The 62,285-nt window shown below is 32.8% G+C and overlaps 7 protein-coding genes across 11 annotated transcripts; 4 read left to right on the forward strand and 3 right to left on the reverse strand.

Moving 5' to 3' along the window:
- Positions 1-14,972: 14,972 nt before the first annotated feature.
- On the reverse strand, positions 14,973-15,641 carry LOC111638039 (vesicular glutamate transporter 2-like). Its single transcript, XM_023383701.1, has 3 exons — positions 15,572-15,641; positions 15,317-15,402; positions 14,973-15,232 (listed from the first exon to the last, which is right to left on the reverse strand). Exons 1-3 carry the CDS (start codon positions 15,639-15,641, stop codon positions 15,086-15,088), a joined length of 303 nt encoding a protein of 100 aa, XP_023239469.1. The 3' UTR covers positions 14,973-15,085.
- Positions 15,642-15,770: 129 nt separating this feature from the next.
- LOC111638122 (sodium-dependent phosphate transport protein 1-like) lies at positions 15,771-18,061 on the reverse strand. Its single transcript, XM_023383797.1, has 6 exons — positions 17,959-18,061; positions 17,071-17,267; positions 16,666-16,896; positions 16,424-16,598; positions 16,223-16,356; positions 15,771-15,944 (listed from the first exon to the last, which is right to left on the reverse strand). The coding sequence occupies exons 1-6, from the start codon at positions 18,059-18,061 to the stop codon at positions 15,771-15,773; spliced, it is 1,014 nt and encodes a 337-aa protein (XP_023239565.1).
- A 6,242-nt stretch (positions 18,062-24,303) lies between these two features.
- LOC111636236 lies at positions 24,304-27,152 on the forward strand. 2 transcript variants are annotated; one of them, XM_023381477.1, is made up of 7 exons: positions 24,304-24,837; positions 24,903-25,443; positions 25,504-25,701; positions 26,186-26,290; positions 26,364-26,615; positions 26,677-26,797; positions 26,864-27,152. In XM_023381477.1, exons 1-7 carry the CDS (start codon positions 24,770-24,772, stop codon positions 27,061-27,063), a joined length of 1,485 nt encoding a protein of 494 aa, XP_023237245.1. In that variant the 5' UTR covers positions 24,304-24,769; the 3' UTR covers positions 27,064-27,152. The 2 variants fall into 2 exon arrangements, with proteins under 2 accessions (XP_023237245.1, XP_023237317.1); XM_023381549.1 differs by having other exon boundaries at positions 24,948-25,443.
- A 165-nt stretch (positions 27,153-27,317) lies between these two features.
- LOC111636649 lies at positions 27,318-32,256 on the reverse strand. 2 transcript variants are annotated; one of them, XM_023382034.1, is made up of 5 exons: positions 31,985-32,256; positions 28,951-29,213; positions 28,786-28,854; positions 28,632-28,721; positions 27,318-28,524 (listed from the first exon to the last, which is right to left on the reverse strand). In XM_023382034.1, exons 2-5 carry the CDS (start codon positions 29,179-29,181, stop codon positions 28,405-28,407), a joined length of 510 nt encoding a protein of 169 aa, XP_023237802.1. In that variant the 5' UTR covers positions 29,182-29,213; positions 31,985-32,256; the 3' UTR covers positions 27,318-28,404. The 2 variants fall into 2 exon arrangements, with proteins under 2 accessions (XP_023237802.1, XP_023237733.1); XM_023381965.1 differs by lacking the exon at positions 31,985-32,256 and having other exon boundaries at positions 28,951-29,380.
- A 1,110-nt stretch (positions 32,257-33,366) lies between these two features.
- Positions 33,367-39,402, forward strand: LOC111638201 (lambda-crystallin homolog). The gene is made up of 5 exons (XM_023383898.1): positions 33,367-33,414; positions 33,973-34,134; positions 34,213-34,407; positions 38,945-39,050; positions 39,125-39,402. The coding sequence occupies exons 1-5, from the start codon at positions 33,367-33,369 to the stop codon at positions 39,349-39,351; spliced, it is 738 nt and encodes a 245-aa protein (XP_023239666.1). The 3' UTR covers positions 39,352-39,402.
- A 3,432-nt stretch (positions 39,403-42,834) lies between these two features.
- LOC111636774 (alkylglycerol monooxygenase-like) lies at positions 42,835-51,186 on the forward strand. 3 transcript variants are annotated; one of them, XM_023382279.1, is made up of 10 exons: positions 42,835-44,392; positions 46,528-46,668; positions 46,748-46,869; positions 46,948-47,102; positions 48,049-48,152; positions 50,173-50,268; positions 50,339-50,405; positions 50,500-50,645; positions 50,804-50,938; positions 51,006-51,186. In XM_023382279.1, exons 2-10 carry the CDS (start codon positions 46,555-46,557, stop codon positions 51,135-51,137), a joined length of 1,071 nt encoding a protein of 356 aa, XP_023238047.1. In that variant the 5' UTR covers positions 42,835-44,392; positions 46,528-46,554; the 3' UTR covers positions 51,138-51,186. The 3 variants fall into 3 exon arrangements, with proteins under 3 accessions (XP_023238047.1, XP_023237903.1, XP_023237980.1); XM_023382135.1 differs by having other exon boundaries at positions 42,836-44,392; positions 46,466-46,668; positions 51,006-51,172; XM_023382212.1 differs by lacking the exon at positions 42,835-44,392 and adding an exon at positions 45,078-46,108 and having other exon boundaries at positions 46,466-46,668; positions 51,006-51,185.
- Positions 51,187-54,086: 2,900 nt separating this feature from the next.
- On the forward strand, positions 54,087-60,681 carry LOC111636955 (alkylglycerol monooxygenase-like; the record flags this gene model as incomplete). The annotated part of the gene is made up of 8 exons (XM_023382374.1): positions 54,087-54,230; positions 56,251-56,346; positions 56,417-56,483; positions 56,578-56,723; positions 56,882-57,016; positions 57,084-57,200; positions 59,987-60,069; positions 60,140-60,681. Coding segments are annotated over 8 exons (984 nt in total), but the record flags the coding sequence as incomplete, so codon positions are not given.
- Positions 60,682-62,285: the final 1,604 nt, after the last annotated feature.

Here is a 62,285-nt window from a genome sequence, read left to right on the forward strand (position 1 = left end):
ACCAACAAACGTTCCGACTTGTACACCGGAATGAGAAATTGATGAAAATATGGACTTTTCGTTTTCTGGACTCCATCTTCCTAATAGTGTGAAAGCTCCGACAAATATAAGTCCCTGCGATAAAAATGTTTTGGATATGATACCATTTAAATGTTCTGCGAAATTACAAGTTTATTGTTACTTGTGCTAATCCAAAGATAGCTTGACATAATGATATAATTGAAACACCGACATCCGCACAAAAGGGTGTCAAAATGGTAAATATTGAAGAGAGAAATGAAGAAATTATGAAAATTCTCTTTGGTCCAAGTAAAAACGTAATTGTCCCTCCTAGGAGTTGGGATAATACGAAACCGTAAAAATAACTTCCCAGTATTATTCCTTGAACGCTTTGTGTCCATACATAGGAACCCTAAAAAATTAATGTATTAAGAAGTTTATATACATATTTATCCAAGCTTTAAGGACTTCGAGTTAAAAAGATAATTATGGAGTGATTTATAAACAGTTTTTGTACAATACATTTGCAATTAGTTACTGACATTTGTTAGTAAATTATTCATACATTGTACATTTAAACCTTTACCTCTTTGTAAATATCTGTAGTATTTTGTTGAGACTTTTGTGGACATTCAGTCGAAAGCGTCGTATTATACATGCTGCGTATGGCTGAACGATTAACCATGGCTAAAATAGCGACATTCAGTACCGATTTTTGACCGTTCTTTATTGCATATATCAAAAATATAGAGAATGCCAATACGTAACGAGCGGGAACACAAACTGAAATAAAAACGTTTGTCTGATTTTAACTATCGAAGTTGAAAATGTCAATAAATACAAAGAATATAAAATTTAAAAATTGTTTAACTTTAACAATAGTTACAATGTTTAATAGAATGGTTTTCCTTATAAACCAATCTTCTAATTTTCCATATATCCAATATATTTTTACATGTATTTTCCGGGAAACCTATCTAGCGTGTAAAAACAGAATTAAGTGTATGTATATATACAAATTGCCATAAAAATTAGCGCACCGAGATGGAGCTGTTGTATCGCTGCAAAAATTGGCATGCAGATAAGTCTCAAGCATATATGGAAATGAATACAGTTATAGCGTTATGGTAATTGTGTAATGCCAGCAATGGGTGTTAAATTGCGTCTTTCTTGGCCTATAAAAATGCGCGCGAATGTCTCCTGTCTGCACTTTATCTGTTGCAGAGGGACGCTGTATCACTAGAGATATCTTTGTGTCACCCATAGACAACTAACCGAGTTTGATCATCGGGTTGAGAGAAGCCAAATGACCGTTTCGCCGAATAGTCCGCCATCTAGGCCATTCTGACAACATTTTAAGGAGATGTTGGACCTGTGGACGAGAGAGAGTTCGCACACACGGCGCCCAGGCTCAGAACTCTCTCGGCAGACTACTAGTCTGAAAGGACCGCTAATTTCCGGCAAGCACGCTCACAGCCAACCCTTTTGTTGTCTGTCATCCGAACGCAGGTGGCGATACCATGAAAAAAGCCCCCGTGTCTATCCGTACCATTTCCAGCCACCTCGATGAAAAACATTTGGTATCGCGGCTGCCATTACGTCTGCTGGCAATGACACCACCCACTTTCACCTTCATTTGGAGTGGTGTCGCTCTCCCGACGAGATTGGACCGTGACGGGATACAATTGGGTCGTCTACAGCGACGAATCCAGATTCAGTGTAGGCACTGACAACGGCCGTGTTCGTGTCTGGAAGCCCCGTGGTGAACGTCTCAATCCTGCCTACATTTTGCAGCGACGCACCGCCTCATAGAAGATGTGATGATCTGGAGTGCCATCACATACGACAGCCGGTCACCTCTAGTAGTGATCCAAGGAACCATGATAGCCTAGCAGTATTGTATGTTAGTAACATCCTACAACAACTTGCGTTGCCCTAATGGAAGAACAGCCAAGAACCATTTTCTAACAGGACAATGCGCGACTACACTCGGCAAGGGCGTTACAGGACTACCTCCTGCGCATTGCCACACTTTTCCGGTTTCTCCGAACACTAATTTGTCACCGATCGAACAAGCCTGAGATTGTCTTAGACGCCTAGTTCGACAGCTTAGGAGTTTGGCCGATCTAGAGAACCGCTTGCAGCAACTGTAAACCGAGATACCGCAGGAAATCATACGACACCCGTATGCCTCCATGCCCGCCCGTATCACTTCGTATATTCGTACTAGAAATGGCCAAACAGGGTACTAGAACCTCTTTTCATTTGTTTTTCCTGCAATAAATGATTCCTTTGCTTTTATTTTGTAATCACTGACTTATTTAATATTACCGTTACACTCGCACGTGTACGCATTTCATTTAATTACAACTTCTTCTTGATGTACTAATTTTTATGCCAATGAGTACAACATTTTATNCGTGTAGGGAAGATCGACTAGAAATTGTGAAAATATATTTGTTAGAATTAGATTTTACTAATATAAATTTTGAACGTGTAAAAAATGTTACTGGGTCTGGCAAAAGTCACAGTCAATTTACGATTAATAATGCCAAGTGTAACGATCACTCCGATGGGTACTTTATAAACCCATCAGTTAGAAGTATCTTTAGCACTTTATTATCACTTAAAAGCTATTATTGTCTATAGCACTTAAAAGCAATTTAAATAAGTCTTATGTGAAGTCTTCCGGGCGTTAATGTTATTTTTATTTTATTTTATACAGAGGTTAGGAGGCTGTCCATTAATGAATTGGACTTAGCCTCATAGAACGAAGTAGTGAAGTAAGGGATTAATTAACTTGTTGAAGATGAAGATGTTGAGAGTATTTTAGAAAATAGCAATATCAACAACGCAGTATTGAAAACGATAAAATCCCGACAGTTTGTTTAGCACGGAGATGAGGCGGCAAAAGGCCGCTATATACAGAAATAAAGTAAAACTGTATATGCATGGTAACAACTTGAGTCGGGACTTTAAAAGGTATTAAAGGCCGACTATAACCTAGTCCGGTACAAAATAAGGAAGATCGTGGTTACACATAAGCGTAGACACTGTAGGCAATCCGCGGTACAAAATAACTAGGCAGAAATTTTTAAAACCGAAATAAAGAATCGCGTGTAGATACAGAACTGGTGCAATATAGATTAAAAGTGATCGCGGTTACAAAATGCATTAACAATGTAAGAGATCCGAGGTACAGAAGTATGGGAGGGAACCGAACACAGATTCGCGTGATGTGATAACTCCAGACCGTAACCAGAGTAATAAGCGAAAGAACTTAAATTAAAAATAACAGTACGTGATTAGGAATTAAGCATAGTAACCAGTCCAATGGACTCTTATAAAGGGATAATCACGAATGTCTAAATTTATGCAAGAGCAACAGCCAGTGAGGGGATTTGTTCAGTCACAAGGGAGTCTAATGTTAGCATCTTCGATCACGTGGAGACTATCACAACCCGTCCGACACGGATTAACTTTACTTTCCTCTTCGGCAACAGTCTTTCTGTCCGTGGTCTTGAATTTAATTCGCGAAAATACCGTCGTACAGATTATAAAAATTATTTTTAATTTTTTTCAAATGTCTTCTATCAGATTTTTCCCATAGATTAGTGATTCACACAAGCATTGTATAACTCATCTAATTTGTTTACCGAACTAAGTAGATATTGATTTATGGAAAACTCATTTTTTCCTACGTATTTCCTTTTAACAGTTAATACGATATGATTTTCGTGCATATTTTCAAAGATATTTTTAAAATAGAAATATTGCGAAAATGATGCCTGGCGAACCTTTGAATCATCCTCCTGATTGTCACTGCTTGTTATGTAGACTAACAAAAAACTAGAAATATTCTCTTGATTTTCGGAGTTTATGTACCTTTAAAACACAAAAAGGCTAACTTCTTTTATAAGGTATATCACTGTTTTATAAAAGTTTTATTTATTTATTGTAACATCAATATTCTTTTATTTATTTTTTTTGCAAGATGAAGAACGTTATCGGTTCACGGGGGCATCGATCGTCTCTTTGGTGCAGATTTTATTCTTTATTGCATCTTAATCTTATCTGTAACTCTATTTGTTTATTTAGAATTTCAAATTCTTTTGAGTGAAAATACAAGAATCTATGCAGATCGAATTCTGGATAAGTGCAAAATTTACTTGGATAATTTCAAAGAAAGTTCCGCCTTCGTTCATCACAAATTAAGTAAATGGGCCATTTTCATTTTGATATCCTCCTATGTAGTTGTATTTACAGTTATCTCGATAGTGCTTGGATTTATTGTAAATGAAGAGAACGTATATAAAATTGTATTTCACCTAATTTTAACGCAGTTCGAAATATATTACGGACTTGGATTTTTAATTATAGCTCTCCTCTATATCTTAGATGTTGGCATGACACTACACGACAACGTGTCATCGTTGTGTGAAAAGATGGAAGATGCCGTAGAGATGGGCGAACCGTTAGATTTTCGCTTTGTAATCGAGAAACATGTGCAGTATTGTGACATTCTTCTGGACATGGACGAAATGATTAGTTCAATGGTAGCAGTTTATTACCTGTTTCAGTCGACAATTACTGCAATACTTTTTTACATCGGCCTGTATGGTGAGGAATCGAAGATCGTAAAATGTGCATTCGTATATGCGGGAATTTTTTCAAACATTATTTTTGCTTTTTCCACACTTCTAACAACAGAAATACCAAAATCTGTAAGTTTGCTTTTTTCTTTGATTAACTCTCCTTGATTTGTAATTTTCTATCATTCATTTTTACTAAATTATAAACTTTTTCATTATATTTATTCCTTATTGATTGGAGTAATCTAACTTAATAGGACTTTAATTTATCTTACTAAATACCCTATTTACAATGTATAGAAAGATATTTAGTAGTCCAAATATAACCAAATCTGTTACAGTGACATTTCAGAAAACACTGAATATATTTTCGTAAAGCCAAATTAGTACCGAGGCTGACCACTACGGCACTTTTGGCGCTGCAAACAATGGAGAGGCTGTTTCGTCTTTATAAACCCAGGTGTTGCAGCTAAATTTCATTGTCGTTCTTATCAACGACGGTGACGATTAAAGTATTGCTTATTGCTCTGGGGATCCGGAAACCAATAATGGGCTTAAAAACGTCTCTTAGTGCCCGCAAGGGGAAAGAATATTTTAAAATAATATGGGAGTACAGTAGCTGTGTAGATGTTACCAATGTGTAAATGTTAATTGGTAAAAAGATAACAGCTAATAATTTTTTTCTTTAAAACTTTGTAATAAGTACTGTTTAAATTTCGGAAATTTAGTGATTTCATATTATAATTTTAGTTTTTACTACTGGTTTTTACTGCAGTAATTTTTTCACATTCATGTCAAATTTTTTAAAAATTTCCACGTTAGATTTTGATAGTTTCGGTTTTAAAATGCTCAGGGATATACTGAAATTTGCATAAATTAATTTTTGAAATATATAATTGACTCAGTAAAAAGATATATTCAAAACACGAAAGTGTCGATTTTCGCCTATTTGATGCTTAATAATAAAAAAGTATTTTGACATTTTCGGGTGTTGTTTTTTGGAATATAAAGACACACGGTTGCTTCATATTTTTGCACATTTTGGCGAATTACCGTGCAAGTATGGAAAAGTTATCCGAGTTAAAAGAAAAAAAAACAGATTTACGTCTCTCGTCCCCACCAGATGGCGCCACGTTACCTAACTGGGCTGTCAATAATATTGATCCTTACGGCTTGCATTTTAACACGCACCGCACATGTGGGTGAATTAAACACACCATATATAATATAAAAGTTATATTTTAATACAACCTTATAGCAGATGGCATCGCATACAATTTTGTGTTTCTTTAAATATTTTTGACGGAAAAGTTATGTGGGTTGCATAACTTTTCCGCCATTGCTGAATTTTTTACTATTGCGTTAGAAATATTCTTTGGTTATTCTCACATCGAGAAAAAATTGTTTATATTTTTAGATGCATCAATTTCGCTCTCAATTTGAACTTCTTTTCTTCCACCAGAAAAATGTGAATGACCAATTAACGGTAATTATCGAATAATATGAAACTCGAGGAAATTTCTATATTATCTCGTATATGCAAGTGTTTTTTGTATCGATTACAGATCATTTCCTATAGAAAAAGACTGGGAAATTATCCTCCAGGAATTACAGTAGCTGGAATATTTACAATATCTCGTAAAAGTATACCCAAAGTAAGACTGAATATATTAATATTAACATAATCAAATTGTTTTAATATCATTGCGACTTTAATTATTTTTTATTTAAATTCTGATCATAAAATAAAAATCAATGATTTCTCGTGTTTCTTTCAGATTATGCAGTCGATGCAACCTTATTATTCCAGTTTAATGAGCATTAAAAGGGAGAAGGATGCGTGCGATGGAATGTTAAAGCAATTCTCAATAGGAAACTGACCATCTTGCTGCTATCCAAGCCGTTTTTCACCAAGTATCTTCATTTCTTATTGTAGCTAGTTCTGTTACAATAATTGATGATTGATTATTCTATTCAATTCTTTTACTAGATTTGTCACTACGTTTACACAGAGAAGACACCTTTTACTCCTTACAATATCCTTCATTACGGTCGAAATGCATTTCGGAGTTTTTTAGTCTCTCTTCAGTCGATTTTACAATTGTTATTTCGACATTTGGTAACCTACATTAAATCGGTAAAATTTCGTTATAACGACGTTGTAAAGACAGAAGAATTGTTCGTTATTTAGGAATTTAGCCGTGGTAATGAGATCTACGCAAATGTTTGTTTGGAAATGTCGACATCAAATTACGTATCTCACAAAACGTCGTTCGAAGCGAAAAATAATACATTTAGAAACTCATACTGTACTTTTATGTATTTCTCTTCACGTTATCTATCAACAGCAAACACAAGATATTATATAAACTAAATCAATTCTACTGTGTGTTGCATACACATAACACTAAAGGAAATCGGTATATTATTATGACAATAAACTAAATTGTTAGCAACATTCAAAGTAATGTTTAATTTTGAACTTCACCAATTTTTATTATATTAGTACCAAGAAAGAAAACATGATATTTCAGAATTTAGCCATAATTAATTAATTAATTAATAATGCCAAGTTATCAATTCCTCTAAAGGTGTTAGGAATCCGTAAATATCCGTCCATAAATTACATAAGGTATTTTGGGGTGAGTGGGGAGTCAAGGATTTCTTACGATTTCTTACTCAGGGGTAGGGGGTAACAGATCTTGTCTTACGTAATATTCTTATGTTTATTTTTTGGTCTGGTCGAGTGATGGGGTTTTGAATTTGGCTTCAATTTGGCGGTTTGTATTAAGAGCGCTCGTTGTCTCGTGTGACGTGATAGATAGAGTAATAACGGCAGCGTTTTTTTATGCAGCGCTGGAGAAGCACTTTACAGCGAACACACTGAAACTGGTTTCTAATTGGCAAACACTGCTCATGACGTCATTTCGCTACACTCGCTGCATAAAGAAACGGGGGGGACGCTAGCAGATTCACGCTCTACACATTTTTTGTCATGGGAGAAAGGCCGTGTGGTGGTTTCTCTCTCTTGTTTTTTATTAGAATAAGTGCACTACTCCTAGGGTGTATAACAGTAAGGCTAAAGCTAAGACTTCACTACCGTAAAAACGGCGTAAAAACCCCTCGCCGTAAAAGCTTTTAATCACGTGACCTATTTGCGTTTGCGCTCGGATTACGGTGGAGGTCCGACTAGCGCCAAGTTTTTACGGCAACGGTGCTGCCCCAAGTGTCGAAAGTAAATACTTCTTCGCACGTGAATTGGTAGAAACGAAAGATGGTTGTATACGTGATATATCGATATAAAGACAATGATTATATTCTACGAGATTTTTCTGTACTATAATTACAAATGTAGTAGTAAAAATAATATCTTTACTTTCATATACTAACTTTTATTATCGTATTATTAAGATAATATACAGCACTTATAAGCTTAGCTTTTTTATTATATACTCCTCTAAATTGAAGGATTTCCTTTGGTATCCATTATTATAATCGGGTTACCTCTTGTCGTAGATACACGAATACTTTCGATAAATCTTTCCGGATCTATTCTAGAGTAGCAACGAGGGAACATACACAAAAGCTCGTTTTCCGCCATTTTAGCTCCGTGTGGCGATGACCTATATTTCACTGACTTTTGATTGGTAGAAAGTACCTCTTTACGGCCGTATTCGCGTCGAAAGTTGAACATCGCTCAATTCGCTTTTACGCTGGTTTTACGGCCTGCTCAAGCGTAAGATATCAGGGTCACGTGATTAAAAGCTTTTACATAAACCAAAATACATGATACAAAGTAAACAAAATTAGTATTCGGCTTTTAGTGAAAACTAAAATGTAAAACTAGAAATTATAAATTATAAATAGTCTTTTCTTCCATATTTTTTGAACATAATTGTAAAAAGCATCAAACAGTGGTTTCTGAACAAGCTTATGGAGTGGACATGGCCACCTGAAACCAAGCGTAAAAATTTCTAATTTCAGAATAAGTTTATCTTAATCGTAAATAGGACAATGATAGATCATATGGTCGACGGTGTCTAGGTTTTCTGTACAGCAATAGCAAGAAGCAGTTTCTGCCGGTTATATAGGGGAGACCGGGGCAACTTCGGCATGCGGGGCAAGTTTGTCAAGCGCTTTTTTTTAAAAACAAATTAAAAGGAGACTTTGGTTATAGGTTAGGCAGTTGAGTTTTATTGTTGGCTTGTTGAGTGTAGTGTTTTTATTGTTCTTCAACAAGCGTAGTTGAATTATCAAGCAAATTTTCATTTTCGTTCAATTCCATATAATATTTTGCTTCCATTTATATTGAATTGGCAGGTTTTGTTATAATTCCATGATAACGAAAGTTACTTTTCCTGTTAGAAGGATGTAACTTCAACTTATTCACATGGCCAGATCGTGGCTTGGCATTCTGTTCTCAGGGTTGTACTTAATGTTTCGAAATCATGACTAGCGGGGTAAGATCGGCAACATAAAGCCACATTAGAAGCAAAGGATAAAAATCAAACAGATGATAAATGAAAACATGTTTGCATTTGTTATTCATGTATATATGTCTTTGAACTTGCATTTCGTTGTAATAATATTAAATGGGTGTTGGATTTGTATTTCTTTGTTTTAATAGTGAATTCCAACTTATACATTGTTAATAACATAATTTTATATACGTGCCTATCTTGCCCCATTACTGTTGCCCCTATACCAGGGGCAACTTTAATAAAAATAATTAAAATAATTACAACTTTACAAAAAGAGAGAAGTTGCCGATCTTGCCCCTATACCCGGGGCAACTTCGTCAATTTCTCTCTTCTTGTAAAGTTGTAATTATTTTAATTATTTTTATTTCCAAACTGATTTTAACCAGTCTTATAGTAAGGTAACATTCCAATAGACAATATGCAAAGCTTTTTTTTCAGTTTACAGCAGTATTTGTTACACAAAATTTAAGTAAAGCTTAACATGCCGATCTTGCCCCGGTCTCCCCTACATTGCTAGGTAGCTTCTAAAATTACCGTGCTCAGTAAGTAGTTGAGCAGTAGCAAACGTTAAATCTCTAAGTGGTGATGAGAACCTACATTTAACACTAGGAAAATAAAGTCGTGTTATTCTACCAGTTTTACTGCTCAACTAATTTTACTGATTCCACTTTTCTACAGCGTTTTCATGAATATAATTTTTAAATGAGAGAGGGATGCGTGTGTAGTCCAAATCAGTGTCCTATGCAGCTGACTTAGCCTCAAAGTCGGCTTTTTCATTTCCTAGTATGCCAGTATGGCCAGGAACATATATAAAAGTTATCTTATTTATATGATTTTTAATATGGTGCTGGATATATGCGACTTTATTGCTATTGCAATTGGGATTTAATAGATCTTTTAGGACAGAGTGAGAATCGCTGTAAATGTTGATAGACAATGTTTTGTTTGGTAGCGAAGTGGCCCACTGAACAGCTTGGTAGTCAGCATCTTCTTCAGCTTGATAGATGGAGGTATGTGTGTGTGTGAGGAGGTATGTGTAAGTGTGTGTAAGGTAAGTATGTGTGAGGAGGAATATCTGTACCTTTTAACATATTTTTGGCAAAATATGTCAGTTTGGAAGAAGTTAGATACTTAAGCTGACAAGAAGGGAGCATTTCGACCCATCTGTGTAGATACTAATGTCTGCATGATTATCCTTGGAGGAAGCAGTTGACACCAAATAACCTTGTTTACAGGATGGTGATCAGAGATAGTAGGGTAATTGCAATGTGATAGCATATAAACATCCGTAGATAGGAGTAGAGACCGTTGTTGAGCCTTGACGTTTGTAGTTCTGATGTATTAGTTTAGAACCTTTTCTACAATACATAGTGGCAAAGGAAGGAGCTCTGCTAGTATCAGAGAGGCATTAGTAAAAACAGTTCTGCAGCACTTTGAAATTCTGATGGCAAACTGGCTTTGAAGAGAGATACTTGCTACTGAACTTTTACTAGTTACATGACCACTGCCAGAGGCAGCGTAAAGTAGCATTGGTTGTATTGCCCCATTATATAGAGTTTTATAAGCTTTATTATTTAGTCCCCAGGTGCACCTAGCACATTTTAGCAGCGTGTAGTTTATTTTCTTGGCCTTATCCAAGATGTAATCAATATGGCAACGAAATGTGGTTTCTCTCTATTCTCTCTTGTTTTATTTTGTATGACGTTTCTGTTTACACGTGCACTAGTTAGTCGATCTGTCAAAGTTTTTTGTGTCTTTTGTGAAAATTAAAATTAATATAAAAATGACGTTGATTAATGATAATAATAATAATATTGTTAATAATTAAAAAATAAAGTTCTTAAAATAAATTGTTCATTCGAATTCATTAAATTTTTATATTTTTAAATTTGTTCACGTAAAGTCTTTTATAAATAATAGTACATATTAATTGACTAATTAATAATTATATATTTTGGACCTAAGGTTTTTAGGGTTTCATTAAAAAATTTTTTTTGGTTTAAATCGTTCTATGAAATCGTGCCAAAATATTACGTAAGATAGGGAAGGGGAAGGGGAGGGGGATCAAAAAAAAAAATATTACGCTTTCTTACACAGAGGTGGATGGGGGTCTAGAATGGCCGAAATCTCCCTTACGTAATTTATGGACGGCCCCTTAAACACACAACTGAAGTTTGTAATGGGTTTAAGGTTTTCTAGAAAACCTTTTAAAAAATAAAACGCCGTAAAATTACCATAAACTGTCAAACTTAAGATCACATCTACTAAACTAATTATGCCCGTGTTGTTGTTACAATCGAATGTTTGAGTACCCAATCGATCTAGGTAATTTGCAAAACAGACACGCAGTTCGTTAAAACAATTAACGAAAGGTGCCTGTGTACTATTTGGAATATTTTGAATATAGATATAGTATTAAATTTAAGTATTTCTATTGTATAATTAATTTATCTGTCTATGTTTTTGGTAATAATTAATAGAAAAATTATTTCTTATTAACAGGATTGGCTTTCTTATTTCTCAATTGCGAAGGAATCAAACAGTCAGAAAGAAAGGCAACAAATACAATAAATTTATTATGTTTAACATCTCTTGAAAACACTAAAATAAGTATTAATCTCCAATTACAGTAAAGCGTCGTTTATCCGAAAGCCGGTTAACCGAAAACATTCCAGTCGGCAAATTTAAATTTTCGCTAGTGCTGTGGCGCTGCAATCTTTGGCTATATCTTGGGCTACTCCAATATTTTTTTGTTCGTGTGTGTTTTAGCTGGCAGCACTGGCACTTTTGTGTGGTGTGTTTCTGAGGACTGTGTCGTGCCGAATCGAACGTTTTTGATACTAGATTAACTTCTAAAGAATAATTTTTTTTTGTTTTTATATTTTTCAATATATTTATTTTGTTTGCAAAAAATAAAGAAATAATTTTAAACGATACAATAGCCACGATTATTATTTTAAAAAGTTTACATTAGGCTNCTTCGTCTTCTCTTCTGTAACCGTATGCCCGGGCCTATACCGATTTGTCAACGTGTCAGCATTTATTTTTGATAAAATTGTTTTAATTAATATTTTCTGTAAGCGATTTAAATTTATAAAATCGGCATATGGAAAAGAAAGTAATGGTAACGAAAATGTTCTTCAACTCAAAGTAGCAGTGCCCAGGAAAAGTGTAATGCCCTGTAAATCATACTTTTTCTGGTAACAACGGAGTTATGCCGGTCATATATTTAACTCCATTCAGGGAAAATGTTTGTATTAAATTGTCCCAATAAAGAATTAATTCAAACCCGGTCTATCGAGAGTATCACAACCTAAATGTTCGATTAGATCTGGTAACAATTGGTCTAGGGCTTGAATGTAAAATAGGTAACCGAATGCGTGCACTTACAGGGTCATTGAATATACAAATTTTACTTGGATACTTCTAATTGACGTACTTCACGATTTTATAAGAAAAGAGCTAGAGAAAATTCACAGCTGTGAAACGTAGAAGCAAGGGTATTACAAGAGTGGTGCCTGTGTAACTTGCAAGAACAATTCTGCGTGCCTGTGATTCTAATTATTCTATAAGCAGAATTTTTATCATTCCAAATAAAATTTGATTTATATTCTAAATCAATTGTTATCTTGTTTCTTGTCTGTATTAATGGTAGCCCAAGGTTGAAGTTGTGCAGTAGCTCCTAATAAAAATATTACACCACCCAGAAAATAAGCGAAAGATGCCATATAGAATACGTAGTTCCATTGAATCGTGTCTCCTTCCTTATATGTAAAAATTTTTAAACAATTTAATTATAAGTTATAGATATATATATATAAACAGATTTTTAAGAAGTTATCACTTACATTTTTTTCTAATATAATACCAGCAATATAAGGTGCGAGTATAGCCGAGATACTACATAAACCATTAGTCAACCCGAAAAGGACACCTAAAACAATTTAAATAACGTAAATTAGAAAAATGTCATTTGTTACTCGAAAAGCTTGCTGTAATTTCCTGCAAAACTTCGATTCTAAGTCAGTAACAGTAATTATTCTGGTATTCTGTATTAAAATTTCGGTATTCTGTGTTTATAATTAGGAAAAAAAAAATGAAAACATAGTTATTTTCAATGCAGTGCGATATGGTTAACTAGAATTTGGCTTTGAAAAAATTCGGACATTTGTATATGTTGAATATCCAGTACCAATGTATAGTAGAAAGAATAAGTATCATCCAGATACTAAGGAACCGATGGCTATATTAAATATTAATAACGTGTCTTGTTGATAAGTAACGTGAAGAGAAATACATAAAAGTACAGTTAAACCTTCTAAGTTTCGACACCTTAGTCAAGCGTAATTAATACTTGTAAACTTTTCCCCATACATTTTAAATAGAGAATAGATGTATATGTTCTTAAAACAAGGTTTGATTGTATTTCAAGGAATTTCATCGGCCCATCAGTTGTTTGTAAATGAAAATCTTGTGCCGATAAGCTAAACTAGATTTATTTCCCGAGATAAAGATTTGATAAGTAACGAAATAAACTGATGTTACGTTATTTATGTATTTTTCTACGTTACTTTTATTATGTTATATTACGTGATAGAAATACTGTATTCCGTATTTCTAATACATCAAGTTATTGATGTATTAGAAATGTATTATGTATTAGAATGATGTATTAGAAACACCACACTAAAAAGTATATAACTGTAGATAATTAGAAAATAATAGGAATTAAGCACATGTAACTTTTATTTCTAAATTTATTATTTGCTATTGTTACATAATTAATAGGAATTTTGAATGAAGTAAGTAAGCAAGAAAGGACTGTTTATTTCTAGCATGTTTAAAATGTATTTATATAATAAATCATGCATAATAAAAAAAAAATTAGAAATTCGTCTTGACTGAATTAATTATTGTACATGATATTTTTTCATGAAGAAAATACAAACTTTCTCTTTTCGAAGCGAAACTATTCGTTGCCTGGGCGAAGCCTGAGCTTACCGGGCTAACATTTGCACATTTTTCCGATTTAAAAAATTCATACGTTATATTTTGATTATTTCGGTGTCAAAATGCTTAGTAGAACCCTGGCGTGTATATAAATTACGTTTTAGAAAACATAATTAACTCCGAGAAAAGATATATTCAAAAAATAAAACTGCCCACTTTTGTCTCTTTGACGCTTAATAACAGAAAAGTATTTTGATATTTTGGATGCTGTTTCTTGGAGTATAAAGCCAGACAGTTGCTTGATATTCTTCCAGAATCTGGTGAATTCCGGTCGAACTACGGAAAAGTTACCCGAGTTCTAAGAAAAAGGAATCGAATTTAGATCTCTCATCCACACTAGATGGCGCCACGTTACCTAGCTCTTCGTCTTCTCTTCTGTAACCGTATGCCCGGGCCTATACCGATTTGTCAACGTGTCAGCATTTATTTTTGATAAAATTGTTTTAATTAATATTTTTTGTAAGCGATTTAAATTTATAAAATCGGCATATGGAAAACAAAGTAATGGTAACGAAAATGTTCTTCATCTCAAAGTAGCAGTGCCTAGGAAAAGTGTAATGCCCTGTAAATCATACTTTTTCTGGTAACAACGGAGTTATGCCGGTCATATATTTAACGCCATTCAGGGAAAAATGTTTGAATTAAATTCTCCCTATTGAGAATTTAATTCAAACCCGGTCTATCGAGAGTATCACAACCTAAATGTTCGATTAGATCTGGTAACAATTGGTCTAGGGCTTGAATGTAAAATAGGTAACCGAATGCGTGCACTTACAGGGTCATTGAATATACAAATTTTACTTGGATACTTCTAATTGACGTACTTCACGATTTTATAAGAAAAGAGCTAGAGAAAATTCACAGCTGTGAAACGTAGAAGCAAGGGTATTACAAGAGTGGTGCCTGTGTAACTTGCAAGAACAATTCTGCGTGCCTGTGATTCTAATTATTCTATAAGCAGAATTTTTATCATTCCAAATAAAATTTGATTTATATTCTAAATCAATTGTTATCTTGTTTCTTGTCTGTATTAATGGTAGCCCAAGGTTGAAGTTGTGCAGTAGCTCCTAATAAAAATATTACACCACCCAGAAAATAAGCGAAAGATGCCATATAGAATACGTAGTTCCATTGAATCGTGTCTCCTTCCTTATATGTAAAAATTTTTAAACAATTTAATTATAAGTTATAGATATATATATATAAACAGATTTTTAAGAAGTTATCACTTACATTTTTTTCTAATATAATACCAGCAATATAAGGTGCGAGTATAGCCGAGATACTACATAAACCATTAGTCAACCCGAAAAGGACACCTAAAACAATTTAAATAACGTAAATTAGAAAAATGTCATTTGTTACTCGAAAAGCTTGCTGTAATTTCCTGCAAAACTTCGATTCTAAGTCAGTAACAGTAATTATTCTGGTATTCTGTATTAAAATTTCGGTATTCTGTGTTTATAATTAGGAAAAGTAATGACTTACCTGCAAATTCTGGAGCTAAATCAAACACTACCACAATGTCTCCTGAATTAGTGAAGCCGTGACACGCCATTCCAATCATTAAACAAACGATTATTTTTGTATTCTCGAGGCCTAGAAATGAAATTACTAAAATGCACGTTGCCGAGCCAAATGTACCTTGAATATAAATAAGTGACATATTTAACCATTGCCAGAAATTTTAGACGTTAATTTTAAACATTAACAAGCTGCGGTTCTTACCAATTGCTTCGAAAAGTTTTCTGTTATTAGTTATGCTTAAGTCTGTACGTGCTCTCACGAAATCCGCAATAAAACAGGAAATAATCATGGTTACAGATTCCGTGAAATGGATTAATGCATGTATTAGTCCAGTCTAAAATACGAGTAAACTGTGTTTATTAATTAATTTACATACAACACGTTGTATGAATAAAAATCTACGTGCCTGTTGGATAGGAAAGTGAAGAATGTTCTGTAAATATGATGGAAATTTAGTCGATATTGTCGTGTAAACAAATTTTCGTCAAAGTTACTATCCAGACTCCTCTTGACCTTAAAATTTTCTTCCAGGGTATATTCAATTTCTATTTAAATTGAAAATATATTTACGATAAATTCATCAAAATAAAATAGAGGAGAAAATGATATTACCGTTTCCCTCGAAGCGATGTTTGTTACGCTTTCGTTAACAAACGTCAATTCTTTTTCAGATATTCTGGGATGTTCTCGTGGTCTGTCATAAACTGTAAACGTAACACATACACAAAGGGCAATCCCACATATTCCTGTTAAATATACAGATTACAGAAGATATCATCGAATTAGAAAAGCATTCGTATTGTTTATATTCACCGAATGTGTAGAAGCTGAAAGGCCATTCTTTATGTTCACAAATATATCCCGTCGTAATTAAACCAACAAACGTTCCGACTTGTACACCGGAATGAGAAATTGATGAAAATATGGACTTTTCGTTTTCTGGACTCCATCTTCCTAATAGTGTGAAAGCTCCGACAAATATAAGTCCCTGCGATAAAAATGTTTTGGATATGATACCATTTAAATGTTCTGCGAAATTACAAGTTTATTGTTACTTGTGCAAATCCAAAGATAGCTTGACATAATGATATAATTGAAACACCGACATCCGCACAAAAGGGTGTCAAAATGATAAATATTGAAGAGAGAAATGAAGAAATTATGAAAATTCTCTTTGGTCCAAGTAAAAACGTAATTGTCCCTCCTAGGAGTTGGGATAATACGAAACCGTAAAAATAACTTCCCAGTATTATTCCTTGAACGCTTTGTGTCCATACATAGGAACCCTAAAAAATTAATGTATTAAGAAGTTTATATACATATTTATCCAAGCTTTAAGGACTTCGAGTTAAAAAGATAATTATGGAGTGATTTATAAACAGTTTTTGTACAATACATTTGCAATTAGTTACTGACATTTGTTAGTAAATTATTCATACATTGTACATTTAAACCTTTACCTCTTTGTAAATATCTGTAGTATTTTGTTGAGACTTTTGTGGACATTCAGTCGAAAGCGTCGTATTATACATGCTGCGTATGGCTGAACGATTAACCATGGCTAAAATAGCGACATTCAGTACCGATTTTTGACCGTTCTTTATTGCATATATCAAAAATATAGAGAATGCCAATACGTAACGAGCGGGAACACAAACTGAAATAAAAACGTTTGTCTGATTTTAACTATCGAAGTTTAAAATGTCAATAAATACAAAGAATATAAAATTTAAAAATTGTTTAACTTTAACAATAGTTACAATGTTTAATAGAATGGTTTTCCTTATAAACCAATCTTCTAATTTTCCATATATCCAATATATTTTTACATGTATTTTCCGGGAAACCTATCTAGCGTGTAAAAACAGAATTAAGTGTATGTATATATACAAATTGCCATAAAAATTAGCGCACCGAGATGGAGCTGTTGTATCGCTGCAAAAATTGGCATGCAGATAAGTCTCAAGCATATATGGAAATGAATACAGTTATAGCGTTATGGTAATTGTGTAATGCCAGCAATGGGTGTTAAATTGCGTCTTTCTTGGCCTATAAAAATGCGCGCGAATGTCTCCTGTCTGCACTTTATCTGTTGCAGAGGGACGCTGTATCACTAGAGATATCTTTGTGTCACCCATAGACAACTAACCGAGTTTGATCATCGGGTTGAGAGAAGCCAAATGACCGTTTCGCCGAATAGTCCGCCATCTAGGCCATTCTGACAACATTTTAAGGAGATGTTGGACCTGTGGACGAGAGAGAGCTCGCACACACGGCGCCCAGGCTCAGAACTCTCTCGGCAGACTACTAGTCTGAAAGGACCGCTAATTTCCGACAAGCACGCTCACAGCCAACCCTTTTGTTGTCTGTCATCCGAACGCAGGTGGCGATACCATGAAAAAAGCCCCCGTGTCTATCCGTACCATTTCCAGCCACCTCGATGAAAAACATTTGGTATCGCGGCTGCCATTACGTCTGCTGGCAATGACACCACCCACTTTCACCTTCATTTGGAGTGGTGTCGCTCTCCCGACGAGATTGGACCGTGACGGGATACAATTGGGTCGTCTACAGCGACGAATCCAGATTCAGTGTAGGCACTGACAACGGCCGTGTTCGTGTCTGGAAGCCCCGTGGTGAACGTCTCAATCCTGCCTACATTTTGCAGCGACGCACCGCCTCATAGAAGATGTGATGATCTGGAGTGCCATCACATACGACAGCCGGTCACCTCTAGTAGTGATCCAAGGAACCATGATAGCCTAGCAGTATTGTATGTTAGTAACATCCTACAACAACTTGCGTTGCCCTAATGGAAGAACAGCCAAGAACCATTTTCTAACAGGACAATGCGCGACTACATTCGGCAAGGGCGTTACAGGACTACCTCCTGCGNATCTTAGAAAAAAAAGGACATTTTGGAACATCGTGGAAGCATCGTTCTCTGGGTGCTCCTAGCAATCGAAAGATTCGTCGGTACGTCCGCGAGAAGCCGCCGAAAGCCGTAATCAACGCCCCGGGGCCCACCGAGTGTTTCACCGGCAGCGTCCATCCACTAGTGACGAAAACCGACTTTTACGAACTTTATTTCGAACTTTATCCGTGCGCTTTGGGGTGCTACCTCGTCTAACAAGTAATTTGTAAGGAAAATTTCTATGTTTAATAAACGGGTTAAAAATGGTAAACCTGTCTCGGTGAGTCATTCCGCGCCCACACGACAGAAAGAACCGCTCGGCTGTCGAAAAACCTCACCCCTAATCGGCTGACCTCGCAGAAATGATTACAGTTATAGCGTTATGGCAATTGTGTAATGCCAGCAATGGGTGTTAAAGTGCGTCTTTTTTGACCTGTAAAAAGCGCGCAAATGCTTACTGTCTGTACTTTATCTGTTGCAGAGGCACGCTGTATCACTAGAGATACCTTCACGTCACCTTTAAACGACTAACCGAGTTTGATCATTGGGTTGAGTGAAGCCGGATGATCGTTTCGCCGAATAGTCCGCCATTTTAAGGAGATGTAGGACCTGTGGACGAGAGAGAGCTCGTACACGACGCCCAGACTCAAGACACTCTCGGCAGACTACTAGCCTGAAAGGACCGCTAATTTCCGATAAGCACGCTCACAACCAACCCTTTTGTTGTCCGTCATCCGGACACAGGTGGCAATATTATGAAAAGTTTCTGTGTCTATCCGTACCATTTCCAGGCACCTCGGTAAGGAAAATTTGGTATTGTGACTGCCATTAAGTCTGCTGGTAATGACACCACCCACTTTCACCTTCATATGGAGTGGTGTCGCTCTCCCGAGGAGATTGGACCGCGACGGAATACAATCTGGTCGTCTACAGCGACGAATCCAGATTTAGTGTAGGTGTTATCGCTAAAGCTCGGAAACTCGTTAATCTGCAGATTAACTAGCGTGATCCGTTAAAGTTGCTAAAATTGTTCTATTTCGCAAATTACCTAGGTAATGTGCAGATTATCTAGGTAATCTGCAAATTACCTACTAGGCACTCGGTAAAGTGAAAATAAGATCTTTGCTGGAACAACAGCAACGTTTCTGTACGCTTAAATTAACATAATGTTATTTATTTAATTTTCGATATCTAAAGAATCGAGTTAATACAATCAAACAATCGACAAATTAGTTGATAGAATCAACTAATAGATAATTTATACATTATAGATAATTTGTACATTATCTAGGTAATTTGAGAAATAGAACAATTTTCACAACTTTAACGGATCACGCTAGGTAATCTGCAGATTAACGAGTTTCGAGCTTTAGCGGTAACATAGACACTGACAACGGCCGTGTTCGTGTCTGGAAGCCCCGTGGTGAACGTCTCAATCCTGCCTACATTTTGCAGCGACGCACCGCCCCATAGAAGATGTGATAATCTGGAGTGCCATCATATACGATAGTCGGTCACCTCTAGTAGTGATCCAAGGAACCATGATAGCCTAGCAGTATTGTATGTTAGTAACATCCTACAACAACTTGCGTTGCCCTAATGGAGGGGCAGCCAAGAGCCATTTTCTAACAGGACAATGCGCGACTACACTCGGCAAGGGCGTTACAGGACTACCTCCTGCGCATTGCCACACTTTTCCGGTTTCTCCGAACACTAATTTGTCACCGATCGAACAAGCCTGAGATTATCTTAGACGCCTAGTTCGACAGCTTAAGAGTTTGGCCGATCTACAGAATTGCTTGCAGCGACCGTGGACCGAGATACCGCAGGAAATCATACGACACCCGTATGCCTCCATGCCCGCTCGTATCACTTCGTATATTCGTACTAGAAATGGCCAAACAGGGTACTAGTGCCTCTTTTCATTTTATTTAATTACAACTTCTTCTTAATGTACTAATTTTTATGCCAATGAGTACAACATTTTATACATGTAATTTCAATAATGCTGGAGTTGTCAGTCGGCTGAGAGCCATGGACTGTGATGGATGCTCTACTATTCCTAGATTGCGCAGTAATTAATTAATTTGGTTATGTCTCAATTAGTTAATGCTTCTGAAAGTGAAGAGCAGACACAAGTCTACTTAGCTTAAGATGGAATATAGTTTATATTCGGAATTTCGAATGTGAGTAAACATAATTAAAACCTCTTAAGATGGGCCAATTAACACGAAATTACTTAGGCTACAATTTTCTGGATTTCTATAAAATAATATACTTCTAAACAGCAGTAAAATATAATTTGTAAAATTTATTATAAAAGACACAACTAAAAGCTTTTATTAGTTCATTTTAATTCTTTAATTAATTAAAAATTCTTACCTTTACGTAACATATTTATATCGCAAGAAGAATATTTTAAATTCTTTAATTTATGTCTGAATATTTTGATATATATTCTTTGCTCCGTGACATTGATTTTCATTCAAAAAAGAAATTCCAGTTAGAATATCTTTATTCTTCTTCCTCTTTTCTTTTCCTGTGATTCAAAATATTGTAATAATTGATTTATATTCTTATATTGACGTCTAGTAAAGTTATAAAATATAAATTTTATAAACATCAGGAGTGAAATAGTAAAGAAGTGTTATCCTGCAATTCAGTAAAAATATTTTAACACATTTATGTAATATATATTAATTTTGATGACTGTAATTATCTTTAAAGTTATTGTCATATTACGTGCGCTACTCACCCAGTGTTCAAAGAACAGAATCGCTTGACCATTAGTGGGCCCTTCGAAAGTATGAAATTCCAGAGAAAATACTTGTGTACTTTCAAAATTACATTCACAATGTTAGTGAGACATCTTAATCACTTCTTACGCAACGTCGTACAACAAGTAAATCTACTGGGTTATCTAATGTTTAAATAAATTTAGATAATATAAAAACTCATAAATCATCTATTTCATAAGGTTTTAGAGATTCGCCTATGTTGTTGTTTGGAATCCGAAACTGTGAACAACACTCTTCACTACACACTCGAATATTTACACTGGAAAAACTCTGCCACTTTCAAATTAAAATACAACTTTCAACGCTTATTTCATACCAGACAAATGTGATTTTTAAAATAAAAATTTTTATATTTAAATTTAGTGCAGTGTCATTTTATTTAATTTTATATGTTTAATATAGTGGAGTCGGTTTTAATATTAATATTATCTTTTAACAGTTGTTTTATTGTTTAAATTAACAGACCATTAAACACAAATTATTCTTATAGTTGTCAATATTTTTTTCACGTTTAGTCTATTGTATCCCTGTAAGGGTTACTAAGAGGACCTTTTCAATCACACTGTACAATGGTTGGGTCAGGCACGAAAAAGATTGACCGGCTAGAGAGGAACAAAGCCCGTTGCCACGTAAATTTGGCAATATTTTATACGAATTCTATCTCATTTTAATGTAACTTATCTGCCATACGTTTTACCGACTTTTACTCTAAAATATCGTGTAAAGGTAATTTCGAATCATCGTGAAATTTTTTAATAACAATTTTAAAATTCCATTTAAAAATTTATTTTTCGTCACCGTCCATTATTATATTATGCATTTATATACGTGTTTTATAATATCAAATAAATTACTTTAAAACCCCAGCTAAAATTACAATTTAAATCATTTCTTATTTTACGTAATTTGTTGTATTTTTTTATATTTTGTTTACGCTTTAAAAGTAATTACTTGAATATTAAATTATATTCCATAAAAATATTTAACATTCATAAATAACTTCGACGTGATTTTGCACATTTTTCTGATACATGAATGTGCATCTACACAGTCATATTATCGTCCTTATTTATGAATGATTATTATGACGCAACATTTCTAACGGTTTGCGTCATAATAATCATTATAATAAAAGTAATTCAATGGTACAATAACGAAGATAAAACTGAAATAAAAGGTCTCGCATTTACGTTTACGAAGAAAAAAATTCTAGACAAATAGGAAAGAGATTTAATCAGATACAAGTTTAATACTCACTTGTATCCAGAAATTCAAAAATTTCTAAGACACGGTGTGTAAATGGATTTTGTAGAATGTAGAGATGAATACTGTAGATGCTAGAATGTAATTCGTAACAAAAAAAATCGCTGGAAAACATATCAAAACTCGCCACTATCGGTTTTGCGGCATTGTCACCGGCAAAACCACAGCACAATGTCTATGCGTAATGGTAAATTTTTGGATATAAAACTGTCTACGACATGTGAAGATCAGCAGCGATGGCCACGAGCATGACAGCGCCTGAACATTCGAAAGAACACTTGTGTGTTATTGCTCTATCACTTCGAATGTAGCCACAACGCTACGAAGACTTACGATCCCATCTACGAAGCGTTCGTGGGTGAACGAAAGTCAATCGACTGTTGCAAATGTCGAAGAGACGACGGTGCAGAAGAAGGCGATGATCTGCATTTGTTTTGTCATCATCACAATGGAACTATTCTAACCGACATCGCTGCTCTACTGCATCGTTCTAACACCAAGATCAAAGAGCTTCGTCCAAAAATTGACAAAGTTCATTACAATGACGACAATGCGCCAGCTCTACGTTCTGGCGCGTTGTCGCGACTGTAATGAACTTTAGAGAAGCTGGCCAGACTGGGCTAAAAGGCTCTACCTTAGTCTCAGTCTTGGCGCCATCCGACTTTCACGTGTGTCGGACCCTGCACAATTATACTGCCAATATACAGCTCGTGGCAATATACTTCAAGCTCGAAACTTTCTTCAAAGGAAATACCACTCATTCTATGCTGATGAGATTGAAAGTTTGCAGCAAAGATGACAATCATTATTGATATTGAAGGTAATTAATTACTTGTGGGTCTGAATTATAATCAATCAAATTTTCCCAAGCTGGCCTTATCTTACATACAGATATAAGATGGTAAGTAAAGGCAAAGCACTTGACCGATTTTTTGATCTTTTGGAAGAGATTTGAACGTTTGAACAAATCGATAACTCACAATAGTTGATGGTCTTGGCTTTTTAACTGATGTATGTGAAAAATTGGGCAATTTAATTCCGGATCTCCGAGGAAAAATAAACATTTAGCTGAAATGATTAACTGTATAAAAGCATTCAGAGCCAAAATACAGTTTTGGATAAATAATATGTCGAAACTTTCTCTTGTACACTGATGAAAAAAGTGACCGGTAAAGATAATTTGGACCTAACACATTTTGATAAACTTTTGGATCAATTTGAAAGTAGATTCCAGCAATTTACCATTATCGAACCCGTGACATTTTTTGTGGATCCTTTTGCTACACGAGTAGACATTACCGAAACAGCTAAATCTATAGCAGAACTTCAAGAAGAAACATCGATAATTGAAAAAGAGCTTTTAGATTTTCAAAATGGCATCGTATTAAAATCTCGCGATACAGATAAAAACTTTTGAAATTTATTCCATTATAAAAAGTATAATCTTTCGAAAAAAGGAGTCTTCAGAATCAAATCCTGTTTTGGTTACAGGTATTTGTGCGAATCTTTATTTTCCACCATAAATACAAAATCATAAATCGGATCTCAACTTACTAAACTTGAAGATTGCTTATGAATGGGATTATCATCTTACACTCCCAACTGTGAGAAATTAGTAAATGAAATGCAATGTCAAAGATCGCACTAATTCAACTTTTATAGGTTGGGAACCCCTGTTTTAAAGTAATAATTTTTAAGCATTTTATGTATAGTGAATACACTATTGTATACGTTAGCTATGCAGTTAAATTCTATTGTGCATTTTCAAAAACTACACGTAAAGTATTCTCATTGAATTTTTACTTTTACACGCAAGATTTACTAATCATTTTAAATTTCGTCTTTAATGGGCGTAACATTAAAATAATTTCTGAGTGTAGAATAACCGACTGATATGCAAATGTGAATTCTTGTCGCGTTGTATTTGCATATGATTAAATATTAAGCAATAAAGTTTGTTTTCCGACTGTTACGTATATACTGTAAAGATATTTCCGAATTATTTAATTTAAGAAAGGTGTATCTGTGCGATTTATAAACGTTATCAACCAGAATTCATTCCCTTGTGGGTGGATAAAAATTTATGAAAATCTGTCGAATAACAAGGCGTGTTGCAACGATCGAGGATATACATATAATTTTTAAGTTTTATTTTAATACAGAGAAAAATAGTTTCTCTACGAAATGTTTTCTTATCGCTATCAAGATAACGTTTCCCTTCGAGGATTTTATTGTCAAACAGAAAATCACAGGTACAGTACGTTGAATGATTAGAATGCAAATTTATAAATTATAAATACTACTTTAAAACTTTTAGAGATGTTAATGCTTTAGTATCTACAACTTTATTGGCTACTAATAGTATCAGACACATTTCTCAATCGCCTCGAAGGTTTTCTTATCGAGAAGATAAGAATGGAATATTTTCGGATGGAACGATAAGATACGTAAATTTCGATAGAATACCTCAATTAACTAATTGCGAAAGGATTTTCTACGAAGAACCTAAATGCCATCCCATTCTTCAGCGAACCACTATAGAAAGAGATTACTTGTGGAGTTACGAAAGATTTTTATACACTACGCAAAAGTGTAACAGCATATTTCAATCTCTTCAAGTTAGAAGTAATCGTTACGAATCGTCGTGGTGCAAGATGGATTCGGAAGGTAATTCTTCGTATAGAAATGGCAGTGGCCAATACGAAGAGGCCAGAGAGTCCACCATGCTTCCACCGTTTCGATTGAAAAAGCTGTCGAGTTACAATTCGCCTTACATCACTACCAATTGCAGTTCTTCTCTGAATACCGATAAGTCTTTCAAGATTTCGTTTGGCTGCTCCATACAAAATTATAATCGGGTAAGTTGACAAGAATTTTATATTTTTCTTATAATTTTAATAATTTTTTTTTTCATTTAGATCAGGGTATTAAATTATACGGACGAGATTCTTCCTTACGAAGAATGTGATCAAATTGCTCCTAATGAAATAAATCAAACCGCGTGGATTCCCGATTTATATGGCTTATATCCAGAACTTATAGCCATTGCTTCTCAGGATTTAAGAATTTTTCAGTACGAAGATAGGCAGTTGATCTTAAAAAAAGTATTTGTAGAAGTAAGTGAAGTGTTTTCAATTGTTTGCGCCGCAATTACTTTAAGTATAAAATAGCCACGAAGCTTCACCCATCAATCGGAAGAATTTATTTAGCTTCGTGGCTAATGCAAAGAGCATCCTCGAAAACGATAAACTTCTATTAAATGCAATATATTTAAAACACAACCCCCAAATAGGGATTAATCTAGTAGTAGATTTGCACATAAGTTAATTCGCAAATCTAATCTCTCAGAGATTACAGATTTGCGAATCAACTTATGAACTTAAGGCCTCACATTTGTATGTATCATTATTTAGTAGAAAGAAGACCCTGTCACTTGTTACAGCTTAGAGTCATAACATGTCTGTCATCCTGATTTGTAGTCGTGCTGACGACTAGAAATAAAGACGTTTTATACATTTTAAAATTAATTACACCATAAGAAACAATTCAAACACTTATGAAAATATAAATTCCAAAAAGAATGCGTAAATAAAATTGCAGGGTGGCAGATCGAATCCAATAGTATCAGTCGACTGGAACGTTTGGGATCCTAAGTTAATTTCGACGGTGCAGAAGGACGGAAAATGTATCGTATGGTCACTAGAGGTACATTTAAATTTACAAAGACTTTTAACCATAAATTTATTTACTTGATGTCGATTTTGTCTTCGAACTTCAGCACGACAGTTTTACAAACGAGATAAAATCTTCGGTAGATTACCAACACGCGGGATCTTCATATTGCAACGCGCGATTTGCAATGGGACAGATGGAAAAATGTTTGATAATGATCGATAGAAAAGACGACGTCAAAATTTTCGATCTTAGATCCAATTACTGTTGCCTGTACAAGAGTCTTTCGGAAAAAGTATTCAGCATGGAATGCGCAACGAGCGGAGATCATCTGATTGCCTTCGGATGCAAGAAGAAGGTAAAATTAAATTACTTTGGCTAAACAGGATAAGAGATTCATAAAAAATTAAAATTTTCAGATAGTAATTTTCGATTTTCGTAATATGAACAAGGCACTTAATATCTATCAAGACTTTTTACCCAACGAAATTGCATCGTGTTTTTGTTGGTCTCCTTGTTATCGAGAGATATACATCGGCAGTAAGTAACTTTTTGTATATATCCTGATTTTATTTAAGTATAAATGTAATTTTTTCAATATTTTAGCTTCTTGCGGAGGAATTATCAATTGGCCAATAGATAAAGATAATCGTGTGGATACGCAGAGATACAACGTTACCGAAAATATAAATCTTTGGAATATACATTGCCCTCTGTTTAAGCCATTCATTATATTAACTACGGGACATAATTTCCAGACGCCTTGCTACAGCACCAGCGTAGATACTTACTTGATAAAATTTTGAATTCCTACAGAGTATACTTTACTCGAGAAAGAATTCTTTTATTTATATAGATTCAATTGTTTTTTTTTATTTAAGACTTTGTCAAAAAACATTTTGTCCTGACAATGACAACGTAATTTTTATAATTTTAAGTAAAGTTTATTTAAATTTGTGACTGAGAAATGAACAAATTTATAAGAAAATCATTGAGTGTATTAATAATAAACTATAAGCAGCAAATATAAATGTGTAAAATATACACTTTTTACCCAGAAAGTGAGTAACTTTGTTATCTCTTGTTTCGAGGTGTTCGAATTTTAATTAATAATTTATAAATTACACGTCGATGTTTAAAATAGTATAATTTATTTTGTGGTTGACTACACCTATAACATTTCCATAAGTAAACGGTGTTTTCGACACTCGTGCCATAAAAATTTTTATGGCCTTGCTTTATGATACGGCTGTTGCGGGTCTATCTCGAATACTTCGAGTCCCTTATCGCTAGGTTGCCCTCGTTACGGGCCTGGCAGATTCTGTGATGGAATGCAAAAAGACATTCTTAGTGCCTGCAGAGCACCCGAAAAACTTCCGGGGTTTTCAATCATAAAAACATTTCATTGAATATTGTACAAATACTTTGAAGATTATTATTAGAAAGTATTTGTGACGTAAACAATTAGACTAGGTTATCTGCGAAATTTGAAATTATTTCAAAAATAAAATATTTCATCACTCGATACATTAAACAATTCAATTGATTTACATTTGCGTAATTTACTAGATGCAGAGACTACTGTTTTTATATTTTTTCTAGACAAAAGTAGCGATTAGTCATTACTTGAGTGTTTCTACATTTCATTACACTATAAAATTTATGACTTGTTAGTTTAAAAATTGTCTAAGGATCACTATAGTTACAACTAAAAAATAACTTTGTTTATAGAAAGTTCGGGGCCGTCTTAACACCATTATAGGCCCCTGGATAAAGCTGCGCACTAGGCCCTTCTTACAAAATCGGCAGCTGATCGGAATATTATTGTTGACTTCTGATCTGTGCATAAATTAGCTTGGTCGTGAGTTAGCGCCTCTACAACGGGCTGGCCACGAAGAGTTTTCCGGATTTTCTTAACGTTTTCGAAGTTGCTACTTACGGAAGTCCTTAGCAGTGCCGTAACTAGGGCGGTGCCCAGGCACAGGACGCAGACCCTGGGGGCGCAGAAATGACCTGAACCAAGTTTTGTGTCATAGTTTTGGGGCGAAGTTACAGAAGCTCGCACCGGGCGCGTAAAAGGCTAGTTACCGCGCTAGGAACCCCCCTAGCGCGTGCTTCTTGCGCCTGCGCGAGGTCCGCCATTATGTTTAAGATGTTCCGTTCCTAACTGAAAAATTTTGAACAATTTTTGAAGCGCACTTCTCTTTTCTAAGAACTCCGGTTACTTGAATCAGAGAAGAGAAAACTGAGTAAAATCCACTCATCATCTATAAATAGTATAAAATTATATTAGCATACAGATTTTATAAGGCAGAATCTTTCATTTTATCTATAAAATTCGAGTAGACAAAAGCAATTCCTTGTTTATACTGACCCTAATTAGAAAATTTCTCTTCACGTAAAAAAATCCCGCGATGGAGATTCCGAAGGGTCTACCTCCAAATCTTTTCATGAAACCAACAATCTGAAAAAAAATCAATTATAAATGAAATTAAGCCAATATACAGTGCAAATCTGAACATTTTTACCTTCAATTTATATTCTCGGGACAAATTCAAAGTGTAGAATTTTCCCAAAGAGATAAAATCATCGTAAATCTAAAAATAAACGATCATTATTATTATTATGTTCTGCTGAGAAAAATGTGTTTCTACTTATGGTTACTAATGGTAACATTATGGACGAATATTTACAATTGATGTGAATGCTGATAATGCCCAAGCCGAATACGAGGTTCCAGTTACCAATATAAATGCGATCGCAACGATGAAGACACGCATCGTTACTACCATCTTCACAAAAATTGCGCCGTAAGAAAAGAAGCAGGATTCGTACATAAAATGGACATAAGTTATGGGAAGAAGGAACTTCCATTTGTCGTTTAAATCTTCAAAAATTTCCCAAACCTCTACCAGTTTCACCATCAGATCTTGTAGATACGTCTCCGTCGCACTGTCTAAAAGTTGCAACAGTATGGATAATTTCGTTAATCTTTTAGCTACGATTACGCAAATCAATACGAAGAACAAAAAGAGAGAGAATGCGTGGGAAACAATTAAAATATATTTGATTTGAAAAGCAATAGAACAGATCAAGGTTACTCTATCGTTGCTTTGTACTTTAGCGATTGTAGAATAAGTAAGAAATGCCACAATAAAGAAAAAACAGATTTGTATAAATAAAACGAATAAAAAATAAAGCAAAACGTATGGTTCGATCTCACGGATGAATTCCTCTTCGCCATCGTAACTGCTTTTTAAATAGTGAAGGGAGATCTTTCTCCTTTTCACGATGCTATATTGCATAGCAAAATACAAAGTCGTTACAAAGATAGTTATTTTGCCGTGGAAGGAGTAATTTTCAAAGATTAGAAATAGTTCGCTGCAGTAAACATTCGAAGCTATTAACATCGTTGAAATCTGTATTACCGCTATCCAGAAAAGAAGCTCGATCAGGTGTGTATAAAGTGCGAAAAATAATGCGGAGCGACCAGTTCTGGGCCTTCTACACGGGCAGGCAGCTATAAAATCCAATCCGAAAACTCTCGTAATAGAAATCAGGGGCTGACACTTCCAAATGAAGCAAGAATTTGTTGGTGTTGTCTGCATCTGTTCGAACGTAGTGAAAACAGTTTTTTATAGATCAGAATTACAAGCAATTTGATACGGTACATTCAATACGGAAAATTCAGATTCACGGATTCAATATACTTGTTTGTAACCATTATGATTTCGTACTTGCAGTACAATCAAATGCTTTAGTTCCTACGGATAAAGGGAAAATGCTTCGCTCGAATTAAAGCAGTTATATCCTTACGTCACTCTCTTAAGTGAAAACATCGATTTATATTCCATTTGAACAAATTAGCCTGTCCAATGTCCTAAATAAATCGCTATACAAATTATCGTAAATTATTGTGTAATGATATTTACTTATCGTAAATCTAGATATATATATAAACGAGAAAGCGGGCGTGCACCGCACGCGGGCGGCACGTCCAGGGGGCGGCAAAGAGCCTTTCTGGCAAGCTCAGCGTAGGTAATCGTAGTTAAACAGGGGGCGGCATAATCGGTATTGCACACGGGCGTTCAAACAGCTAGCGGTGCCCCTGGAGAATGATGTTTGTTTGTACACTCCTAGGCCGTCCGACCAATCGCTAGGATACTCTGCAGTTATCGTAAATCATTGTGTAATAATATTTACGTTTAAATACTTCTAACTTATATAATGTCATACTTCACTTTACTTCAACCTTTGAGAGAGGAGTGCTTATAATGTCGTACATCTCAACCCAATAGTCTATAAATATTGAATTTCTGTAAATTGATTAATTTCTACCTACATTCGATTTACTGATTTACACGTGTGCCATGTATTAGCAAAAAGTTTAGCAAAATAATAAAGGAACTATAATTTTTATACCGTAGTTCGTTCTTCGCCCCCGTCACTCGCCACCCGGCCGCCCCATTGTGGGCCTAGCCAGGCTCGGCCAACCCGGGGCCCGCTAAGCGATATTATATATCTATTAAAACTTCTGTTTCCCGTTACGTAATTAAATAAATGAAAATTTGCACGTGTCATTGTTATAACGCGCGAGTGCGAATACGAACTCTTGGTATAACAATAAAATCTTATTCATTTTGTATTTGTTTTACTTTTTTGAAAGCGCGTTTGCCTAAATTGTGGCCCACGAAACAATTTGGGTTGGCCTGGCCGAACCCATAACGGGCTGGCTAAACGAGGCCCTCTTAATGGCCACGGGGCGGAAACGGTAAAAAAAAATTTCTATAGCCAGTCGCACGAATGATCGGAGCGCCACGTAACGGTATTCTGTCCTTTACGAACAACAGAGATGTTTAAGTATATTTACACTTGAGCATTTTTTAAATTAAAATTAATCGTTAGGTGATCAAAGTTAAAAAAATCGTGTCCAGTTCGTTAATTTTGAAGCTTAGTTCGTGACATCAGTTTTCCCCCCACGTGACAAGTTATCGCGATAAGTTAAAATCAAAGTACACAATTTGAAGTTAATTCGTCCGAAGCGGACGTTAATACACCAGTCTCTGCAGAAAAATGGCAAGGAACGAGAAAATTGGAGTCATAGGAAGGTAATTTAGTTTAATATTTCCTTATATAATTCGACACTTCATTAAATATGTACATTTCATAAGAAACTAATCAGTTTCAAATGAAATGTGCATATTTAATGAAATGCAAATGACACGTGTGAATTCAATAAATTCACACGTGCCATTTGCAGAAATTTTTCCAAATAATTCTTATTTCTTAATCGAATAAACCTAAGAAAGGCAAGCAATATAATAACAATGAAATGATTCATAATACAGTATACATTTAAATAAAAAGTTTATATCATGATATTGATTATATAATATGTGAAAAATTAAAATATATACTTAATTTTAAATCAATAAATAATTTATTTCAATTAATATATCGTAGCAAATATATAAATGCTTTTATAACCTTTTTAAATGGTTTGGGGGTGTGTCTTAAATGATGATAAATATGTGGACATTGGGTGTGTTTGGATCCAGTTAAAGAAATTATAGTTTGTTAAAATAAAAATAGAATCACTTTTCTATAAACTGTGACTAATTATGTTGTTAAAAAATTACACGCTACGCTATACTAGACGTAATAATTATTAACTTAACACGTAACAAACTGATATATATATTTTTTCACTTTCGTAATTGTCTGTACCTTGGGCGTCGAGTGGGTCTTTTATTCGTAGTTGGCCAGGCCCGCAGTGTGGGTGACGAGGGCTAAATTTGGCACGTCCGGATATTCCCGGGGAGTTGCCGGTTCGGATTTGATCTCCGTCTCCCAGAGAGTGGTAAGCCGATGCTTTAACTTGTTAACAAAGAGTTTTCCTGTCTAGAAATATATTAAAACGAAACGTGAAAGAGTATGCTATGCATTAATACTATTAAACGAGCAAATAGCGTTTAAGAGTACTTGCCGGCGAAGTAATCTGTCCGAAAAGCCGGACGATTGTTAAAACTAGCAAATTGCACTCCGGTCGAGTTAAGAACGGTTTTACGGATAAAGTTGGGTGATGTTGTTTGCGTCGGTAGGCTACGGACTATTGTTATATAATATTGAAAGCAAACGAGTTAAGAGTGCACTGCAAATCATCAAAAAAAGATGAGGTGGAAAGATTAGAAAATAATTTAAGAGGAAAATTCATTAATTTGATACAATAATTTAGCATGCAGCTGATTTTCATATTAAAATTTATCCAGTAAAATATAATTTNCGCCACTATCGGTTTTGCGGCATTGTCACCGGCAAAACCACAGCGTAATGTCTATGTGTAATGGTAAATTTTTGGATATAAAACTGTCTACGACATTTGAATATGTTATTTTTACTACTGCAGATCAACACCTTTTCTAACAGGACAATGCGCGACTATATTCGGCAAGAATGTTACAGGACTACCTCCTGCGCATTGCCACACTTTTCCGGTTTCTCCGAACACTAATTTGTCACCGATCGAACAAGCCTGAGATTATCTTAGACGCCTAGTTCGACAGCTTAAGAGTTTGGCCGATCTACAGAATTGCTTGCAGCGACCGTGGACCGAGATACCGCAGGAAATCATACGACACCCGTATGCCTCCATGCCCGCTCGTATCACTTCGTATATTCGTACTAGAAATGGCCAAACAGGGTACTAGTACCTCTTTTCATTTTATTTAATTACAACTTCTTCTTAATGTACTAATTTTTATGCCAATGAGTACAACATTTTATACATGTAATTTCAATAATGCTGGAGTTGTCAGTCGGCTGAGAGCCATGGACTGTGATGGATGCTCTACTATTCCTANTCCAAAATATTTTAAATAATTCTATCAACAATTGCATTATTATTGATTTACTATATAAAAACTAAGAAATTATCAATTTTTGCATGGGTTTAATTTGGAAAGGTACTGTATATATACATAAGCACATGTTATGGACTAAGTGATTAATACAGGCATTATAATGACACACTATTATGAATAATGGCAAACAAATTTACTTGTAATAAATTTTACATTCTTTATCATAATTTATCACATCATCAGATCAATATGAATACTGCTATTGTCAGACAGATGCTAGCCAATCGAACTTGTGTGGTATCATATCCAGGTTGTGTATGCATATTATATTAAATACGTAGGCTGTCTTTTTTTTTTAACCTCCAATGGTCCATAAAACAAGGACAAGTGTAAATAACAAAATGAATTTATTACCAAAAGTTAGGTACATTACAAACATGGTTACTTTTCGACCTAATCACCGTGAAGATTGAGGCATTTGTCATATCTGTGGACAAGCTTTTCCATCCCCTTGTCATAGAACATTACTGCGAATAACTTGAGATGGGCCCTAATGTTTTTTTTAAGATTGTCATTAGTCTCAAACCTCTGCACTGCTAGCCAAGTTTTCAGTTCAGGAAAGAGGTGGAAGGCTTCACACATTAAACAGTTCTAAGCTGGGTGGAAGTCTTAACCAGCTTTAAACACCCAGCGTATAGCCCTGATTTAGCACTGAGTGACTTCCACTTCTTGTCACGAGATAATTAAATTATTTTGTAGTATCCTGTATTCTTTGAATCCTTAAAGCCAGTTTAGATAGCATACTTCATAAATATATATTTATATACATATAAGGATTAATTTTTATATTTTTAGGAATGTGTTTTTGAAAGGATTGATTTAAAGAAATCAGTATTTGAAGATTTGGATGAAGTAGCAGATGACAATGTTATCTTAGCCAGTTCAACAAGCTGTTTTCCAGCATCTAAATTCTCTGAACATTTAAAACATCGTTCACAGGTTATAGTGGCTCATCCAGTAAGTTGACAAAAAACAATATTTAATTTATACCTTATTTGTTTTAATTTATGAAATTAAATATATAAATTTATTTAGGTAAACCCACCTTACTATGTTCCATTAGTTGAAGTTGTATCAGCACCTTGGACTAGTCCTTCTACTGTAGCTACCACGAAAAGTATCTTGACTGAAATAGGACAGAAACCTGTAATATTACATAAAGAAATTTTAGGATTTGCATTGAATCGTATTCAATATGCAATATTAGATGAATGCTGGAGATTAGTAGAGGTATGTAATTTCTGAATATAAAACTTCTGTATAATAATCTCAAAACACAAGCCTTGCATAATCATTATTATTTAAACTTTATGTTAATATTAATAATTCATAATGTACTGCAAGTAAGTAATGCAAAACATCATTTATTTACAATTTCATATTTTAGCATTCCACATTATTTTCCAATTAGGAAATTCTTTGTAAAAACAATAAACAAATGGAGTATATGTAATTTCCTATTTAACTGATTAGTTTATTATCAAAGTATAGAGTGTCTGAAAAGTTACTGTGCAATCATAAATTTCTAATGACATTAAAGTTATACATATGGCATTGTATACAAGATCCATAAGTTGTATGTTCTACTTTTCCACTTTACAGTAGATGGCGTGCTCACAGATATTCTGATTTTTGGACTATAGTTCAATAACCAGAAAAACTGTGATTTCTTTGGAAGATTTTTTCAAAGATTTCTCTACCAATTGCATAATCACCCGTGAAATCTGGCCTACTAGATCTCTGGACCTCACTCCCCCAGATTTTGGGGCCTCCGGGAAACATTTCCAGAATTTATTATAGGAGAAACTGCAATATCAATATAATACTTAGTAATCTTCTCTTTCAAATAACATTTCTTATTACATAAGTACATGAATGAAGTACTTGCTTTTCATTCCATTAAATATCCATTACTTCATCTAATGCTAGTAAAAAGATATGGATATACACCATGCTAAGGAAAAGGTCTATAACTATAATCTTTTCAATATATAAAAATACATTATTCGTGCCAATAATTGCAGTTTTATTTATTTAATGGACTATAATCTTATAAATTTGTAGATAAATTTGTACTTACCATATTAACAAATATTTATTATGCAAAAACTAACCTAAAATTTTATATTCGTATGAAGCAAAAATAATTTAATAGAATTTAATGTTTCTAAAAGGTATATGCTAGGTACATTAATTTGTAGATATAATGTTCTTATTAAACATGTCTCAGGTTTATAAAGGCATAATACTGCATAAAAATATCCATATCTACATATTTATAGAAAACAAATGTTAATCCAGGAGAAAATTTAAGAAGCAATTATTAAAAGAAGGTAAATCTGGGGTGTTAAACCCCAACAGGCAGATTTACATGGGACATAGTGCCCAGAAAGGGTACTGAGAACAAGATAGTTACTTTTCTGTATAAAATTAGTCAATCTTTGTCGATAACAAGCAATTTTATATTACTACAGATACATTTATATCAGTTTTTTACAAAAATATAAACATCTAATAACCTAATTTTTAATTAAGGCCAAATGATCTGACAAATTATATCAGCTATAATATGGTTACTATTTAATAATTAAATCTTAAGTAATTTTGTCTAGAAGCAGGCATTAGATGCCATCTCTTGATAAATTAAATTAATTGGGCTGCAATTTGAAAAAATTGTAGATCTATAAATTATAAATGTCCACTGTCGTCCGTCCATCTGTTTGTCTTTCCTTAACCTCGAGAACAGAGTTAGATAGATTAAATCAAGACAAGATATGAAAACCTTAGGGGCAGGCAGCACCAATAACTATATATGATCCTCTGTTGCAAACTGGAAATCACATTATTTCAATTCAAAACTTTTCCCTTTTTTCACAATATTACACTATCTGGCCAAAAGTATCTGGACACCCAGTGGTATGGACTTGGAGAGTCCTGAGGCATATATTAATATGATGTTGGTCCTCCTTTTACATCAATGACAGCCTGCACATGTCTGGGGAGACTTTCCACTAGTTTTTGATAGGTGGCCATCGGAATTGACTTTCAGGCGTCCATCACAGCTGAAGTGAGTGCTGGCAGTGAGGATGGTCAGTGTGGCTGGCTACGTAATCTGCATCCTAATTTGTACCAAAGGTGTTCTATGGGATTTAGATCGGGGATCTGAGAAGGCCAGTCCAGTTTTTGAACACCCATTTCGTCAAACCATGCCTGCACAAGTCTTGATGTGTGAATGGAGCAGTTATCCTGCTGGAAGAGAAATGGGCCTTCCCCAAAATATTGCCATAGAGTTGGGAGAGCAGCATTGTCCAGAATGTCCACGTACATGTTAAAGTTCATGTTTTCAACCTCAGGAACTAAGGGACCCAGGCCAAACCATGAAAAACACCCCCACAACACGATGCTGCCACCACCAAACTTTACAGTCGATACAATGCAGTCATATAAGAAGTGCTCGCTGGAAATCCACCAAACCCAGATGCCTCCATTGGACTGCCAGATTGTAAAGCGAGATTCATTACTCCAAAGAACACTTTTCCACATGTTTTCAGTCCAATGACGGTGAGCTTTGCACCATTGCAATCAACGCTTCACATTCTGGAGAGTGATGTTCGGCTTGTGAGTGGCTGCACAACCATGGAATCCCAGGTTTTTTAACTCTTGATGAACAGTCCTGGTGCTAACACTAATACCTGATGATCTTTGGAACTCCTGAGTGATTTCAATCAACGAGGGTGTGTGATTTTGTTTCACTACCCTTTTCAGAGTTCTACAGCTGCATTAACTAATTTTGTTCGGCCTGTCACGTCATTTTTTTCCACTTTCACTGCCTTGACGTTTTCACTTCACAATTACATCACCCATAGTGGATTTTGGTTTCTGTAGAATGTCTGAAATTTCACGAAATGATTTTCCACAAAGGTGGCATCCCACTATAATGCCATGATCAAAGTCACTAATCTCCTTTGACTTACTCATTGTCTCACAAACACATAAATATGACCTGACAAACCACTACCAACTCTTTTATACCTTTTGGTTACACATCAGAGACCATCACCTACCAGATCCACTTCTTTAGGAGGGTGTCCGGATACTTTTGGACAGATAGTGTATAAAATATTGTGAAAAATGTGTGTGCGCATTTAAGATAAAACTACAGGGTGGAAAAGAAAGTCACTTAACACCCCTTCTACAGAATATAGAATGCACCTAAAGTTAATTTGCTTATATCAGGAGCACATTAGACCCAGGAGGAAATAGATTGATGTGTGTTACATGCACGGCCACCAACTTGAGTGCAATTCTGAAACTGTAAATGGAAAAGATGTCACGTAACACATCATTAGTGTCAGAATTTCACAAGGAATTGATTGCTGAAAGATTTTATTGACCTACCTTGAATTGTTAGAGTTATGCATGTTACATGAAATTCTCAATGTACATTCTTGGGTATGTTCTATATTCTGTAGCAGGGGTGTTAAGTGACTTTCTTTCCCACCCTACATTTTATTACACATTAACTTTGTTTAGTAGATTACTAATCTAAATATAAAATTTGTAATGTAATAAATTAATAATTTAATTGAAAAATATATAAATATAACTTATATGTATTTGTATATAATTTATTTTATAATCAGATTCATATGCAATTTGCATAATTCAATATTCAATTTCCATTAAAGTATACTGATTGTGACAACGATGACAACAATACAGAATAAGTTTAACTTAACTATTTTGATACTTATTACATATTTAAATTTATAATTTTTTAATAAAATAAGGGCATTAATTGACGTCCAGACAGCTGACACAATTACAGTGAAGATCTTATGGAAAAATGTTCCTTCCCAACTCCGCCTCGTTGAGTTGGTTTCTTGTATATCACGACTCGATGTAGTGAATCAGGTTCGTCGGAAAGTACACCTCCACACTCAAATTGAATATATATATAGTTTATTTACAGTTGTACAAGTTATAAACGTAGCATATGTACAGGAAGATCATGCGTGGTGAATTCACGTGCCAGATTGGCGTCTGGAAACTAATACTCTTGGGAGAGACCTCAGTCAGCTTTCGGAGTCGGCTCAACTGCACGGTCGGTCCGGTCTCAGCACTAACCCGTCCCTGAGAAGATTAACAGAGGAGAACACTCTCTCTTTACGCTCAGCGGGCTTCCCAAGTGCCTGAGACTACCGTGTACCAGTCTCTTGCCCTTCTCTCCTTTCCTCTCGTTCGGCCCTCCGACCAATCACAATCCCTTTTCTTTGCCCGAACAGCTTACACTCGGGTCCGCCGTCACCCGACGAGAGTGAAGCTTACACAAACGTCCGCCACTTGTTTACGTTCGTTCGTTTACAATATGGCAATTGTACTACCGTCTCACCGCAGGTGGGTCCAATTAACAAAGCCGTACCCCCTTTGTCCCCGCTGTGCTAAAAGGTTACTACTTTACAATTACGATACTGGCCTACCACTCTTGGAGACTGGGATTGAATCTGGCTAAGCAGTTCTCCTAGTCTATCTCCAATATGTTGGGCTCTGTCTCTCACCACCCAGTTGTTCTCTTTGTGGATTAAGTCAAACCCACAATGGGTATAATTAAAAAGGCTTTCTTAGTGCCTAAAGTGAAATAAGTTTAAAATAAATTAATTATTAATTGACATAAATTTACTAATTTCTCTAAATTTACAGTTTTTTTTTTATTATTATTACAATCTCTCTCTTGTAAAGATATTAAAGCAATATATATATATTTCAGAATGGTGTTATGTCTGTTGAGGATGTTGATGCAGTAATGTCAGAGGGTTTAGGGATGAGATATGCTTTCCTTGGTCCTTTGGAAACAGCTCATTTAAATGCTAATGGTAATTACATTATTAATGAGTAATTTTTTGTTATTAATTTACTTTTCATATTATAACAACATTAAATCATATAGGATTTTTGGATTATTGCGATCGCTATGCAGAAGGGATATTTAATGTATCCGAAACATTTGGGCCCAATCCAAGAATGGAAGGTAGATTAGCAGAAAAGGTACATGAAGATCTGTGTAAGATGACTTCCTTGGATAAATTACCTGAGAAAAGAGCTTGGAGAGATGAAAATCTAGCAGTCCTCTCTAAACTTAAGCAGAAAGGAGTGGAAAGTGTTTCTCTCAAATAAAAATAAAAAAAAATCTGCTACTTTGAAAATTCAAACATGCAAATCATCAACCAGAAAGTGGTAGATTTTTGTACCAAATAGTCAAAATTTTATTCAAGATATGACAATTTGATTGTGAATTTTTGTTAAAACTAAAATATTTTTAAATTGTTATATATGAAACTGAGTTGTTAAATAGAGATTACATAAATTTTTATTAAAAATAAATTAAATAATTTTGCAATTAAGAGCCTAATGTTAGTGTTAATTTTTTTTAAACTCTTGCATACTGTTTTAGTAATAAATTAATTTCTTTGATTCCAAATATATTTAGATATAATTATAATTAGATATTATATACAGTGTAATATTAGTACTGAATGTTGTGTACGTCACTGAATTATTATAAAATGTTATTGCTCTTCACACTGTGAGCTCTAACAGACCTTTATAATCATAACCATTGTGGGTTCAGCTAGCCCACAATGGGCAGTTAGATAGTAAGGGATGGGTCCAACATATCTGGATTGAACCACTGAAGAAAAATTCCTGGAGAGTCCCTTGCTTGTATTTGATCCTGGATCCCAAAAGTGGTAGGATGAAGCCTTCATCATCCAACAATCCCTCAAATTGAGTTGTAAACACTAAACACTACATTACTCAAAATATCTACAAGTACCTGGGCTCAAAAATTTCTAGTGTTAAACAGTAATTGGAAGTAATTTATTTGAAATGTAAGTGAATTTAGAATCAAAATATCATACATTTAATGATTAAACTGAACTGTTACTTCTAAACATTGTCATTCTTAAATATTTGTCAAAAATGAAGTGAAATATTAAATAATAGTTCTTTAAAAGCTGATCTGCTTTACTATTAACAAATATACATTAAATAGTCTGGTAAGCCAGATGTTTATGAAATAAGAGGAATGATACAATGCAGGAAAATTCAGGCTTGCCAGAATACAGAGGCAGTTAAGACATTGGTGTACCACTCTGAGGACCTGGAATTAAATCTGGACAGATAGAAAAACTCCAGGAACATTCATTTCAGGGGGCTCTGTTTAGGATATATTTAGTCCCATCTGGGTATTCCCTCACCACCCATTTGCCTCCTAAGAGGACTTTATCAGGCTTACTGTGGGCTTGGCCAAACTCACAGTAAGCATGATAAAGGTCCTCTTGTGCTCACAGGGAGGAAAGATTAAAAACATATATATAGAAAAGTTCAAAAAACACACTTCAAGTTTTCATAAATCAATTTTTTTAAATCTGTATTATTGGCGTGGCAAATAAATTTTATTCTTTTAAAGTTACAAATTACACTAAATTTGAAAAATAGTATTGTTAACTTTCAAAGACAATTATATATTTCTCTCACTCATCTTTATTTGTATATAATTTTAATAACTCATTCATGGCAACTTCCCAGAAACGTTTTAAACCCCATGCCAGGGGATTTAGTGGGTGTCTGTGGCACAGTACAACCCCTTGTGAGAGTTTTTCCCAAATAAAGGCAAGTACTTCAGGTGGTTAAATAGGAAATAGTAAAATATTTTGTAAGACACATTATGGGCACCTTCCTGCAAAGATTTCTGGACCCGCCGTTGGTTATTTGTGCTTGTAATTGCTGAAAATCACAGGAATTATGGAGTTTCCATAAGATGAAAGAAGAAATTTCAGGTTAGAATAGAAGTTTTAACCACGCAAACTTCAGAGCAGTCGATGAGGTTTGATCTAATTTTGGTATATATTGCCTAGAATAAGAAATCACTAGTATTTATGGCGAGATGTTTAGTTAGTTGAGGCCTTGAACAGAAGACACTGAAGGAGTGAAGTGTTATAAAGTGTGGAATGTTGAGCTTATTTCACTCCCAGGAATATTAATATTTGTGAACTGTTAATTTGTGCTTTTGTATACAATGTAATGTTAAAAATATACTTATTATTTTTATAGATGATTATAAAATTCGAGAGGAACTTAAAACATTTAGAGGGCATACTTATATAGAAAAGGAATACAGTATACTATACTGTATTCCTTTTCTATATACTACTCATATGACAGTACTTACTTCACTACACTACTCATATGACAGTACTTATACACTTAGGCTGCTACTGTGTATCCTAAAAAGTGACGATTGAGATGTATCCCCGGATTTGCCAAAAGTTTAAAAAATAATACAGCAATGAAAATAGTGTTGCTAACTAATAATATCACAATAAAATTATATTGATATATCAGATAATACTTTCACAATAAAATTACTTTGATATATCAGATTTATCCCTATGTTTATAATCAGAGAATGAAAAAAGAGTTAGAGTTTCAGGAAAAATGAAAGATATATATTGCTTTATTGTTTTTATTTACACAATACGAATGTCCAATGTCAAGACAAAAAGTAATAGTAAGATATATTGCTTTATTGTTTATTTTACAATACGAAATGTCCAATGTCTAGACAAAAGATAATTGTAAAAATAATGTGTGTGTGTTTACATATAAACATGAGTATCAATTCCATGTATGAACAGGAATCCTTTCACACGTGTGTGTGTTTGTATTTGTATACACACGTGTAACAATAGAATGAAGTGTATCCTCAAGGTCACAGACTTTCGGTTCAATGAACATACACATTATGTATATACTGTATTTTAATTCTGATGTCCTTTTACCATATCCATCGCGAGTTTGTCGCGATCACAATGCAGGCCAATGAGTAGCTATAACACCCCCGTATTCGATCTTAACAAGTAAATACTTAATTAACCTTAAAATATATTAATAATTATAAATTTCGGCCCGAGTTATTTCCGATTTTAATACTAGTTATATCACGTATTTTTTATTATCATCATCATCAAAATACTACTATTATAATTAAAACTCCGTTAAAATAACGCAAATACGTGTTTGTGTAAATATATATAAAAGAAAATTATAGAAAAGATTTTTTTAAAAAACTCGAAAACATGAAAATTAGGAGTAAAAACAAGTAAATGAATCAGAAGTAGGCTACAGTACAGTAGTAGTAAATAAGGAAATGCGTAAAGATGATACGTAAATGATTTCTATTCATTATAAATGAAATTAATACCTCTTGCTTTAGAACATTACGAAATTTCTACCTACATCAATGCAGACCTTGAAAAATATCAACGCCATTAAAATATTTTTACTCCGACCAAAAAAAAAAAAGATACTAGAAAAACCAGAATTAGTGAAGTGTATAGTCTACATTTATAAACAACGAGGCCAAGATCATCGTAGCTTTAATGGATATTGAATAAAATTAATTATTCCTACTTGGAGGTTTTATATATATAAAGAGTTTTAAATGGAAATAAACAGTAGCATCGTATTTTCACCGATGGATCTTACAGATCCGTTATTGATCTGTGGCTGACCTTGTTAAATGTAGGAGGAGGTGCAGGGTACGTTGTCCCAGGCCTTTTAGGGCCTCCCGATGGATTAAAATCTTGTTAGTATTTATAAATTTAACAACACTGGTGTGAGATCCGGAATTTATTAACTAAAATTTTAATTAATTCACTTTCGTTTATGTAACGAATTAGAAGAAAAAATTCGATCTTAGCCGGGAATGTATAAACCTTCCTGTCATAACTATCAACGTCTATTGTCCTCGCATAACTTGTAGCTCGTCTTGCACAAAAGTTTAGAGTTAGCATCCAAAATTCGTCACTTGTTTAGGTCCCTGGACCACCTATAACCTTTAGCTCATAGACCATTCGATCACGTGATGGAAATTGCCCGCAAAAAGCTATAAAAGACAGTTCTTACCCCCTCGGAGGAGTCTCTTAACGAAAGCCGGACCGACGACATCGCGCCGATTCTCCGAACCCGCCGACATTCCGATCTACGATCATCGCCAAAGTCGCGAACTTTTTATATTTGTGATCATTTTGGATTAAAACCACCTTTTATTGAACAATTAAGTGTCTAGGAACCATACAAAGAGGTATGAAAAAGTGTGTAAACACTCTCTCGAGCTGTTAGGCGGTTTAGAAAGAGATTTGTGTAGTCTTTTCGTCGATTTTGTTTATTTCAATAAATTCATATTTTTACTTGTTAAAATGGTAGACTCCTTTATTCGTATACGCCCTTCATCTTATCGTCGACCCCGAGAAACTCTACCTCCACTCTCTTGACTCGTCATCCCGACTAGTGACGCAAACTGGGAGACCTCTGACCTCCCCGGCGGTTCGCACCGGTCTTGGATTCGCGCCTCAACAGACTGGCCACGTACAGTTTTTCGTTCTAACCTACGCGTGTCTAACATGCTAAACTACCAAAAATTACAAATCACAACACAACAAAGAAATAAATATTGAATTATTGATGAGCGTAAAGTGTGGTTATCAATACTGTTTTCTCACACTTGGCCACTTCTGCATATTTATAAACTTAGTTTCGCGTAGAAAAGTTCTCCTATGGGAAAAAGAGCAACTTTCTGGAGGCTCCAAACTAATATTTTTTAAGAAAACATTTCCCCGAAAAAAAATGTCTGAAGTGAACACTGTACAGTACGTGGGCCCGTAAAGTCATAACGCGCCATTCCTTCGCAGATAGTCTTCGTGTTGCACTGGAATATCCCATTAAACTAAAACAATCAAATATTCACTTTAACACTGGGAAATCTTTCAATTTTATTATTAAAATCTAATAAATACTTATCGCATACCTTCTATCTTTTTAAGGCTTTACATTCAATTTAATAAAGGAAATCAACTTCGGTTAATGATACTTCCGAGATTGAGAAACAGAGGCCAAGGTTTCTCTTACTACTGTATGACGTATTTTGTCGGGATTTCAATCCATAAATATTGTTAATAGCATTTTTCCTCCTGTTGACCTCGCTCCTTTCGAACGTCGTTTGCTAGAAATACTTATGTTTCTCCCTCAGTGCACGCAATTTATATTTCTCTCCGAATCTTTTATATAGTACACCGTAAGCAAATAAATTCAAATCTGTATGTCCGCTCATTTTATGTAGCCGAAGAAAATTTCTGCGGTATTTTATACAGTATTTGTAAGTTCACCTTTTCTTTTTTGTAGTTTTAAATTCTTTTTTGTAGTTTTAAATTGTAGTTTAAGTCACGCTTATTCATTTTTAACGGGTTTTATTGTTCAACTGAGCGCACTTTTATTACTTGTAGACATTATCTATTGATGTAAAGTTGACATTCAATTTTTTAAATCTATATTAGTTATTTACGAAGGTAAATAACTAATATAGATTATATTAATATAGATCGAGCCACCTGGACCCTCCCTGATTATGCCAGTGGCGAATTAAGGATTTTTGGGGGCCTTGCACGAAGTTAACCGACAGCAGAAACATGACGTAAAATCGGTCCGGTGGGCCAAAATGTTAATTCGTTTTTAAGGTTGCTTTAAAAGTTCAATTTCAACTTGGTGTGCCACGCCGTGAATAAGCCCACGCTTCGCACACTACGTTTGTCACTCACTCCCACCAATTCAATGATGGAAAAAGTATCCCAGCAGAGAGCTCCTGCAGCATTTGAAACTATAATAGCTTTTACAGAACAGCAATTCTTCTTCACTTCTTAGCATGTTGTGCAGCTGCACATCATACAAAATGCATGACAGGGTAGGGACTCAAAGCAAGCTAATAGGGGCTGTCCATAAATGACGTCCACACTAGAAGAGAGGGAGGGGGTTACAAATCGGCGAGAGTGGAGAGGTTGAACTTCAATGGATCATCGTTTTATCTCACTATATTTTATATATCAAGATTTTCAGGGGAGTCGAGTTTTCCTTAGACCCACATATACAAACACAAACACAAAATGAAGGCATATGGGTCTGTTCATAAATTACGCCCGAATTTTTTTTTTTTTTTGAAATTATTACTAAAGCCGATTTTTCCTTATCACTTGTCCCAGTTTAGATAAGGGGGAAGGAAAAGTTATTTACTTCATTTAATGTTATCAGTCGGTTATTATCATCAGTATAGACGAATCCCAGCACTGGCATAAATAGAGAGGCAGCTCAGATGAGTGGAAGAAGCCTTTGCTTTAGCAACGGGACCCGAGCCCTTATTGGGAGCCTGAGAGCTGGTTTTTTAAATTAAATATCTTTGTTTGTAAAGGCATATCACTCCTGTGTGTGGAGGAGGGAATATAGAAAAATCTCCTCCAAAGAATAAGATTGATGAGTCAGATCCGGTTGGCCGTTGGAACGGATAGATGGATACGATATACTAGTGCAAAAGTAGTATACGATATGAACGAGAAATACAGAGTGGGTTGATAATAACTAGGCATTGAGAATTCGCTACAATATTTGTAATAATAATGCAATCATAATTAAATTTATGTGTACATGTATACCAATCAATGGAATTTTATAATTTCCGCATCGGTGGGGTGGGCAGTGACAGAGAGAGGCTACACGAACGGTGGCAAAAAGAAAAGAAAAAGAAAAAAGCGGACTTCTTGCCTGTTGTGGAATGAGCGCATATTGCTGCACGCTACGAAATGTGAAAATCAGTGGTTGCTGTTCGGAGATGATGGCGTACGGTGAAGAAACGTCAAACCATAACCCGTCCGGAAACAATCAAGAATTATCATTTTAAAGCTAAAATGACCACGTGTTCGGTTGCGGATGGACGGAGAAATGGCCGTCTATCCACATTACGATCTGCGGAAAACGTGTCGTTGGTGGATGGTGCCGATACTTGCATTGAATTTTAAGGAATGCATCCATATTTCCATTTAATAAGGTACATGTCAAACAATTTTTATCGTGTTTACTTTAGAAATATAAAAAATATAGCAATTTCTCAATGCCTAGTTACTTTCCATCCACCCTGTAGAATACTGGTACAATAAAATTATATAGAATATACAAATTTCATAAGCTCTATATATATATATATATGTTTGCTTCTTAAATATCTACATATAGTCTAGTAGTTTCTTATTACAGTTTTTTTTAAATGTATATTATTGAATTGTAATGATTTACTTGTTAGTCATGACAAAAATATATGTATGTGTTTACAATGTAAAATATTTTTTATTAATTAAATTTTTATCGTACATTATATATTTATTAAAATATTATTTACTCACCTTAGAAAAAACTACAGTGAATCTTATCAGCTGTCTAAAGTTCACTTAGTCATTTGATACTTTGCAGCTGGAAGTGGAACTGAATAAAAACAAAATGTCTAATTCCACTGCATTAGGATTGAAACAGTTTGGTTACTTATTTTATTTGGTTACACCTCAAGAATCAACTTTTAATGATTTAGAAAAGGTTCCTAAATATTTAAATCAGGTATGTTTAAATTTAATCACAAATTTTAATAAGAAGTGATTTGTTTTTTTCTTAGATTAAAATGTAACAAACCTTTCAGGTCACACCATGGTTTATCATAACACTTTTAATCGAATTAGCCATTTTAATATATAAAAAGAAAGTTGCAGTCAGCGATTCCATCACTTCAGTATCACAAGGAATATTTCAAGAAACCATACAGTAAGTTTATAAAGAGAAAATGAGTTTATAAAGAGAAAATAATAATTACTGACGTGTCGATCATGATTTTATCTCTAGAATACTACTTAAGTTTGGTGCTGGCATAAGTGTTTACGTTTGGATTTACGAGAACTGGAGATTGGTAGATATTCCTTCGGATTCTGTCTTTGCCTGGGCTTGTTGCCTACTTGCGGTGGACTTTGGTTACTACTGGTTCCACAGAGCCAGTCATGGTATGAGATTTTGTTAAAAATTAACTTAAAAAATTCATATTACTAATACAGTATTATTTTTACTGTCTTTGAATTTCTCCATCAGCATACAAAAAATAATATATTAACTTAAATAAACTATTTATTATTTATAAATGTTATTTCTAAAGTTATAGTAACACTGAAAAATATATATCTACATATTATGCTATTAAATGCTTTTTATATATTTAGTATAAAAATAACATTCTGTACACAATAAACTGAAAAGTCTACAGAAAATATTTATTTTTATAGAATGAGTTACAACACACAAAACACAGTAAAATAAATTACGTAATAAAAATAATGTAAACACTATGACAAAGCTTAAAACTTAATAGATCAGATCCAGTGGTGCAGAGATGGCTGGGTACAGCATTGCATCATGCAGCATTTTTATACTTAAAAATACTTTAAATATTTTCTTATTAAAAAAATGTGGGGTGCAAGAAACTAAACTGTAAAGATGCAACATTATAAGTTTATTCTCATCATTAATTCCATGTACAGTGGATGGCATTCATAAAGCTTGCCTCATTTTCTTATTTTTTATTATCTGGCACTGATCCAATCTATGTATCAAATACATCCCTTGGATGAATATTAAGCAGACTTCAAAACTAGAATTTAAAACACTATATAAATAAATGATTTGTATATTCATTTCTTAAAATATATTAATTTCATTTCATATATTATTTATCTTTCTAATATCTAGAATAGAATAATAATAACAAATGTAAGATAATTTATATCTAGATTAAGATATAATTCATATTCTCTTTTTGATATTAGTGATTAAATTATTATGATAATTTCCTAAGATAATTGTTGTCATACTGCTGAACTTATGAGAAACTTTTTCATACTCTATGACTTACTAAAATAATTAAGAAGAAGTACTTATTTAATTCTTTATTTACAGAAATTCATTTTGCATGGGCAGCCCATCAAGTGCATCACAGTTCTGAAGAATATAATTTATCAACAGCTTTAAGACAGTCTGTCATACAAGATTTTCTTGGTTGGGTAATTAAAATTACTAAATATTGTAAAAAAAACACAATTATAAAAAACAGTAAATTTATTTATTTACAAATACATATGCTGATATATAGTAGAATCTGCTTATCATAATTATGAATACTTAGACTTGTCTAAATTACAATAAATCATAAAATCTGTACCAACTTTAACATCTGCTGGTCAGATGCCTTAAATACCAACCAATTGTTGGCATTTAAGGCATCTGACCAGCAAAAATCAACCACAACAATTATTCATAGATGGTCTGCCTCAGATGTGTTGTCTTGTCCCTCACTATTCGGCTACACTTTGCCTAGATGAACCCGTTATGGGCCTGGAAAAAAGACCACTTAATATTCACAGGGCAGAAAGAGTATAAAAAGAATTGTTAAACTAATACTAAAAAGTAAAAATTTCAATGGAGTTGGAATAAAAGTAAATTTAATAATATTGATTCAAGAATCTCATATTGAAATCTAACTTCTAGAAGTGGAGATGTACTTACAACAACTCATAACTAGCACTTAAAAAGAAATCTTTATTCAAACATCAAAAAGAAGTCAATGTTACCTCAAAGGTGAAATACACCTTTGTAAATTTGCCAAGCCCTCCTTATTAGAGCTTAACACCATAAAAATGATAAACTCCAAATACAATTTTTCATGTGAAGACACATTATAAATGAACCATCTTATCTCAACATACATCAATCCTCATACCTTTATTTAAATTAATGTTATTGTCCCATTTTATTATTGATAGTGTTCTTTAATTGTATATTTAATATTATTATTCTCTTCATTTATTTTAAAAGTTTTAATATTATTGTTATCTATTTTATAATCAGTTTTATTACAATGTTGAAACCATGAGAAACTAATGTCTTCCAATCTAATACTTGGTTAATGTTTTTTCCAATGGTCTCGTTATTTTACTAATAAAACACTTTGACTGATTACAACATTTTAATTGTTTGTTTTCTTTTTCTGTGTCCTCTTTTATAATTATCTTCTAAATATTCTTTTAATCTTGATTATAAAGGCATTTTCTTTGATTGCGATAGATCAATAAGATTTTGTAATTAATTGTTTTTCTAACATTACATTTAATAATAACAATTTAATAATGTAATAATCATTCATTTTTGTTGGCACCATCCCAAAAACACTAGTTATCAAGATTACTGATTAAAGATCAAGAAGGAAATAATAAATTTTAAAACAACTGGAGTTGTTTATAGAATTATATGTACTGTACTTATAGTCTGTCAAATAATTGCATTGAAGATACCATGAGATAATTGGAAAAAAGATTAGTAGTACACAAAGTAATCATTAGATTGAAACACATCAGTTTACCATGGTTCCAACATTGTAATAAAACTAATTGTAGAACAGATTAAAAAGAATATTAAAATTTTGTATAAAGACAATAATAATTTTAAACATAGAATCAAAGAACATTACACCATAATAAAATAAAATAATAACATTAATTTAAATAAAGGTATGGCAACTGATGTATTCAAGAACTGGTGGCTAATGATATATCTAGTTTCAAACATTTGGAAAATATAATTTAATATTCTCTCATTTAAAATTTATTGGCAAAATTAAAATTTAATTTTATGATGAAGCCTTATGAGTTTATTTAGAACTTTAAGAATCTCTCTCTTGAAAGCAAGAAGAGAAAGGTTCATCTGTTCATATATGTTTTACAAGTAGAATGCTGGTTTTATATACTTGATGATCCAAAGTCCTTTAACATAGCAATTTTTTGTAAATTAATAATAAATACATGCATACATAAGCAAAAACAAAGAACCCCAATACTAAATCAAAGGGAAAAACCTAGTTTGCCATTGCATAAAAAATATTTTACATTTTTGGCAAATGTCTGTTATGTCAAAGGACTTCTGGATCACCCTGTATATATATATATATATAAAACAAAATTTTTATTGAATACTTGATATTAATATAGCCTCAATAATTTTAGAAACAACTATGATATATTTTTCTAGACTGTATATCTTCCAATAGCATTTTTCATTCCTCCACCTATTTATGCTGTGCACATTCAGTTCAACTTAATTTATCAATTTTGGATTCATACCGAAGTAAGATTTATTCAAATTGAAATTTAATAGCTATTATCCAAATAATTAGATTTCATCTTATTTATTACAGTTTATCAAAACTCTTGGACCTCTTGAATATATAATAAACACTCCTAGTCATCATAGAGTACATCATGGTATATTTTATTTATTACTAATTTTATTTAATATTACAATTGCAATGACAATAATGAAGTTATACATTGTTGACTAATCAATTTTATGGTACAGGTAGGAATCGATACTGCATTGATAAAAATTACGCAGGAGTTCTCATTATTTGGGATCGAATGTTTGGAACATTTGAAGCAGAATCAGATAAAGTTGTATATGGGCTAACACACCCAATTAATACCTTTAATTCTATAAAAATTCAAGTAAGTAATGCTTTAATTTAAAACCGTATGTTATAGCAATGTAAAGCAATTTTATTTCTACCTGTTCTATTTCATTAATCTAAATTCAATTATTTTATATCATAATTATTGTTTTAAACAATCATTTACTAATTATATTAAATTATTTTTCAATTTAGTTTGACCACTATCTGTATTTATGGGATACTTTTTGGAAAGCCGAAGGTATCAAAAATAAATTATCAGTTCTACTTAAAGGACCTGGATGGGAACCAGGGAAACCTCGACTTGGAAATTTAGAAGATATACCTGATGTAATAAATCATTTTACTAATTTTTTCTACATGTTATAGTTTAAAATTTAACTTTATTCATTTATAGGTATCGTATCCTGTAGAAAAATATTTTCTACAATTAGAAGTTTGGTGTAACGTATATATTATTGCACATTTCGCATTAACAATAATTGGCTATATCATAGTAGCAAATAATCATCAGGTATGTTTAATTTAACTTAAAATACTTTTAATGCAATGTTATTTTGATATAGAATAACTAATATTGTCTTTAAAATAAAGAAATTGTCACGTAGAAATTTATATTCACATAGATGTTTAATATTTAATAATGATTTGAATATAACAATCTAAATACTGAATATTGAAATCGTTATTTCACAATAACAATCAATGAATTATAATTACTGATTATTTTTTATCTTTATTTCAAAGTGCAAAATTATGATAAGTTACATTTATAATTATAAATTGAGTAATTGAAATGCAATAATTTTATGAAAATGCATCAATTTCAATATATGAGGACGAGTTAATAATTATATATAATGCAATTTATAAAATGAATTGCAATAATAATAGTAATCTTACAAGAATGTTATTTTAAATATAGTCTCCCAGCTTTACAAAGCAGTTGGCCCATTGTTGCACCATCTTTTTTAATTTCAGAAAAAAGTACAGGATCTTCCAAAAAGAATGCCACAATTTTAAATTATTTTAATTTTGTTAAATACTATCTGAGAACATTGTAATATGCATTAAGACATTGGAAAGATATCTAATTTTCACATTTCACCATTACAATTACTCAATGCTTGCACTTTGTGTCATGTAACACACATCCAACCAATACTGAAAAATTTTTCCTAAATTTGCTAGAGCATATCCATTGTCACTCCTCCCACAGTAGCCATAATTCTATAGCGCATGCAAATTACTCATGTTGCACAATGAGTAATGATTTCAACCTTGTGAAGCAGAATATAAAATGCCTTCTCTGTTGCAGAGTCACCATTTTTGTTTATGGTGTTCTCTACAGATAGTAAATGACAAGATATTCAAACAGAGATGGAAGATGAGATGTTACTCTATCAATCAGTGCATATTGCATACTTCTCTGATAATCATTAACACAATTACAGTAATTTAAAATGGTAGCATTCATTTTGGAAGACCTTGTTTTTTCACCCGACAGACAAACTATCCCTCACAACTTCAGCTGATGATTCAAGACAAATTAATGGTAATGTTGTACAATCATTTTGAACTTTTCAGTCCAAAACTGAACAATCAATTATGGCAAAACACTGTCTTCATATTATTCTAAAATCCTACATTGGATTTTTATTCCTGATATATTATTAGTTCTCAAAAAACACAGATCATAGCTCACTATTCTTCTTTGGGTACACGGAAAAAGAAGACATAACAACAGGACAATAATTAACCTCAAGTTTTAAATCTATACTGCATTAACTGGATGATAGGATGTAATCATGCTGGCACAGTTAATAGTAGCATCATCTGCAATATAAGATGTACAGTTATGTAATACATACTTTTTGACTTGTCCACATAAGTTAATCTATAAATATTTTTATTATTTGTGATGATTGATAACGTTATCTTAAACAATTATTTAATTTGATAAATGTAAGAGCACCAGATATTGTATATCCAAAATATTGAAAACTTCCTGATGTTAATCATTAAACATAGTATTTAAGAAATAGTTCAATTGCTTATTAAATATATCTTACTCATAAATTACTAAAGAAATATATTGCCATCATATTTATATTTTTGCAAGTTCAGATCCAATGAAACTTAGGATTACTGTCAATCATTTTTTTAAAATTGCTGTTATGAATATATCGTGTGAATCAACGCCAGTCCATGTTCTGAAAGAGGAAAAACTATAGTAAAAATCAATGTCAAGCACTAAAACATTAGTGAAAAATTATTTTAAGAAACTTTTATCAAAATCAAAAGCATTAAAACACTGAAAAGGGACAAGGCATACAAAATCCTGTCCAACAGGGCTGTCGAAAGGAGAGAACCAGAGATTTTTCCCCGGGCTCGGAAAAAATTTCAAGACCCACGGGTAATTCCTACTCACATAAAATATTTTTACTAACAGAAAATAAAATCTTTAAGATTGTTTTTATTAATAAACAAACAGTATTTGTTTATTTGTTCAAAAATGAAAGACAAAAGGATCCTGCTAAGAGGCGAAAGGAGCCAAGTCTACCCCAGGCCCCGTACAAGCTCTCGATGGCCCCGTTGTCCAAAATGCATATGTAAGAATAATAAGAATTCCTTGGGCTCCAAGAAGGTCAATTGTAGTTGGATTTAATGGAAATTAAAGTGTCCTTTCGATCATGTATAAAGATGAAGTTATGAAGTGAATTTGTTTAATGATTAATAATTATTAAATAACTTTGAAAAACACAAAAACATTTTACTTTTTNTTTTACATATTTTTATAATTTAAGATAATTACAGCATATTCATATATTACAAAGTTCTGTATATATGCATAGATGAATCTAATATGTAGAATCATAGTTTTTAATTTTATTTATTTTGTAATTCTAACTATGAATATTTAAGATCTAGGATGAAGCAATCATTTTATTTAAAGAATTGAAAATAGCTGTTTTCACACACAAATTTTGCCTTAAACAGTAAACATTACATAGAGAATATGATGACAACTGCAAAATCTGATGACATCAAAATCATGATTTTAGTCTAAGTTCTGATTTGACAAATTTTAAATTTGCCTAATCAAATTTAGTATAAAAATTGCATTATATATATACAGTACCTTGCCAAATTTTTAGACACATTGACTAAACTCATACTTTTTTACTATTGTTTAAGGAATGAGTATATTTTTATGTTATTCTTATTCTCATTTTTCCAAATAATTCTTATTTCTTAATCGAATAAACCTAAGAAANATTTCATATATTATTTATCTTTCTAATATCTAGAATAGAATAATAATAACAAATGTAAGATAATTTATATCTAGATTAAGATATAATTCATATTCTCTTTTTGATATTAGTGATTAAATTATTATGATAATTTCCTAAGATAATTGTTGTCATACTGCTGAACTTATGAGAAACTTTTTCATACTCTATGACTTACTAAAATAATTAAGAAGAAGTACTTATTTAATTCTTTATTTACAGAAATTCATTTTGCATGGGCAGCCCATCAAGTGCATCACAGTTCTGAAGAATATAATTTATCAACAGCTTTAAGACAGTCTGTCATACAAGATTTTCTTGGTTGGGTAATTAAAATTACTAAATATTGTAAAAAAAACACAATTATAAAAAACAGTAAATTTATTTATTTACAAATACATATGCTGATATATAGTAGAATCTGCTTATCATAATTATGAATACTTAGACTTGTCTAAATTACAATAAATCATAAAATCTGTACCAACTTTAACATCTGCTGGTCAGATGCCTTAAATACCAACCAATTGTTGGCATTTAAGGCATCTGACCAGCAAAAATCAACCACAACAATTATTCATAGATGGTCTGCCTCAGATGTGTTGTCTTGTCCCTCACTATTCGGCTACACTTTGCCTAGATGAACCCGTTATGGGCCTGGAAAAAAGACCACTTAATATTCACAGGGCAGAAAGAGTATAAAAAGAATTGTTAAACTAATACTAAAAAGTAAAAATTTCAATGGAGTTGGAATAAAAGTAAATTTAATAATATTGATTCAAGAATCTCATATTGAAATCTAACTTCTAGAAGTGGAGATGTACTTACAACAACTCATAACTAGCACTTAAAAAGAAATCTTTATTCAAACATCAAAAAGAAGTCAATGTTACCTCAAAGGTGAAATACACCTTTGTAAATTTGCCAAGCCCTCCTTATTAGAGCTTAACACCATAAAAATGATAAACTCCAAATACAATTTTTCATGTGAAGACACATTATAAATGAACCATCTTATCTCAACATACATCAATCCTCATACCTTTATTTAAATTAATGTTATTGTCCCATTTTATTATTGATAGTGTTCTTTAATTGTATATTTAATATTATTATTCTCTTCATTTATTTTAAAAGTTTTAATATTATTGTTATCTATTTTATAATCAGTTTTATTACAATGTTGAAACCATGAGAAACTAATGTCTTCCAATCTAATACTTGGTTAATGTTTTTTCCAATGGTCTCGTTATTTTACTAATAAAACACTTTGACTGATTACAACATTTTAATTGTTTGTTTTCTTTTTCTGTGTCCTCTTTTATAATTATCTTCTAAATATTCTTTTAATCTTGATTATAAAGGCATTTTCTTTGATTGCGATAGATCAATAAGATTTTGTAATTAATTGTTTTTCTAACATTACATTTAATAATAACAATTTAATAATGTAATAATCATTCATTTTTGTTGGCACCATCCCAAAAACACTAGTTATCAAGATTACTGATTAAAGATCAAGAAGGAAATAATAAATTTTAAAACAACTGGAGTTGTTTATAGAATTATATGTACTGTACTTATAGTCTGTCAAATAATTGCATTGAAGATACCATGAGATAATTGGAAAAAAGATTAGTAGTACACAAAGTAATCATTAGATTGAAACACATCAGTTTACCATGGTTCCAACATTGTAATAAAACTAATTGTAGAACAGATTAAAAAGAATATTAAAATTTTGTATAAAGACAATAATAATTTTAAACATAGAATCAAAGAACATTACACCATAATAAAATAAAATAATAACATTAATTTAAATAAAGGTATGGCAACTGATGTATTCAAGAACTGGTGGCTAATGATATATCTAGTTTCAAACATTTGGAAAATATAATTTAATATTCTCTCATTTAAAATTTATTGGCAAAATTAAAATTTAATTTTATGATGAAGCCTTATGAGTTTATTTAGAACTTTAAGAATCTCTCTCTTGAAAGCAAGAAGAGAAAGGTTCATCTGTTCATATATGTTTTACAAGTAGAATGCTGGTTTTATATACTTGATGATCCAAAGTCCTTTAACATAGCAATTTTTTGTAAATTAATAATAAATACATGCATACATAAGCAAAAACAAAGAACCCCAATACTAAATCAAAGGGAAAAACCTAGTTTGCCATTGCATAAAAAATATTTTACATTTTTGGCAAATGTCTGTTATGTCAAAGGACTTCTGGATCACCCTGTATATATATATATATATAAAACAAAATTTTTATTGAATACTTGATATTAATATAGCCTCAATAATTTTAGAAACAACTATGATATATTTTTCTAGACTGTATATCTTCCAATAGCATTTTTCATTCCTCCACCTATTTATGCTGTGCACATTCAGTTCAACTTAATTTATCAATTTTGGATTCATACCGAAGTAAGATTTATTCAAATTGAAATTTAATAGCTATTATCCAAATAATTAGATTTCATCTTATTTATTACAGTTTATCAAAACTCTTGGACCTCTTGAATATATAATAAACACTCCTAGTCATCATAGAGTACATCATGGTATATTTTATTTATTACTAATTTTATTTAATATTACAATTACAATGACAATAATGAAGTTATACATTGTTGACTAATCAATTTTATGATACAGGTAGGAATCGATACTGCATTGATAAAAATTACGCAGGAGTTCTCATTATTTGGGATCGAATGTTTGGAACATTTGAAGCAGAATCAGATAAAGTTGTATATGGGCTAACACACCCAATTAATACCTTTAATTCTATAAAAATTCAAGTAAGTAATGCTTTAATTTAAAACCGTATGTTATAGCAATGTAAAGCAATTTTATTTCTACCTGTTCTATTTCATTAATCTAAATTCAATTATTTTATATCATAATTATTGTTTTAAACAATCATTTACTAATTATATTAAATTATTTTTCAATTTAGTTTGACCACTATCTGTATTTATGGGATACTTTTTGGAAAGCCGAAGGTATCAAAAATAAATTATCAGTTCTACTTAAAGGACCTGGATGGGAACCAGGGAAACCTCGACTTGGAAATTTAGAAGATATACCTGATGTAATAAATCATTTTACTAATTTTTTCTACATGTTATAGTTTAAAATTTAACTTTATTCATTTATAGGTATCGTATCCTGTAGAAAAATATTTTCTACAATTAGAAGTTTGGTGTAACGTATATATTATTGCACATTTCGCATTAACAATAATTGGCTATATCATAGTAGCAAATAATCATCAGGTATGTTTAATTTAACTTAAAATACTTTTAATGCAATGTTATTTTGATATAGAATAACTAATATTGTCTTTAAAATAAAGAAATTGTCACGTAGAAATTTATATTCACATAGATGTTTAATATTTAATAATGATTTGAATATAACAATCTAAATACTGAATATTGAAATCGTTATTTCACAATAACAATCAATGAATTATAATTACTGATTATTTTTTATCTTTATTTCAAAGTGCAAAATTATGATAAGTTACATTTATAATTATAAATTGAGTAATTGAAATGCAATAATTTTATGAAAATGCATCAATTTCAATATATGAGGACGAGTTAATAATTATATATAATGCAATTTATAAAATGAATTGCAATAATAATAGTAATCTTACAAGAATGTTATTTTAAATATAGTCTCCCAGCTTTACAAAGCAGTTGGCCCATTGTTGCACCATCTTTTTTAATTTCAGAAAAAAGTACAGGATCTTCCAAAAAGAATGCCACAATTTTAAATTATTTTAATTTTGTTAAATACTATCTGAGAACATTGTAATATGCATTAAGACATTGGAAAGATATCTAATTTTCACATTTCACCATTACAATTACTCAATGCTTGCACTTTGTGTCATGTAACACACATCCAACCAATACTGAAAAATTTTTCCTAAATTTGCTAGAGCATATCCATTGTCACTCCTCCCACAGTAGCCATAATTCTATAGCGCATGCAAATTACTCATGTTGCACAATGAGTAATGATTTCAACCTTGTGAAGCAGAATATAAAATGCCTTCTCTGTTGCAGAGTCACCATTTTTGTTTATGGTGTTCTCTACAGATAGTAAATGACAAGATATTCAAACAGAGATGGAAGATGAGATGTTACTCTATCAATCAGTGCATATTGCATACTTCTCTGATAATCATTAACACAATTACAGTAATTTAAAATGGTAGCATTCATTTTGGAAGACCTTGTTTTTTCACCCGACAGACAAACTATCCCTCACAACTTCAGCTGATGATTCAAGACAAATTAATGGTAATGTTGTACAATCATTTTGAACTTTTCAGTCCAAAACTGAACAATCAATTATGGCAAAACACTGTCTTCATATTATTCTAAAATCCTACATTGGATTTTTATTCCTGATATATTATTAGTTCTCAAAAAACACAGATCATAGCTCACTATTCTTCTTTGGGTACACGGAAAAAGAAGACATAACAACAGGACAATAATTAACCTCAAGTTTTAAATCTATACTGCATTAACTGGATGATAGGATGTAATCATGCTGGCACAGTTAATAGTAGCATCATCTGCAATATAAGATGTACAGTTATGTAATACATACTTTTTGACTTGTCCACATAAGTTAATCTATAAATATTTTTATTATTTGTGATGATTGATAACGTTATCTTAAACAATTATTTAATTTGATAAATGTAAGAGCACCAGATATTGTATATCCAAAATATTGAAAACTTCCTGATGTTAATCATTAAACATAGTATTTAAGAAATAGTTCAATTGCTTATTAAATATATCTTACTCATAAATTACTAAAGAAATATATTGCCATCATATTTATATTTTTGCAAGTTCAGATCCAATGAAACTTAGGATTACTGTCAATCATTTTTTTAAAATTGCTGTTATGAATATATCGTGTGAATCAACGCCAGTCCATGTTCTGAAAGAGGAAAAACTATAGTAAAAATCAATGTCAAGCACTAAAACATTAGTGAAAAATTATTTTAAGAAACTTTTATCAAAATCAAAAGCATTAAAACACTGAAAAGGGACAAGGCATACAAAATCCTGTCCAACAGGGCTGTCGAAAGGAGAGAACCAGAGATTTTTCCCCGGGCTCGGAAAAAATTTCAAGACCCACGGGTAATTCCTACTCACATAAAATATTTTTACTAACAGAAAATAAAATCTTTAAGATTGTTTTTATTAATAAACAAACAGTATTTGTTTATTTGTTCAAAAATGAAAGACAAAAGGATCCTGCTAAGAGGCGAAAGGAGCCAAGTCTACCCCAGGCCCCGTACAAGCTCTCGATGGCCCCGTTGTCCAAAATGCATATGTAAGAATAATAAGAATTCCTTGGGCTCCAAGAAGGTCAATTGTAGTTGGATTTAATGGAAATTAAAGTGTCCTTTCGATCATGTATAAAGATGAAGTTATGAAGTGAATTTGTTTAATGATTAATAATTATTAAATAACTTTGAAAAACACAAAAACATTTTACTTTTTTAAAATATATAATGCATTTTTAAATAACAACAGGTCAAAATTATATATAGTATATTGAAATATTATAAATATATAAAAATAAATGTAAAAGCAGTATCAACGCTAACTGTCCTTTAAGAAAGCAAGATTATTTTATAGGTTATTTGAATAAATGGAAAGGAATTGTACAGTTTTTTAGAAATAAAGTATATTCCCACAAAAATACCAGTTTTGCTTCTTCAACTTTTAAAAAATTTTACACGAATACATTTAAAATCTCTGAAAACAATTTGCTTATAATTTTAAGATAAGAAATAAATTAATCTACATACAATACAACAGGAGATTAAAATAGATATAATGAAAGTTACTTTTGATTAAATTACATGTATAATAATTAATTTTAAATTTATTTTTCCTAAATAAATAGATATTAAAGTTTTTAAGGACTAATGAAAACATAAAATATATAAAAACATTATATTTATTTGAAATTTACATCTTAAAATATTTAAATTAAAACATTTTTTTCTTTTCAGAATTATAATTATATAACTTTGCTCGCCTATTCATTATATATAATTTTTTCTCTAACTGCATTTGGAACTATTATGGATAAAAAGTGAGTATTGTAAAATATATTAATAATTTCTCATTAGCACTTTATTTAAATATTTGAAAATTCATTTCAGATCATACGCCTCAGTCTTGGAATTGTCCAGATGTCTGGCTTTTTTTTTTCTGGATAGTTTTTTCATTTCGCAAAGTAAATATTCATTAATAAATTCAATGTTATGGTTTCTTTTCCTGTTATCATCTATTCTTTGGGGTATGATATCATTCCAAACTTATTCAACAAAAATACATATTAAAATTAAACAATCTTAAATAGAAACATCATCTTTTTTATATTTATATATTATAAATATAAATTTATTTAATCTGTATAATATTGTGTGTATTTCATTTTATCACCCTTAAGCAGATAAAAATTTGCTGCTCTTTTTTGTAATAGGTTATACAAGATAGAACATTAAATGTATTTTAATTTTATCATATATCAATATAATTTTTTAACATAATGTTTAATGTGTAAATCATTTTGTGATTATGTAATTACAATGTCACCTGTAAAAATATCCTGCCATAGGCACGTTCCTACTATTTTTTTTTTTGGTATAAAAATGCCTCTGTATATATTGTTATATAAATAAATAGTATATTCAATTTATAAGTTATTAGCCTTTCATAATATATTCGATATTTATTGAAAAAAATGTGATGGGCATCATATTGGTGTCTTTGGGATTTTATTTTTTGTTTGCATTCCTTTTCTGTCTTTCAATAAATTCGGACTGTAACGACACAGTTGAGGCAGTCGGATAGGGTTAGAACTTGCAATTCTTGTTTATCCCAAGGAAAGGGCCATCCGCAAATCCAGCACTTGAGATGTAATAAAGATGACGAAGAGTTGAATATATTTATTTATCAACTTAATAATTTAAAAGGAATTAACAGTATTAACAAGTTTGCAAATACCTGTGTATTAACCATATAGTTTCTCTCTACTATTACAATTATCAACTGATGAATATATTAAGGTTAAAGCATTTTTTTCTGTGTCAACTGTTACTGAACAATCCAGCTATTGTTAGTGCAGTGTTTAATGTTGCATTACTGTATTATAAAAGTATATTAATGATGTTCGATTTACTATCAATTTTATTAACTATCTTCTAGTTTGACACCCTTCCAATACTTTCCCTTGTTATGTACAGTACATAACAACCGGGGAAAGTAAAACGACGAGCTTCATATTCTGTTTTAAAATATTTAATACAGTAAATTCTCATAGCAAATTCTCACAGTAAATTCACCATCGATATCTTTCGCTGCCAACTTTCAATCCCGTGAGCATAAATTCAGTGGGGATTTTCTTTGAAAAAGTTCTCGAGAGTGTATTGTCATTGGGTCAATATGGTTCTGCGGGGCTCGAAATATTTGGTAGTAACGGCCGGATGGCCGAGCGGTTAAGGTGGCAGCCTACCGCTCTGGAGGACCCGGGATCAAATCCGGACGGGTCGAGGAATCCCCAGGAATTTTTCGGGGGGTGGTCCGTTCGGATATGTCGGGCTCCGTCCCCCACCACCCGGTCGCACCATTGTGGGTGTGGTCGAACCCATAATGGGCCTGCTAAAAGAGGCCCTCTTAGTGCCCACGGGGCGGAAAGGGTAAAAAAAGAAATATATATATATACTAGCTTTTGCCCGTGGCTTCGCTCGCGTTAAGAAGTATTATTATTAATTAGGTATAGTTTTTGCGGCTTTACTTTTGTTTAGCGTGTGTAAAAAAATTAGGGCCTACAAAACTTCTTTGTACACAATATTCTTAACTAATCTGTCATTAGGCGCTAAAACTATCAAGCTATTGGGTGAACTTACTCGTGAGCAAGCAACATAAAACTCCATCGCTGTATCTTGTGTTCCGTACATTAAATAAGAGAGAGCACGAAACAAACATGCACCGTCACCAACAATAGGGACGACAGTACATTCTTCAACTTCTCCATTAACGTTCAGATTTTCTTTAGCCATTTTAAAAAAGTCTAACCGACAAAACCTATACTTAAACCAAACGAAAACAAAACAAATGCCAAATACAAAGCAGAGTCTATAACCAAAACTACTAAACCGAAACAAAGCAAATGCAATCCAAAATATGCCAAGAAAAGAACAGCCAAAATCGTCAAATATAATCCGCTAGAAATATTTAGGTATAGTATGTACTATTAGATACGGCGGCCACTCATCATCGGGTATATGTAACTCAGTGAAAACA

This window comes from Centruroides sculpturatus, unplaced genomic scaffold, assembly GCF_000671375.1.
Source record: "Centruroides sculpturatus isolate CEXI.00-Female unplaced genomic scaffold, Cexi_2.0 scaffold100, whole genome shotgun sequence".
NCBI lineage: Eukaryota > Metazoa > Arthropoda > Arachnida > Scorpiones > Buthidae > Centruroides > Centruroides sculpturatus.

Excerpts from the sequence above, each read along its gene's own strand:
- LOC111638122 (XM_023383797.1), bottom strand. The coding sequence starts at position 18,061 with ATGTTTTTCATCGAGGTGGCTGGAAATGGTACGGATAGACACGGGGGC. Across the intron at positions 16,897-17,070 it reads CTACAGATATTTACAAAGAG|GGTTCCTATGTATGGACACA; the intron begins GTAAAGGTTTAA and ends TTAATTTTTTAG. Across the intron at positions 15,945-16,222 it reads ACATCGCTTCGAGGGAAACG|ACTGGACTAATACATGCATT; the intron begins GTAATATCATTT and ends CTCGTATTTTAG.
- LOC111638201 (XM_023383898.1), top strand. The coding sequence starts at position 33,367 with ATGAATACTGCTATTGTCAGACAGATGCTAGCCAATCGAACTTGTGTG. Across the intron at positions 33,415-33,972 it reads TAGCCAATCGAACTTGTGTG|GAATGTGTTTTTGAAAGGAT; the intron begins GTATCATATCCA and ends TTATATTTTTAG. Across the intron at positions 39,051-39,124 it reads AGCTCATTTAAATGCTAATG|GATTTTTGGATTATTGCGAT; the intron begins GTAATTACATTA and ends TAAATCATATAG.
- LOC111636774 (XM_023382279.1), top strand. The coding sequence starts at position 46,555 with ATGTCTAATTCCACTGCATTAGGATTGAAACAGTTTGGTTACTTATTT. Across the intron at positions 46,669-46,747 it reads TTCCTAAATATTTAAATCAG|GTCACACCATGGTTTATCAT; the intron begins GTATGTTTAAAT and ends CAAACCTTTCAG. Across the intron at positions 50,406-50,499 it reads TCATCATAGAGTACATCATG|GTAGGAATCGATACTGCATT; the intron begins GTATATTTTATT and ends TTTATGGTACAG.
- LOC111636236 (XM_023381477.1), top strand. The coding sequence starts at position 24,770 with ATGTTTTCTTATCGCTATCAAGATAACGTTTCCCTTCGAGGATTTTAT. Across the intron at positions 24,838-24,902 it reads TGTCAAACAGAAAATCACAG|AGATGTTAATGCTTTAGTAT; the intron begins GTACAGTACGTT and ends TAAAACTTTTAG. Across the intron at positions 25,444-25,503 it reads CCATACAAAATTATAATCGG|ATCAGGGTATTAAATTATAC; the intron begins GTAAGTTGACAA and ends TTTTTCATTTAG.
- LOC111638039 (XM_023383701.1), bottom strand. The coding sequence starts at position 15,641 with ATGGCGTGTCACGGCTTCACTAATTCAGGAGACATTGTGGTAGTGTTT. Across the intron at positions 15,403-15,571 it reads TTTAGCTCCAGAATTTGCAG|GTGTCCTTTTCGGGTTGACT; the intron begins GTAAGTCATTAC and ends AAATTGTTTTAG. Across the intron at positions 15,233-15,316 it reads GTATTATATTAGAAAAAAAT|GAAGGAGACACGATTCAATG; the intron begins GTAAGTGATAAC and ends TTTACATATAAG.
- LOC111636649 (XM_023382034.1), bottom strand. The coding sequence starts at position 29,181 with ATGGTGAAACTGGTAGAGGTTTGGGAAATTTTTGAAGATTTAAACGAC. Across the intron at positions 28,855-28,950 it reads TATCAGCATTCACATCAATT|ATTTACGATGATTTTATCTC; the intron begins GTAAATATTCGT and ends GTTTATTTTTAG. Across the intron at positions 28,525-28,631 it reads AGAGAAATTTTCTAATTAGG|ATGATGAGTGGATTTTACTC; the intron begins GTCAGTATAAAC and ends TACTATTTATAG.